The sequence below is a fragment of the Papaver somniferum genome, chromosome 8 (assembly GCF_003573695.1).
Source record: "Papaver somniferum cultivar HN1 chromosome 8, ASM357369v1, whole genome shotgun sequence".
NCBI classification, from domain to species: domain Eukaryota; kingdom Viridiplantae; phylum Streptophyta; class Magnoliopsida; order Ranunculales; family Papaveraceae; genus Papaver; species Papaver somniferum.
Genome location: NC_039365.1, coordinates 146,615,715 through 146,687,803, shown reverse-complemented (window position 1 = coordinate 146,687,803; position 72,089 = coordinate 146,615,715). Strand labels below are relative to the sequence as shown.

The 72,089-nt window shown below is 36.4% G+C and overlaps 3 protein-coding genes, 1 long non-coding RNA gene and 1 pseudogene across 8 annotated transcripts in view; 3 read left to right on the top strand and 2 right to left on the bottom strand.

The window, feature by feature from the left end:
* Positions 1–34,611: 34,611 nt before the first annotated feature.
* On the bottom strand, positions 34,612–37,196 carry LOC113303389. Its single transcript, XR_003337459.1, has 2 exons — positions 36,890–37,196; positions 34,612–35,457 (listed from the first exon to the last, which is right to left on the bottom strand). It is a non-coding gene; the product is annotated as an uncharacterized LOC113303389 (long non-coding RNA).
* An 8,801-nt stretch (positions 37,197–45,997) lies between these two features.
* On the top strand, positions 45,998–46,356 carry LOC113306159 (glycine-rich RNA-binding protein-like). The gene is made up of 2 exons (XM_026555131.1): positions 45,998–46,149; positions 46,245–46,356. The coding sequence occupies exons 1-2, from the start codon at positions 45,998–46,000 to the stop codon at positions 46,354–46,356; spliced, it is 264 nt and encodes an 87-aa protein (XP_026410916.1).
* Positions 46,357–47,539: 1,183 nt separating this feature from the next.
* LOC113306657 lies at positions 47,540–50,217 on the top strand (annotated as a pseudogene).
* Positions 50,218–51,413: 1,196 nt separating this feature from the next.
* Positions 51,414–58,365, bottom strand: LOC113303388 (DNA-binding protein RHL1-like). Of its 5 annotated transcripts, none has more exons than XM_026552420.1 (13): positions 57,961–58,365; positions 57,761–57,871; positions 57,194–57,280; positions 56,856–57,088; positions 56,466–56,602; positions 56,137–56,303; positions 54,464–54,503; positions 54,316–54,371; positions 54,129–54,177; positions 53,465–53,499; positions 52,620–52,661; positions 52,355–52,409; positions 51,414–51,830 (listed from the first exon to the last, which is right to left on the bottom strand). In XM_026552420.1, the coding sequence occupies exons 1-12, from the start codon at positions 58,270–58,272 to the stop codon at positions 52,377–52,379; spliced, it is 1,302 nt and encodes a 433-aa protein (XP_026408205.1). In that variant the 5' UTR covers positions 58,273–58,365; the 3' UTR covers positions 51,414–51,830; positions 52,355–52,376. The 5 variants fall into 5 exon arrangements, 3 of the variants coding, with proteins under 3 accessions (XP_026408205.1, XP_026408204.1, XP_026408206.1); XR_003337458.1 differs by having other exon boundaries at positions 51,468–51,830; positions 52,576–52,661; XR_003337457.1 differs by lacking the exon at positions 51,414–51,830 and adding an exon at positions 51,846–52,181 and having other exon boundaries at positions 52,576–52,661.
* A 13,150-nt stretch (positions 58,366–71,515) lies between these two features.
* Positions 71,516–72,089, top strand: part of LOC113306158 (L10-interacting MYB domain-containing protein-like) — a 657-nt gene continuing 83 nt past the window's right edge. Inside the window, exons 1-2 of the mRNA XM_026555130.1 lie at positions 71,516–71,848; positions 72,080–72,089. The exon at positions 72,080–72,089 is cut by the window's right edge and continues 83 nt beyond it. Of these exons, the coding sequence (XP_026410915.1) occupies positions 71,516–71,848; positions 72,080–72,089 (343 nt within the window). The remainder of the gene's footprint in view (positions 71,849–72,079) is intronic.

Here is a 72,089-nt window from a genome sequence, read left to right as displayed (position 1 = left end):
TTGGAGTATCCATATATCGCTGCCCACGCATATATTCACCAAGAGTCATTTCCGAAGACGTCTCTTGATAACGAGAATTTATAGACATATATTCTCGTAACGTTATCTCAGATGGCGTCTCCTGAAAAGGATTCATCACCGAGGAAACACAAACTACTGAGGAATTCTACACAATCACAAACAAGGCTGACTCGACCAAATCAAACCTATAAATTCTAGCAAACAAAAAGCATGATAGCTCCACTTAGATTATTTCTAGACCAGCTTCTATCTTTCGAAAGGTAATTCGTTGCAATTTGAGCAAACCCCTCTGGAAATAATCCGAGTCAAAGTAAGTTGAATAGAGACGAGGGAAGCTTAGTAGAGCTTTGATACCCAAGGCCTCACCGCATTAGAAGGCGGCGCAGTCACACATTCAACTCACAGAAACCATCATGAACGTTGAAGTGTGCTTAAAGAGCAACCAATATTTTTCGAACGAGTTTCCTATTAAGCTCGTTACCCTATAGGTCTCGTTCTAGTCAAAATTTTAGGCTTAGGATCGCGTTTGGTTTCGTTTTCCTAAGGCGGGCAAGAAGAGAACGGTGATGAAATCCGAACCCTTATCTTGTATTGGCCAGGCCTTGCCCTTTACTAGGAATTTAAAACAGTCGTATTCAAGTCCTCATCATATATTCACCTTAAGGCAAACAGTAAACCCGCTTGCAGGAGATTCGCGGGTGTTTAGAAGTTTACCTCCTGTACCAGACGGGCGAAGAACCGCTGTAATCGACTCGGGCCACTAACTCCGGTGTCAGTGTGCGAACCCGAGAGGCCAAGACGATATAGTAATCGTCGTCCTTCCCTGCAAACAGTTTGTATTTAATTTTTTTTTTAATTTATAACCCTTCCGTAGGGTTTTAAAAATAATGTTCAATGTCCGAAAAAAAAAAATAATATCCAAAAATAAAAGATTACAAAAATAAAAACTTTAATTACAGTTTCTAAAAAAAAAAAAATTAATAAAAAAAAAATATCTAAAAAATAATAATAAAAAAAAGTCCTTCGTCTTCTTTCCGTTCTTTTTGCTTTAAATTTTGCTCCTAGTCTTTATGAAATCGCCAAAAATCTTTGACAACTTCTTCTTCTTCTTTTTCTTTTCGATCCAAGCCTCAAAACCTGTATCACATAGACAAATACCCAAAGAACGTAAAAAGAACAAAGAAAAATAAATCTAAAAAAAAAAATTCTACCTAAACGCAATTCCGCGTCGGCGGCGCCAAAATGATTAAAGATTTTTCTGGGGTTGTAGTAATGAGGTTCATACTCTCGGACTTGTGAAGATTAAATTTAAAGGTTTAATAAAATTATATACAAAATTATTAACAATGGGTGCGAGAGGTAACCAAGACACCAGATTCCACTATTATGCAAAATTGAATGATAAATATTTCAAAACTCTATTCAATTCTTAAGTCCTCTTTTATCTTTAGTTCACTATCAATCATACAGATTCTCAAACATTATTTGTAAACCTTAAGCATAGATTATCAAGAGATTAAACCAAGCATAACCTATCAAACTGAATAAAAAATAATTAAGACAATCATTCAAATAATTTAAAACTCTGCAAAAGCAGCGATTAGGTGAATTATATAATTAAATGAAATAGTTACCCATTTATGTTGCGTGAATAGCTTCCTCCATTGCATTGGTTACGAGGGAATTAGCTCATCATAGTAAAAATGCTCTCAAAATAATTTATTATGGCTCAAAAATGGTTTACAAATGATGAGAAGAAGAGAAAATGGTGTAAACAGCTAATGTGCGACCCACAGGAAGCGTCACACAAGAACGATACATATGAATTGCTGTAATAAATTACGACCTACACCCCGCTGTCGCTGTCACTGTTGAAGAACGACTGCTCTGGCAGGTCCGTTCTTCGTGTTCTTCATCATCATCAGCAGCAGCAGCAGAGTTTTGTTAAACTCTGATTTCGTCTTCTCTAGCTCTCCATAGCTCCCAAAACTCTCAACAACCATTCTCTGACCTCCAAGGACTCTATTTAAACCCGAAGCATGCATCGAATCTCCTCCATAACTCCACAAATCCTCCGCAGTGAAAGAAAATATTTTCGGATATTTTCTTTCCTGTTTTAGCTTTTCACGCGTTTTCTCTGGTCCAGCACGCTCCAATTCGACTTATTCACTCCTCAACACTCTTCCAACGCCAGCAGAACTCCCCCATGCACACAAGAACTTCAATTTTGCTCGTGTTACAGTACAATGCTCTGTTTTGGGTGTGTGAATCATACCGAAAATTCCAGCCAAATTTGATCTATCATATCACCCATACTATGTTCCTTAACCTATATCACATCTTTATACCAAATTTCAGCCATTGAATCGACCCATAACCCCTACATTTTGACGATCGAAATTCTGCCAGAACTGTTTAGAAATTTCCCGCCAAAATCGTTTCAAATAGGGAAGAAACTGGTATCCCCCTATCCAGAGTAGGGCTGCGAATAGCAGCTGCCTTGGGGGTGTCCTGGGGGTGCCCCTTAGTAATTAGGTTACCCCTTATCCAAAAGCAAGAGTCCGAATAACACTTGTCATCCGGGGGCCAAAATCAACTTTTCGAGCCGAATTTTCCAAAAATGTTTATTTCCTAAAAATACATAAAAACACAATATTAGTACAAAAATAGAGTTTTCACAATACGAACATTGAGGACAAATTAGACACAAAAATGTGTCTATCAGCAGCGCTGCTGGAAACATGGCTAGAGGTGCGACCTGCAACCTAACTTTGACAGTTGACTTTGATCATTGACCGAGCGTTGACTTCATGGATCCTTGGACTTGCTGGTAGCTACTTCGGTGGGTAGGCTGGTGGCAGCTAAATTGCGGCCAAAACAATGTTCTGGCCCAATATGTGGTATTTTTACTCATGGTACAAACAACAATCATCAAGATAACTAACTTCTTAGTTCCACTTCTAACTTTCATAAATATGCAATGAATGTCAATTGGGGTGAGATAACAACTCAGTAGAATGCAATCCTAATCTCAAAGCATGCATAAAAATATCAATGAGTCAAATAACATACAACATGTTTACACGACATAATTTCGAGTGATCAATGATATATATTTTCAACCAACAAGATTACCACATAATTATTATTTTCAAAAAATCATTTTATTCATTTGTTGAATCATGAATTCAAAATACCAAAATGGTTTTTAATAAATTATTTAATTAAGATTTTAAAACAAGTTTTCACAATATAATAATATTTAACAAATCATCCAATATTTGTTCAATCGTGAGTTCGCCGTACTAATATTATTGTCGATAATTTATTAAATTAGATTTCAATACATGAGTACCTACACCAATAATATTTTCAACAATTCGTCCAATTAGATTTCATACTTGAGTACATACACCAGTAATATTTTCAACAATTTATCCAATTAGATTTAACATTAACCAGTACTATTTTCAACAATTCATAGAATTATATTTCACACACGAGTTCATGGTACAAATATCTTTGGGTCATAAACCCACTTATTGCTTATCCGACACGAATATCCTCCATCAATGATCAGGAACATAAGTTTCTACATGGGGATCATATTTAACTCTCGAGAATCATTACTTTTTTATTCTCGTGGATCATTACCCGCCATTAGCATGTAACCATGTTCCATCTAACGGTAAAACATGAAATAATTATCAATTCGTAAATCATTTTTACAAATAGTAAAGCAACTATGGATTAACAACATATAGACAAACAACATGATTTTCTTTCAACCATTTAATCAAACAAATTAACTGCATACATATTATAATATATGTTCCATGGTGATAAATTTATGTGATCGTCTTCAAATTTTACAAGGACCTCTAAGAATAAATCAAAAATAACATATCCAAAATTCAAATTAAACCAACAGTTCAAACAAAATATATTGAATATATACAATGGAATCCTAAAAACTGGGCAGATTACATGTTATTATCAAACAATTCAGGAAAAACTCATAATAACATGAAGTTGAGCAAATACAACTCACAATGAAAGATAACACATAAATTTACAACTTTTTTTAAGATCACAAATCATTATAACATCATTAAGGTTACCTAAATCAATCGAAAACATGATAAAGAGAGACTATACAAAATTTTCAGAATCATCATCCAAATTACAAAAAAACATTCAACGGTGAATTTACGTTGTAAAAGTCTCATATTTTAATTCGTGATACTCATGTTATCTATTAATAGAAGAAGCCTGGTCATCAATAAGAGTCATATATTTAAGTTACTGAATCCTAATAATACAAAATCATATGAAATAAACACCCAAAGAAAAACATCAATAAAGAAAGTATTTAGTATTCTACCTCAATTCCATTGTTCCTCTACTGATTTTGACTAATTAAGCTTATTATCAAGAACCCTAGCTAGCTCCATTTCATTAGCCTTCTCATTCTCTCTAGTTTATGTTTGTAAACCCCTTATTTATTTTCTCCCTGTTTCCTTTATAAACCATACAACATTATTATTTAATCTCATATTTATTTTATTTATCTTTACGTTTTTCGATTAATCATAATGTACTATTATTTATTTAATTCTTTAATTGTATCTTCAATTTCCTAATTTTATTCTCTTTTAATTTATTTATCAAAATTATAATTAGGTGACTATTAGTCTTGTTAGAGCACTGCTCGGTCGAACTCGCAAGCGTTGCTATCTCAAGTTTATTTGTGAAGTTTAGTTGATCAAAACTATGGTCTTGATTTCTAGCCTGCTTATAGGAGTTTCATACTAGCATAGATTGTGTAGTTGATCTTTAGACTTCACGACGCTTACAACTGAAGACGAAGATCTACTGAAGAACTCGAAGGAACTTCATCAACAAAAGTTATGTGGAGACTAAAACTTATCTATCACTCAGAAGTCTATTCTATTATATTCTATCTCCTATTGAGACAAAAGTCATATAGCGACATAGACTTTCATATCATACACATATGTTATTTAGAGCTGAATATAACTCGCTTATCTATTTCTAGAAATATGTGTTGGTAGATTTTTTCTTTAGCTAAATTTATCATTATTCTTGACGAGTTTAGTTGGAAACAATTTATCTGTTGGAAACTAAATAATGACTCAAAAGATGATCATGTGGAAATTGCAAAATGATTTTCCTGAAATAGAGCAGAAGTATATATATACCATCAGGCAAACAATACACACAAAATATAACATGATTTCAACCATAGAAAAACTTAACAGATCATGAAGCAAACAATATTTATCATTCATTTATACCTTCATTAAACATCAGTCATTTATATCAAAGACCACACTGTTAATCTTAGCACTAGTGTAGTGCGCTCTCACATGCAAAAATTCCACAAACAGGGAAAACAACAACAACATGAGATTCAAAATGAAAACTACAAATTAAAACAACAAAAAATATCTAAAGAATAAGATCAATCCTTAGAATTAGAGGGATCATAACGACATGGCCATCGTTCCCTAGCTTCTTGTGCAGGGACATGTCCTCCAGTTAGTGTGCACACATATTGTCTATGATATTATTTGGGTTTCCTAATAAACTTTATTTTGATGGGAATCTCTATCTATTCTTCATCTTCTGGGTCCTCAAAACAAGTCATCTCTAAATCTTGAACTACTTCATCTTCATATTCGTTTAACTTACTCTTCCCCTTATTAAGAAGAGCAACTTTCTTTTTCCCATAACAATGGATTTATTAGGTTTTTTAAGTTTGCTAAAAGAATTTATTAGCTTTGAACACGCAAGTAATCCTTACCACCTTTGCTCGTCTACAATTAACACACAAAAAAAAACAAAAAAACATGAGGTTCAAAATGAAAACTCCAAATTAAACAAACTAAAAAATAACTCAAGAGTGGAGAACCAGAATCAAAACCCAACCTGAGAAGCAACAACGGATTTCTTCCTTCGCTGCATACTAATAGTAGATTCAGATTTATTTGGTTTTTTACGATTCTTCTTTATTAGATCTGTACAACCAGTCGAATCTACATTCATGGACGTCGTTGTTTCAACATCTTCAATTTTCTTCTTTTTGAGCACTGGTGGTGTAGACTCTGTTGGTTTCTGACCCCTTTTCTTGCCGCCAGCCGTAATCTCTATTTGAGAAATATAAGGTTTATTTCGTCTGCGAAAATGGAGTTGGAGTTTTAGAGTGGTAGTAGAGATTAGGGTTTTTGTTGTGGTTGAGAAGAAAGTGAAGGAGGAGTTTGTTTTATGACGAAGAAGAATGAGAAATTATAGGAATTTTCAGAAAATCGTGGAATATATTTGCGTTAGAGGGAAAATAAGAAATTCAAATTTTTATTTTTATTTTGGAAATAAGTATTTTGACGCGAAATTTACGTGCATGAAGATTATTGGAGATGACGCAATTGAACGGTGGATAATGGAAATTTCCTAGAAAAAACCTGCCTAGATTGTGGAAATATATTCGTAATATGGTTAAGAAAAACTGTCATATTCGGGAAAATGGGAATAGTTGTAGTAAGTATGGTGGATGGTGACATGGTGGGGAAGATGAGGTGGTTGGAGGTAGTGAGATGGTCGTGCCCCAACTCTGTGTACATGAGTGAGTATATTTTTAGTCCTAGCATAGTTGCCGCAGTTTTTTAGCTGGTGTGGTCCAAGAAAAAAATGTCTCCTAGAGGTAATACTGTTTTTGGCATAAAGAGTATGATGACTCAGAAGTTGAAAGTACACACATGTTTAAAAAAATTCATATTTTTTTTCAACTTTCACCGATTCGACTAAGATAATTCTCCCCAACCTATTCTGTTAATAACATTTATTCATTGATCAACTTGTTTAAAATTGAATTGAAAATCAAAAATTCTGAAAAGTACCATGAATCGTTCGATGTAAATCTATCACATCTACCGATTCTGGTTATGTTCTTCATATATATGAATAACATGCATGTAAATCTTCCAATAAAATATATATATATATATATATATCCACCGATTAGGCAGATCAGCCAATAAGATACATCTATATTAGTTGATTGTGTTTATATTCTTTGTGTCCAAATACCATAACCAAATCGGCGTACAAGATGCATCTAAATCGGCCGATTATGTATTCTTGATTTTGTCAAGTGAAAATCAATGGGTATTTATGTGTTTTATCTGCCTATTATATTCATTTTTTTTGTTGGGTTTTCTCTTTCTTCAGAATCGGTGGTTATGCGTGTTTTCATCTACCAATTTTGTGGTATCATTTGCTCTGTAATTTTATCCTTTTCATAAATTGGTGGATATGCATGTGTTTTATCCACCGATTACGTGGGATTCATTTTTTCGGAGCTTTTTCTGGTAAGAATATGTGGGTATGCATGCATCTTATCCACGGATTGTTCTCCCTTGTTTTTGAAAATTTTCTTTTTTATTCATATTTGTGCCTTTGTTTGAGAGTTATATTTATCAATATAACCCCATGTCCATCATCATGCATATATAAAAATTTCTAATAAAGTTGCATCTTGTAGTTGACCACCACTAGAACAAAAGACCATTTATGTATATTATTAAGAGCTAGCAGCGCTCAAGTTCCAAACTGTACAAGCTTCTTCCAAAGTTTCAATAGCAGTGCATTAACTTATTACACATTTATCCAAAGCCAAAGTATATAAAACATCAACTAATTAGCTACATACATACTTGAATCGTGATGATCAAATTAGACTACATGCGGTAACATAGTACTAATAAAATTACATACTTTTTGATGATGATTATTTAAACACTAAAGAGCACCAATCGTTTTTCATGGGGAGTTTGTAAGGTAAATCTAATAATATTTAAATAATGTAGACTAATAAACTTTTTGAAGTAGGAAAAACAATAAGCAAATGAAGCATATATATTATAGAGTTTAAAGTTATCCGAATCTCTTGCGCGTCAAGGGCTTTGGAAACAATTAGCTGTCAGATCCCTACTTCCTCTACCAATATACCTGCAATTAGTCGTAGATAAGTTAGGTTAATAAAGTGACATTGAATATTTCAGTAGTGAACCACATGTAAGTTACCTTTCCAAGTAAACCAACAACTATCGGCATCGCATAATTTTTCACCCAATCGCCTTTTAATTTTTTTTCCCACTTCAGCAAAAGTGGTTTCTAAAATGCTCGAGCTTGTGATATCATCGGAATCAACGAAACCAATCGCAGAGGTATGATACTGCAAAAGAAAAGAAGAAACTAGCAGTCTTAAGGTCAGGTGGCAAATGCAACCATCCATATCGTAAAGACTTTCCATCTCATATAATAAATCACTTTTTGGCAGGGATAATAATGGGATAGGATAGTCTTAACAATAAAGTACATTAGTGCTACAATAACATAAATGGATATTCTTAATAAAGTAAATTTGAGGTAGAAACGTACTGCACATGCATCAGCCCGAATGATCTGCGTCAAATATGCTGCAAATATTTTAGATGCTATGGACTCTCCAACAGAAATAGCATACTTTTTCTTTCGCGGATTGAGGTATTTCGTTTCACGGATACTCTCCGTGACACGCTTTAGTTCATCTAAGTGTCATATAATTTTTTTTACATAAGAATATTCAGAAAATAAAAATTGTCAAATTCAATTCAAATACTAAATCAATGCTAAACCTAAATTACGTATCTTCATCAGTTAAGATAAAAGTCTCAATTCCAAACTCATTGGCTAACTTAAAGTTCAAGTCTTCAACACCCTTTAACTTTACTATTCCCATATCAAGAGAACTAGTAGCTTTTGCAAAGGCCTAATAACAACAACAAAAAAAAAAAAAACTTAAATCACCATTCCGATTACCAAACAACAAAACACAACTACAACATAAAATAGATAATTAATTTTATTATAAAACGCTGACACATTAGCATGTTACTAGATTATAAAATGTCGGTAAAATAACTATCGACCCTCCTTCAATTGCAAATCATCTCATCACCCTTGTGGTAGTGATTTTTAAATCCCCGGTGGTGTTTAATAATGAATGATTAACTTTAACCAATGATAGTTTTGGTGAAAGTGTAACAGTTAACAATACTCACAATCGGATAACTCCAAGTCCATATATCAATTATGTGCATTTTCTCTATAGTTTTATCCTTTTCTGAAATCGGTGGATATGTTCCATATACATGTGTTTTATCCACAAATTATGTGAGGTTCATTTTTTGGAATTTTTTCCCAGTAAGAACAGCCGTTTGCTATCTATTGTTTTTGAAACTTTTATTTTCAATATTCTTATATCTTTGTTTTCTAGTCATGCATTTATCAAGCTATCGAACAAAAAGATGTTGATATGAATCCACGAAAAATTATGAGAACCAAATTTTCCTATGGTATAGAGATAAAACTATAAAAAGTTGATGATGATGATGATAGTACTAATGAAGATTCCGAGGTATGTAGTCATAATGACGAGGAAATTGGTACACCAATCGATCCTTATGATGATCATGTTGTTTCTAGTTCAAATCCTGATAATATTATTAATTATTCACCTATTCAAAAGGATGAAGATTTGACTAGGGATACCATTGTTTTGGATGGTGTAGTATATCATTGTGATTATGAAGCCGAGGATGGCTTAAAGGAAAGAGTTTGTCTTGTGACTGATGTTTTAGAGTCTAGCGATTCAGAAATAATAGTCCTCGCTGAAGATTATAAAAATGTAGAACCACATGATTACAACCTAGAAGAAGTAAAAGACCATTTTCCTAAATATGATAATTCGAGAAGAAACCTAAGGTTAAAGAAGAATCAACTCTAGCAACACAAACTAGTACCACATGTAAGGTGTGGGGATTAGATTTACCAGTTGCTAGAACTCTCCTTTATATAGTTTTCAAACCAGGGTTTGCAATCTAAGTTACCTTGATAACAAAGCATTCAATATTCACCGTTAGATGAGAAACCTGATTTACCCAAGCTAATATCCTTCAACTGTTAGATCGAAACTTAGCTTATCATACAAATGAAATATATTTCATTTAGGTTTCAGTAACCGTACCTAAACGTGTACACTTAGTTGGTTCACAAATAGTTAACCGAGGTTAGCCATGTGAGTACTTTCATATTAACCGTATTCATCTTCATCAGAACTAGTTCAAATGACTTCAAAAGAACTAGTTGAAGAGTTTTTCAATTGCTTAGATCTTTATACATAGACACAATTGAAAAAAAATCGGTTTGATTCATTGGGATTGTGAATCCAGACGAAAAAACTTCTCTTGTAGTTGTGCGATCTGATCTTGCCATTTTCTATCGTACGAGTTCAATTTTAAGATTGGCTTGAGATTTATCTCTGATAGGGCAAGATAAAAAGAAATCACAAACATCTTCGTCTCATCGTTTGTGATTCTGCAACATCTTATTTCGCTACCATACGATTAAGATTGTCACGAGGTGATTGATAATTCTAGGGTGTTCTTCGGTAATATAAGTCCGGGTTATCAATTGCTTCTTATTCACCTTGATTTTATCAAAAGACGGAATAAAACTTGTAGGTTTATCTGTGGGAGACAGATTTATCTATTCTGTAGACTTTTCTGTGTGATACATATTTGTTTATTAAAGTCTTCGACTTTGGGTCGTAACAACTCTTGGTTATGGGTGAGATCAGCTAAGGGAATCAAGTGCGTAGTATCCTGCTGGTATCAGAGACGTAAGGAGCACAACTATACCTTGAATCAGTGTGAGATTGATTGGGGTTCAACTACAGTCCATACCAAAGTTAGTTTGTACTAGTCTAGTGTCTGTAGCGTCTTAATACAGTGTGGTGTTCAATCTGGACTTGGTACCGAGGTTTTTCTGCATTTGCGGTTTCCTCGTTAACAAAATTTCTGGTGTCTGTGTATTATTTCTATTCCGCATTATATTTTGTTACATAATTGAAATATCACAGGTTGTGCGTTGTATCGATCAATTGTGAAATCCAACCTTTGGTTGTTGATTGGAAATTGATTGATCCTTGGATATTTGTCTTTGGTACCATCCAAGTTTATATCTCTTGTATTTGATAAAGACTCGCAGATTTCTGTTTGCTTGAGTATATATCAAATCGAGAGATCGAGATATTAACTCCTTGATATACTTTTTATTAAGATTGAGTCTGACTGTCTAGTTGATTCTCTTAAAAGTAAATCGGAGTTAGTCCATACAGATTTCAAATCAAAATATTGGGTGAGGTTGCTAGACCCCCTCATTTTCATAAGCCGCTACAGACACTAGCCTAAAACAAACTAACTTCGGTCTGGACTGTAGTTGAACCCCGTTCAATCTCACACTGATTCAAGGTATAGTTGCGCTCCTTACGTCTCTGATCCCAGCAGGATGTTACACAATTGATTCCCTTAGCTGATCTCACCCATAACCAAGAGTTGCTACGACCCAAAGTCGAATACTTTAATAAACAAATTTGTACCACAAGAAAAGTCTACGATATAGATAAACCTACGAGTTTGTTCCGTATTTAGATAAAATCAAGGTGAACAGGAACCAATCGATAACCCAGACTTATATTCCCGAAGAACAACATTGAATTATCAATCACCTCACAATAATCTTAATTGTATGGTAGCGAAACAACATATTGCGGAATCACAAACGATGAGACGAAGATGTTTGTGACTTCTTTTTATCTTGCCTATCGGAGATATAATCTCAAGCCAATTGTGACGGACCGGAAAATTACCTTTGACGCTTTGCCACGCAGGCCGTAACTCCCACGATGCTCCATGATGAAGCTACGTTAAAGCTTGGAAAATGCACGTCCATTTACCCTTGCAAGAATGCTCGTGGAGCATGATGCAACTAATTTAGCTTTCGCACCGTTCCAAACTTTACCCTTGTCCGCTAAAGGGTCTAGGGCCATAAGTCCAAGGATGATGCATATTTCATGCATCTCTAGATCTGCCTCAACGTAGGGAATTCATCAATCAATTTCCTATCTAGCTGACCAACCGCCATACCGCCGAGTATTGTCCAGGCATGAGCCTTGGACTTTGGCATAGGCCGCACCAAGCCCTCGCCATTCCCTACTTTATCTCGTTTACCAACTCTACATAGCTTGATAGGAAGTATGAGCATCCAATTGTTGGCATGCAACTAAGCCTCATCAAGCATGGCCATAATCATCTCTTGCATCGAGCTACCGAGCTTAGAGGATACGAGGGGACAACGTACTCGATCGGCAATGATGCAACTCATTGCGGCTGCTGATAGACGCATTTATGTGTCTATTTTGTTCTCAATATTCTGTATTGTTAGACTCGATTAAGTACTTGTTGTGTTATTTTGTATTTTTGTAGATGTTTTTAGAGAAATAATCCTTTGCGGCGAAATGAGCTCGAAAAGTAGTGTTTTACACCCCAGGATAATGTACCGGAGGCACCCCAGAAATGCACCGGAAGCGTCCCAGAAATGTCCTGGAGGAACCCATAAAAATTACTATTTCCACCCCAATTTCTAAAGGGACACCCGTACAGGATTATGGGGAGGAAAATTTTCTTCTCATAATTCAAATTTTGGAAAAAGGCGGGAAATTTCTAAACAGTTCTGGCAGAATTTCGATCGTCAAAATGAAGGGGTTATGGGTCGATTCAATGGCTGAAACTTGGCAGGAAGATGTGATTAAGCCTAAGGAAGATATTTTGGGTATCGGGTCCGATCGAATTTGGCTAGAATTGGCTAGGGAAGCCACGAACTCAAAACAGAGACACACGTAGAGGGAGGAGAAAAACACGAGTTTTTGAGAGTTATGGACGTGTTTCGATCGAGTTTGATGGCTCCAGCAACACTTTGGGTGATTACAACATGATTTGGAGCGTTTTGGAAGAGATTTGGAGCGTGAAGAAGTTATTTTTGGAAATTATTCTCCGAAATAAGAAAAAAAATATTCCGAGTAAAGAAGGATTTTCACGAGTTATTGCGGGGGATTTGATGATGCATGTGAGTATATAAAGGTTCTTTGGGTCGAGTAGAGGGTCTGTCGAGAGTTTGGGGAAGATTTGGAGGCTACAGAGTGAAGAAAAATCGAGTTGCAGAGCCACCATTTCTGTTGCTGCAACTCAAGAACACGAAGAACATTAGACAACCAGAAACAGTCGTTCATACTACAATAACAACGACTGCCACTTGAGGGTCGTAGTATTCTGTATACTACAACACTTTTCATTTATCGTTCTTTGTAACGGTGTTTGCAACAATTATAAACGTTGCAAACACCCGATTTTCATTATTATCTCCATTTCATCATTTTACACCTCTTTTGAGCAATGAAAAATTCCTTTGAGCGTGTTTCCAATATGCGGAGTTAGAACCCATCACTGGGACGACGGAGGAGGCCGAGCTTCATACATGGGTAATTTTGTTAATTCTTTTTAAGACTTTTGCATTAAAAATTAATTGAAATATGATTTAATTAAACTGGTTGTTATTTGATTAGATGGGTCATGCTTAGCTTAGGTGATTTGATGTTCCATGCTTAACATTTACAATCAATGTTTTGAGAATCTACTTTGGCAAAATAAGAGTCCATATAATTTATGTTTTGAGCGATTATTGTTGAGAATAAATCATTGAGCCATATGTTATGAAAATTGGCCGAATCATTAGTCCCATTACCTCTCACCATTGTTAATATTTTTATTGTATATATTTATTTATATTTATTAAATCTAAAAATTCCATTTCCTTCACAAGTCCGAGAGTTTGAACCTCATTACTACAACCCCAAAGAAAATCATTAATCAGCTGCCTACGTACCCTTCCCTACTTTAAAGTGATCAAGCACATACCGTAGTTCATCCACGAAGGGACAACAACTTAAGCAAACTCGTATGCAAGGCTGTGGCCTAGCAAAAATGGTAATGGCATGGTCCGTATAGGTCATTCCGTCAAGATGCACAATGATTATGCATCATCGGGTCCGCGGCGTGGCATAGTGATGCCTAAGCATCAAATGCCCTCTTCGCAAGACTACGCAACTATAAATGAGACTTAGGCATCATTTATACTCTTCGGGCTAATCTATGAAGCTTACTTGGTACATAGTCCACATATGCACCTTCAACAGACTACCCTTCCCTAATATGTCTTAATGGAATTTATACAAGTATGGAAAAGGGAGTAGATTGACATGCCTGCTTTACTATTCATCGCAATGATTGTGCACTACCCGTTCTACCATCCCTCTATGTCCTGATGCACAATTATTGTGCGATATCGTCTCTAGAACAATAGCTTTCGTAATGCGCAATGATTACACTGCAAGCTCAAGGCCACCTACCCAACTGGCCTAATACATCATGATTATGCGAGATTTTGCTCTTGGCCAAATTCCACACATAATGCGCCATTTTGGCGCGGTATTGGCCTTAAGCCAATCTACCTCTTGCCAAGCAACGAAAGCTTTGAATGAAGCTTCATCTCAGGCCACGGCGCATATTTTAGCATGCACCATGCTAAAAACACAGGGTGTTACACTCTTCACCCCTTTAAAGAATTTCGTCTCTGAAATTCAAAACCAAAACTGTTATGGACAATCTCTTCGGTTTGGATTTCCCGAGCAAAAGTCCCATACCAGATGCTCAAAAATCACGGGTTTCTTCAAGTTATCGTGAACAACAATTTAGACTTTCTGAGCAATCGTCCCATACCGCCTGCCCAGGAATCCAAAAGTGCCCACAACAATACCAAGAATCGCAATTGGCCAGTGCCAAGGGGATATCTCGACCAGGTATCCTAGATGGAATCCCATATTACCACCCAGGAATCCCTAAGGTTCACAAGTTGAAAGGTGTCATCGAAATGACAAGATTCTTGCGCAGTACTGTATGGAACAGTTTCCAGTTGCCCATCTTCCCCGACGGTCGTCCAGGTTGCCATTCGTAAGTGGGGTTCCACTTTGTCCAGGCAAACTCACAGCACTCAAACAAGCTCAACTCGATTCGCTAAGTAACTGGCATAACAATTACAAACTCTTTCCGCACAAAAGTTGGCTTACTCTCCAACTTTAAGTTTCAATTAAGGAAAATACTCGTGGACAAGTCCACTCCGCACAGTCCCTAGAGTTTTTTCGGAACTTTCTTTAATACCAACTGTGACTGGCCGGAAAATTACGCCTTTGGTGCGTTGCCCCGCAGGTCGTAACTCCCCCGATGCGCCATGATGAAGCTACGATCCGGGCCTTAAAGCTAAGCAAATGCACGTCCATTTTCCCTTGCAAGAATGCTCGTGGAGCATGATGCAGCTAATTTAGCTTCCGTACCGTTCCAAACTTTTCCCTTGTCTGCTAAAGGGTCTAGGACATAAGGCCAAGGCTGATGCATAATGCATGCATCTCTAGCTCTGCCTCAACGTAGGGAATTCATCACTGAATTTCCTATCTACCTGACCAACCGTCATACTGCTGAGTCTTGTCCAGGCGTGAGCCTTGGACTTTGGCACAAGCCGCACTAAGCCCTTTCCACTCCCCACCTTATCTCGTTTACCAACTCTACGTATCTTTATAGGAAGTATGAACATCCACTTGCTGGCATGCAAGTAAGCCTCAGCAAGCATGGCCACAATCATCTCTTGCATCGAGCTACCGAGCTTAGATGATATGAGGGGCCAACGTGCTGAACCGGCAATGCTGCAACTCATTGCGGTTGTCTATGTACCCTTCCCTACTCTAAAGGTATAAAGCACAGACCGTAGTTCATCCACTAAGGGACAACAACTTAAGCAAACTCGTTTGCAAGGTTGTGGCCTAGCAAAAAATAGTAATGGCCTGCTACGTATATGTCATTCCGTCAAGATGCACAATGATTATGCATCATCGGGTCCGAGGCGTGGCATAGTGATTCCTAAGTATCAAATGCCCTATTCGCAAGGCTACGCAACTATAAATGAGCCTTAGGCATCATTTATACTCTTCCGGCTAAGCTACGAAGCTTACTTGGTACATAGTACGCATATGCACCTTCAACAGACTACCCCTCCCTATATATGTCTTAATGGAATTTCTAAAAGTATGAAAAAGGGAGGAGATTGACATGCCTGCTTTACTATTCATCGCAATGATCGCGCACTACTCGTTCTGCCAGCCCTCTATGTCCTGATGCACAATGATTGTGCACTACTCGTTCTACCATCCCTTTATGTCCCGATGCACAATGATTGTGCGATATTGGCTCTAGGCCAATAACTTTCGTAATGCGCCATGATTACGCTGCAAGCTCAAGGCCATCTACCCAACTGGCCTAATGCATCATGATGATGCGAGATTTTGCTCTTGGCCAAATGCCACACATAATGCGCCATTTTGGCGCGGTATTGGCCTTAAGCCAATCTACCTCTTTCCAAGCAACGGAAGCTTTGAGTGAAGCTTCATCTTAGGCCATGACGCATCTTTTAGCACGCGCCATGCTAAAAACACAAGGTGTTATACTCTTCACCCCTTTAAAGAATTTCGTCCCCGAAATTCAAAACCAAAACTATTGTGGACAATCTCTTCGGTTTGGATTTCCTGAGCAAAAGTCCCATACCAGATGCTCAAAAATCACGGGTTTTTTCAAGTTGTCATGAACGACAATTTAGACCTTCTGAGCAAACATCCCATACTGCCTACTCAGGAATCCAAAAAGAGTCCACAACATTACCAAGATTCTCAATTGGCCAGTGCCAAAAGGATATCTCAACAAGGTATCCTAAATGTGCATCACATACTACACACTCAGGAGTTCCTAAAGTTCACTAGGTTGAAAGATGTCATCGAAATGACAAGGTTTTTGCGCAGTACTGTGTGGAACAGCTTCCAGTTGCCCACCGTCCCTGACGGTCGTCTAGGTTGCCACTCGTATGTGGGATGCTAGCCTGGCCTGACAACGCACACCCTTGACCAGTTTCCAACGTGTGGGGATGATCAGTCCCATTGTTTACCCACCGTCTCATACAGTATTCCGGATATCCACTCGTTAGTGGGGTGCCACTTAGGCCAGGGAAACTCACAGCACTCAAACAAGCTCAACTCGATTCGCATAGTAACTGGCATAGCAGTTATAAACTCCTTTCCGCACAAAAGTTGGCCTACTCTCAAACTTTAAGTTTCCATTAAGGAAAATACTCGTAGACAAGTCCACTCCTCACATTCCCTATAGTTTTCTCGGAACTTTCTCTGATACCAACTGTGACGGACCGGAAAATTATGCTTTTGGCGCGTTCTCCCGCAGGCCGTAACTCCCCCGATACGCCATGATGAAGCTACGATCTGGGCCTTAAAGCTAGGCAAATGCACGTCCATTTTTCCTTGCAAGAATGCTCGTGGAGCATGATGCAGCTAATTTAGCTTCCGCACCGTTCCAGACTTACCCTTGTCCGCTAAAGGATCTAGGGCCATAGGGCCAAGGCCAATGCATATTGCACGCATCTGTAGCTCTGCCTCAACGTAGGGAATTTATCACTGAATTTCCTATCTAGCTTACCAACCGTCATACCGCCGAGTCTTGTTCAGGAGTGAGCCTCGGAATTTGGCACAGGCTGCACCAAACCCTTGCCATACCTTATCTTGTTTACCAACTCTACGTAGCTTGATAGGAAGTATGAGCATCCACTTGCTGGTATGCAACTAAGCCTCATCAAGCATGGCCACAATCATCTCTTGCATCGAGTTGAGATTAGATGATATGAGGGGCCAACGTGCTGGACCGGCAATGCTGCAAATCATTTCGTCTACCTACGTACCCTTCCCTACTCTAAAGGGATCAAGCACAGACCGTAGTTTATCCTCGAAGGGACATAAGTTTATCCAACTCGTTTGCAAGGCCGTAACCTAGAAAAAATGGTAATGGCATGGTCCGTATGCCATTCCGTCAAGATGCACAATGATTATGCATCACCGAGTCCGCGGCGTGGCATAGTGATGCCTAAGCATCAAATGCCCTCTTCGCAACGCTACACAACTATAAATGAGCCTTAGGCATCATTTATACTCTTCCGGCTAAGCTATGAAGCTTACTTGGTACATAGTCCGCATATGCTCCTTCAACAGACTACCCCTCCCTATATATGTCTTAATGGAATTTTCTACAAGTATGGAAAGGGGAGGAGATTGACATGACTGCTTCACTATTCATCGCAATGATTGCGTGCAATTATTGCGCGTAATGATTGTGCACTACTCGTTCTTCCAGCCCTATATGTCCTGATGTACAATGATTATGCACTACTCGTTCTGCCATCCCTCTATGTCCCGATGCACAATGATTGTGTGATATTGTCTCTAGGCAAATAACTTTCGTAATGCGCAACGATTGTGCTGCAAGCTCAAGCCACCTACCCAACTGGACTAATTCATCATGATGATTCGAGATTTGGCTCTTGGCCAAATGGCACACATAATGCGTCATTTTGGCGCGGTATTGGCCTTAAGCCAATCTACCTCTTTCCAAGCAACGGAAGCTTTGAATGAAGCTTCATCTCAGGCCATGACGCATCTTTTAGCATGCTCCATGCTAAAAACACAGGGTGTTACACCAATCTTACGATTGTACTCTTACGATAGAAACGACAAGATCATATCACTAAGCCAATGAAGTCTTTAAGTCGTTAATCTACAGGGTCTCGAGAAGAAACCTAAAGTTAAAGGAGAATCGACTCTAGCTACAACTACTATCACACAAGAGGTGTGCGGATTAGGTTTCCCAATTGTTAGAATTATCCCTTATATAGTTTTCAAATCAGGGTTTGCAATCAATGTTAGCTTAGTAACAAAGCATTCAATATTCACCGTTATGTGAAAACCTGATTAGATTCAAGCTAATATCTTTCAACCGTTAGATCGAAACTTAGCTTGTTATACACAAATGAAATGTATTTCATTTAGGGTTGAGTAACCATACCTAAATGTGTACACTTAGTTGGTTCAACAATAGTTAACCAATGGTTAGCCATATGAGCACTTTTCATATCAACCGTATTCATCTTTGTTAGAGCATTGCTCGGTCGAACTCGCATGTGTTGTTATCTCAAGCATGTTTGTCAATGTTAATGTTCAAAACTATAAGTCTTGATTTCTAGTCTACTATAACTAAATCTCGGACTAGGATAGAAAGTGTAGTTGAGCTCAAGAACTCCATGGAGGATCATCATACAAGACGAAGAACTACTCAAAGAAATGGTGAAACTTCATCGACAAAAAGGTATGTGGAGACTTGAACTTATCTATCAATCAAAAATCTATCTACTCTATCTCCTATTTTGAGAAAAAAGTTGTTTTGCTATATAGACTTTGATTATACACATTTGCTATTTCGAGCCGAATATATCTCGCATATCTGTTTCTCGAAATATGTGTTGGTAAGCTTTCGCTTTAACCAAGTTCATCTTTACCTAGTGAGGAAAGTCATGTTATATTTCAATCACTTTGAAAATTGCTTTGACGAAAAATGGTTTGTGAATAACAACTATATAACGTCCTCTAAGAATGTTTCAATGATTGAAATGAGAGTTTAGATTATATAACCAATGGTGGATATAAGCATTGTTGTGGAAACACATATATGTATAATTCCTTATTCCTTGAACCGAAGTTTGCGAACTTTGTTGATCAAGAGAACCGGAACAAGAGTTGTGAACTCAGTCCGCGAACTGGCAGAAGTTCTCGACCCGAAAAAATATGCTGGAGTTTAAGAACTCATTCCGGGAACTTAAGTCCGTGAGCCCAGTCCGCGAACTTGAGTTAGGTTATATCTAAATACGATTGTTTTTGAACTTATACTTATATAAAGTAAGGAATGCATTTTTCAAACCGTGGCTATAAAGTTCATGAACCAATTCAAGTGAATCAAATCGTTTTTGCTTCAATTATATCTTGTGTCCTTACATAAGATTTCCTTGCAATTGAACAACTCTCTAACTAGTTCATTTGAGTTATTTGAACTAGTTATGGTGAAGAAGAATATGGTTGATATGAAATTTCTCATATGGCTAACCATTTGGTTAACTATTGTTGAACCAACAAATGTACATGTTTGGGTAAGGTTACACAAACCTAGAAACGTGCATTTCATGTGTGTGTAACAAGCTAGGTTTTCGATCTAACGGTTGAAAGATATTAGCTTGAATCTAATCAGGTTTTCATCTAACGGTGAATATTGAATGCTTTGTTACCAAGCTAATATTGATTGCAAACCCTGATTTGAAAGACAATATAAGGGAGAACTCTAGCAACCGGGAAACCTAATCCCCACACTTTACGTGTGATACTAGTTGTATCTGCTAGAGTCGATTCTCCTTTAACCTTTAGTTTCTTCTTAAAAACCAGGTTAACGACTTAAAGATTTTTGGGATTGTGAAGCCAGACCGATACTACTTTCTCGTAGTTGTGTGATCTGATCTTGCTATTTCTATCTTACGAGTACAATCGCAAAGATTGGCTTGAGATTGATATCTCCGATAGGCAAGATATAAACGTAGTCACAAATATCTTCGTCTCATTGTTTGTGATTCCACAATATCTTCTTTCGCCGCGTTGATTAAGATTATTGTGAGGTGATTGATAATTCTAGGTTGTTCTTCGGGAATATAAGTCCGGGTTATCAATTGGTTCATGTTCACCTTGATTTATCAAAAGACGAAACAAAACTTATAAGTATTTTGGTGGGAGATAGATTTATCTATTATGTAGATTTTTCTGTGTGATACAAATTTGTTTATTTTAAGTCTTCGACTTTGGGTCGTAGCAACTCTTAGTTGTGGGTGAGATCAGCTAAGGGAATCAAGTGCATAGTATCCTGCTGGGATCAGAGACGTATGGAGCGCAACTGTACCTTGGATCAGTGGGAGATTGATTGGGGTTCAACTACAGTCTAGACCGAAGTTAGTTTGTAGTAGGCTAGTGTCTGTAGCGGCTTAATACAGTGTTTGTTCAATCTGGACTAGGTCCCGGGGTTTTTCTACATTTGCGGTTTCCTCGTTAACAAAATTCTGGTGTTTGTGTTATTTCTATTTCCGCATTATATTGTTTATCTTTATAATTGAAATATCACAGGTTGTGTGTTTGAATCAATCAATTAGAAATCCGACCTTTGGTTGTTGATTGCAATTTATACCGTTCAAGTATTTTCTCTTGTATTCAATTCAACTAAACTCACAGATTTTTATTTACTTGAGTAAGAATTGAATCGAGAAAGAGAGATATAACTCTTTGATATACTTTACATAGATTGAGTCTTGTTGATTCTCTTAAAAGTATATTGGAGTTTGTCCATACAGATTGCTAAGCGAAATATTGGGTGCGGTTGTTGTATCCCCGCTTTTTCAATTGGTATCATAGCGGGCAAACACGTTCAATGCCTTACAAGTCTGTGTTTGTAGCGATCTGACTCTATGGACGATAAGAGCATCTCTGATAACACAACATCAATTCAGAATCACTCATGTGAGTTTCAAAGTCCCGAAACTTCTGAGAAAAACTCTGACTCTTGTCCGTTGACTGAATCTGCATTCAACTGGGAAAAATCCCTTGATGAACAGTTAGATGATCTTTCGGATGACAGTGATTCAGAAGAAGGACAAATTATTGATGATGAAGTCTCTCAATATATCAAGTTGTTTGACCGTGCTTTGAAAGGAAAGAAGTCAACAACTTGCTTGAGTAAATACATGGCTCCTCTTTGTCAAGAAAACAGAAAGTTGAGAAAACTCTTTAAAGGATATGATGGTGGGTATAAACTCTTACAATATATCGTTAAAGATCGTGAAGAAGATGTACGCACAAAAAGGTCTGAATGTGATACTCTTCTTCGAAATCTCTTCGTGTTGAAAGAAAGACTTGCAGAAGCTGAAGCAAGATATGACTCTCAACAAAAATGTTTTAACGACAAAGAACTCAGTCTTCTCGCCAAAGAAAAATCCTCGGAGACTGAACTTGCAGCTGCTCTTGATAAAGTAAAATCACTGGAAGAGAGTCTGAGTAGATTCAATTATAGCTCTACAAAATTATCTTCTATGCTTGAAGCATATAAAAAACATCATGATACACGTGGTCTGGGCTCCAATATATAAAAGAAAAAACAATATATCATTGTTATAAAAAAACATGCACTTTGACTCTAAGATCAAAGAGTCATTCAATGGTCAGGATCTAACGGGGACCCGATCCGACGGTTGGAAAATTCCGGATGCTGTTTTTGCTTGGACGGCTGGGAACGATAGGTTGTGTTTTTTTTTTCAAGTCCTCAAATTCACGAAATCGGATTCTTGGTAATTCTTTTTTCTCAAAGGAAAATTTCTTGTTTGGTCCTAAGCCCATAAGGTTATTTATAGCAGGGTCCAACTAGATTTTACTCTTATTCTAAAGTCCAAAGTTATTTGAAAACATGGAAATGACTAATATACCCCACTGTTTAAGTACGTGTCAAATAACATACTACCATAGATTTGAGTACATAACTGATACACTGTTTACAAATTTGAGTACATATCTGCTACAATGTTTACAAATTTGAGTACATATCTGCCACACTGCTTACAAATATGAGTACACATCTGCTACACTACTTAGGAATCTGAGTACTCCTCAATTCACTTTACTTTATTGCATCACCAACACCTCTGCAGTCAACCATTCACCACTGCCTTCAGCTCCATCTTCTCAGTAATCTTCTATCTTGCTGCATCACAATATTCTTAGCTTAAACCACAACTGCAACAGCTACATCAACACCATTGTCATTTCAATTCTGCTGCAACACAGACTATCAAATGCAAGTAAAACATCGTTATCATATAGGCATCTAAAAGATGATTAATTTATCTCGCAATAACTCATGTCATTTCTGTGTCCGTCCCATGCAATCTCTAATTAAGATTCATTTAAGTGCTTTGATATGCACCAAATTTATGCCTACAATTATGAACACAATAGAATATGATTTCTAAACCTACAATATTACAAATTTTTCTAAATGCGAGCAAAGTTTTTTGTACATGGAATGTCGTCTGATGGCGGATATTACCCTTTGTATTTGTATTCATCATTCACATCTGAGAATGATGGTCTGCTAAGTCGAAAATAATCGCATCTAAATCAGAACCCAAACCACATTTTCCTTAGTGTGAATCACCTCAAACATGACCTAGCATCATGCAACTTGGGGAACTCGTTCAAGTTGGTATATGATGTGTAATTCTTAAACATATGCCGGGAAATATCTAGTCAAACAGAAAAATTATTGTTAAGCTCCAATAGAAAGGCAGTACATTCCGAGAAATCCTATTGCATCGGGATCGATATCCTAAATTAGCTAGAAGCAAGAAAATCAAACTGCAAAATAAAATACCCATAAGAACAAATCAAGGTAAAATATCGTTATTCAAAGTGGATTCCAAGAGGAAATCAAGTAAATGAGAACAAAGTAATGTTAAGACCTGAAAATTGTCCCGCATTCCTTAACTGACCTGATATTGCGAGAACTTTGCACATTCAGACTAAAATTTCTCATATAATGCCTCTAGTAACTCAAAACTAATTTGCTCATCCAAGGAAATCAAAATTAGGGTTTTGAACGAAACTTCAAATTTTCAAATTTGGTGCTTTGAAAATTAACAAATCTAGGGTTACCTGGTATCCCTGTAAAGACTCATTTTGTAAGTCTATCGAACTCATTTTTTTAAAGAAGTAAATAAAAACGAAGAATCAAAGTTAATACGCACCTGATCAGGTAGAGAAAAACTTAACTGAATGTCGAGAAGAAGTGATGAATCCGTAAAATCTAACCGAATCAAAGCACCTATTTCAGTATTCCATATATGTACTCCTGGATCAAACCAAAAAAATAAGAAAAAATCTATAAATTCATATTAAACACAAAAATAAACAGTACGTCATATATGTACTGATGGTTAATACACAAAAGAAAACTGAAAAACAAACCAAAAACCATAAAAATATCAGATCTACTAATGAAATAAACATAAAACATGATTTTTTATTTAGATATGAACTTGTTTCATCAAAATCCACCAGTATATCATATACGTACCGATGATTGATACACAAAAGCAACTCAAAAGCATATAAAAAACAACCAAAATGAAACTAAAATCAGCTGCATGTGAAAACCAAGTAATGAATCCATAAAAAACAGAATCGAAACACTTTTTTTTCCAGTATTCCATATATATACTTCTAGATCGAAGAAGAAAAATATCCAAAACTACAAAAATAACAAAATTAAAGCATAATTTTTCAGTACATCATATATGCACTGCTGATTCATAATCTAAAATTTATCTGCATGTGAAAAACAAGTAACGAATCTATGAAAAAATAGAATCGAAACACTTTTATTTGAGTATTCCATATATGTACTTCTGGATCAAACAAGAAAAATCTCCAAAACTATAAAAAACAACAAAATTAGAGCAGTATATTTCAGTATACCAAATATGTACTGTTGATTCATAGTCTAAAAATCAGCAGCACGTGAAAACAAGAGACGCATCATGAGATCGAACTACCAAAACCGCAAAAAGAAAGTGAAAACATCATGAAATCGATCGAATTTTCATGATTCAGTTGAGGAACAAAACAAAAACAAAGAAGAACTGGAGAAAAATTAAATAACATACCTGTAAAATCACTAAACATCTTCACAAACCCTAGGTTTAAACTTCATAAGCGGCAGCAGCAGAGAAGAGGAGAGGGAGAGAGAGAGAGAGACAACGCATCTGAGAAGAAAAAAAAATTTGAGGAAAGCTGTTTTTATTTCTGTTATATATAGTGAAGGCTATTTTGGGAATTCTTAAAATGCACGTAATAGGTTACACACGTGTGCAGGACCTGGGCTTAAAAAATTGGGTCCATTTTTCTCTTTTCTTTTAGTTATGGACCTCCGGTTACTGGGCTTTAATGGGTGGACCTGCCACTAACTAAGAACACTATAATAGAATCTATAGTTAATTCCTACTTTCTCAAAACCACGAGCGTGACTGAAACCCGATAGAGAAACCTAGACCTGTTATTTTTTCCTTCTCTTTTCTTTTCAACCTTGCCACCAATTTCTTTCCCGTCACCTGTTTCCTTCATCTACTTTCCTTCTCGAGCAGCAATAGTGATTCAGTTTCATCTTTCACATGGAGGAGTGTTTGTTAGTACGCCCTAACAAAATTACAATTACATCTTCTTCTCCATAAGTCTCTCAAGCCGTACCCAAAAATCATCTCTACATCTTCGACGGGAGAAGAACAGAGAAGAAAGAAACCAAAGAGAAGAAAGAAGAAGAAAGAGTTGCTGTCATAAATTGAAGTTAGGGTTTCATCTGGTTGAGAATTTGATTGGAGTCGGATAATGTTATTGGGTCGATGATTGCCGAGAATTAAAAGGGGTTGTTGTTGATTTATCGATGAGAGGTTATTCTGATGAAGAATCACAAAAGCAGGTAATTTAGAGTTTCTTTAATTAACTCTGTTTGTGTGAAATTGATTTATAATTTGATCAAATTATGATGGGTTTGCTCTTAATTGAAGTATAATTAGATGTATTAGGTTTAATTTAAGTTTCTTTAGGAATTAGGTGAAGGGGGTTGTGTAATTAGGGTTCATGAGTTGAGTAATTTCAGATAAAGAAGACGTTTTGGATGGTGGTGTTTGACGTTTTGGATTTGAAGAGATTTCAATATTTGGGAAAATTTCAGAAATTAGGGGAAAGAACTTGAAGAAGTTGTTGGTGTTATTGATGCAGGGATGAAGGAAAGAAGTGATGGAATGGAATGGATTTGTGGCTGTAGTTTAGGTTTTGTTGAGATAAAGGGGATGTGGAGTTTGATTTTGAATTGAAGGTGATGGCTTGGGCAGTTACGGGGTGAATTGGTTAATTGGGGTTGCTGTTGATGATTTAGAATTAGGGTTGTGTGACCAGAGGGTGTTGATGAAAGTGAAATCCGTGATGAGCTTAAGAAGATGATGAAGATTGATTTCTGGTCTTGGCTTCAGGTTGTGAAGGGGATACTTTGATTCAGCTAAACTGGTGTGCTGGTGGTGTTGATCAGGAGGTGTTGTATCTAGAGATGGCAGGTGTGGTGAACTGATGTTGGCAGTGGAGTTGAAATGTGGATTTGGTTGATATGGGATGCAGTTGAGTTGCAATTGAAGATTATGAATGAGTTGTTGGGGTTCATGGTACAGCTTTGCAAAGTAAGAATATCAGTTTGTAAATTCATTACTTTCTTACTTTCTTGCTTTATTCATTCATCCGATTCTCATATTCTACAATATCATACAGCTCATGACCCAGTAATGGTAACCTATCATAAGAACTATCATATTTGTTAACACAGGTGGTGTGGCATGAATGAATGGTGTGAATTGTGTAAACTAAGACAGTAGAAAGTATGTTTTCTTAAATTCGAACCTCTAATTTCTGATATTTAGAGTAGTAATACTTGATATTTACCAGTGAGAGAGACTGTTATTACGTCTGGTGATGTGCGATTACAGCTCACCGGTGATTACGTGGATGGATATTTCATGATCAATAATGTTTTTTCTATGAGTTTGACATTGTGTTGAGTATCTTAGATTAAGAGGAATGTAGTATAAAATTTCGTAATGACATAGTTTATGAAAGATTTTAGTTTTTGGTTTCCTTTGTCTTTGTTGACATTGTGTTGAGTATCTTAGATTAAGAGGAATGTAGTATAAAATTTCGTAATGACATAGTTTATGAAAGATTTTGGTTTCTGGTTTCCTTTGTCTTTGTTGTCCATTTGTCACTTGCACATTTGCATTAAGTTTTGATGCAATGCTTTAACTGATAAATTTGTATGGTGATATGCTTCAGGGTTGCTAAACAGGTAAGTTGGGAGATCATGGTTTCACCCCCACCCCTCCCAATTGAATGTATCGTAACTTATACAGCATTGATATACCTTTTCAATAAAAACACTGCTTATATTCTTCTCTCTATTCTCATTCTCTCTCTCTTTTGTACGATATTAGTTATGATCCTTATTTTGTTTTGATTATTGGTTTGTTTGATTTAGTTTTGCAGGTACAATTTAGATAATTAACCAAACTAAAACGCACAGTAAAAACGCATTCCATTCTCTTTCATTCTTTTCTGTTATGATTTTAGCTAAACAATGACAATGAACAGCATACCACAACAACTTCAGTAGTGTCTCCAGTCAAACTTTCTTTCAGATTCATGCTCTTGATCTTGCCCCATGTCTGTTGGACCTATTGTTTAAGTTCCCAAAAGCTGAGATGATGTTGTTCTTTAATTATATAAGTTGCATCTAGCCGGTGCCATGCTAAATTTGATAAAGTACTAAATTAAAATCCGATAACTTTACATGCTCATGGATTACTAATCTCTTCAATGATTTGCTCTTTTAATTAGGTGAGAAGGGAATCGTCGAATAATACTTAATCAAGGTTTGCCAAAGCTCCAGACTTTGAGCCGCGGAACTGATGCTATTGAGAAACATCAGATTTTTGGAATTCAGCTTTTAATTAATTTTGGTATTCTAAAATATATTATCTCAATTTATGTTTGTCATTGTTGCTCAACTGTTTTGCTCGACAAATTAATATATATTGTTTATATCATGTCCATGTATATGCTCTTCATGTCACTTTTTTTTTTAATCGGTCATTAGTACTGCTTTATTTTCATAGTACGATGATATTATCTCATGTGCATATCCAACCTGATAGGAGCAGGGAATGGCTTGGTTATATTTAGTCAATAAGGTTATCGAGTTTCAAGTGTAGCTTCGTCGACACAATTTATCGGTGGAGTCGACAAGGTTTTCTTCTTCTCTATTTGGGGGTCTTCAGTGGTTGATGTTTAGGGTGATGCGTTCTAGAAGTTGTATATTGAACCTAAAGAATTAAATTTTGTTTACCTCAAAGGTTGCTGTATCTTGCCTCTTATGTTTTCCTTAAGAAAACCTCATGTCTTGCATTGACTACCATTTTTTCTTCGTTAAATATACACCTACTATCCCCGACTAATTCCTAACTCCAATTCTGTCAGTTCTCGCTAACTGAGTAGTTTCCTTAGTTAGATTTATCATCATCACTTTATACAGATGTAATAGGTGCCGATAATAATAATAATGATAATGAAGATTGAAATCTTAACTTTATGCCCAGTTTTTGTTTCCAGGGAATGCAACTTACTGATGGGATCAAGGATTCAGAGGTATGTCATGTTCTAGGTCATGTTTTAGGTTTTAAGTAATGTTTTTGTTATTCATGAACAATGGATTATGGGATGCAGGAAGAGCCTGTGAATTTTCTATGTGAGAAGCCTCTGATCCTATTTTTTTTGTGTGTGGTTGTGAATAGCAGGGATCGTATACCTGCTCCAAGAATTTCCCTTGCACAAATGAATATGCATGGCATGTTCTTACTTAATGTCTCGGTTAGTAAACATGGTAGAATTAAGGATGCAGTTGGAAGATTTAGCATAGATTTAGCATGATACGTTCAGATTATAATACAGTAACCTAAATTATTGGAAGCATCACCACTGTATAATTGTGCGTCTAACCTTTTTAATTTGTCATTTGTAGCCGTACGGTTATATCGGCATATTACAAAGTTTACAAAAATAGTTAGTGTATCACATGATACTTACTACTATGGTTTGCACTCCCACAGATGGAGCCAGAAGTAATCGTTATGGTGAATACGCCAGCGACATGAGACAATTATGCTAAAGTGGTCAGGCGCCCGGAATCACAAAGCAGACCCACACAAGGTTAATTCTCTTTCTCACTATTCTTTTATCTGTTTTATGCGTTAAAGCTATCGCCGACTAGGATTGTCGAGTTATGAGAATTGAAGCTACATGAAGCGCATATCTTGATGATTAGCCTTACAACCCCTTTGGAGGTTAAACAAAGGTATGAACTAAACCCTCTTCTGCATTTGTTTGGTATTCCGGTACACTGAAATTATTATACCGGTTTAGTTTCAAGATCATATCCTTTAAGAAGAAATAATCAACCATGGAAAACCTTACATAAAATATCTTGATATCTAGGTTACCAAGTGTATTACAGTCACCGAGTTTCCGAATGAAATGTTTCTGCTCGCTTGGTGTTCGTATGTATGTTATGTTGGTATGTTTCCGATCCGAGTTTTAGAGAAAATGTTCTATTTTATAAGGAATGTTTATGTGATTGATTTACTCATTTAAAAGATTTATGATTGTTTTGCAGGTCTGCTTGCTTAGCCATGCCTCTTTTGGTAAGCAGCTGTAGTGAGATAGCTAATATGGTTTCTCTTTTGGGATTGTTTATATAAGGTCAGTTAACGTTCATTAAATTATCTGAATCTGAAAACATATTACGTCACAAAACATGCTCACAGCCAAATATATATATACTGAGTTTAATCCATATAAATGAATGAGTTAGGCCAAGCATGATAACATGATGATCCTAAGATGGTGTGAATAAGCCTGACATTGAGGTCACATTGTCATATAGATGGAGGACTAAATATGGTTGTATTTGCTGTCTTAGCTCAAATGGCAGAGCACATGGTTTCACCATGTAGTTGTGGGTTCGACTCCCTCAGATCGCACATGGTTCGCCGTCTAGCTATATCTTATGAAACCTGAAAGAATCCTAAAACAGGGCAGATCCACGGCAGGGATTGACCGATCTGCGGTAGACACATCTGGACGTCCATCATATATAGACCAAATAACTAGATTTCCCAAATGGCCAGTTTCCCAGTATAACTAGATTTCCTAAAATCTTCAGTTTCATGTTATAACTAGATTTGCTAATCATTCTTATAGACCAATAACTAGATTTTCTCTATATTTCCTGTTATAACTAGATTTCCTCTATATTTCCTGAGGTACTTTTCATAACTACTTATAACAATCTCATCAGAATAAAATATTGAGATCAGTATGAGGTACGCGTTCACCTATAACAATCTTTTTCTTTGAATTATTTGATATTGATTAAAAATAAAATATGTTTTGTTTATTGTAATTCTTTTGGAATCATATGTTCAGGACTTCACTACCACTAGATGTCCAACCTGCAGAGGCAAAACTCAACCGTCCTAGCACTGCGTTGGTCTTGAGTCATGCTTTTGAATCCATATCCTAATCACATTTGTGGCAGGTAATTACCATGTTTTTATGTTTTATCCGGACCAAGCATATTTCAAGATCCAAGGCTTAATCAACAGATGGAGCAATGATTATCCTTTGGTAGAACCACGTTAAATTGTTCGATTAAGATTCGGTTTCATGCATTGCGAATGTATTTTAAATTTGAGAAAATATCAAGCCTCTTAGAAATCTTAAGATATTAAATCGTAAGTATCGATTAAGCTTTTGAGTTGTGGGTATTTGACTCATTAAAAATTTGTTGATACTGGAATTGATGAGGTTTTTGTCCTCAGTTTAGTATGTATTCCCCAACAAAATCCCACCTAAAGGAATCGAATAGACAATTTTCAATTTTTTATGTAATGTTAAATTTCAGGTTTATCTGTAATATGTGAAACATTTTTCTTACAGACTGTCATCTCTTGCAAGTCTCTTATAGGATCATCAATGTAATCATACTGAAAGTGGCTTTTAAGAACTAGGATGTTCCCCGATGTAAACAAAGACGACAGATTCAACCAAATACGCAAAAGAAATATACAACATATATTATAAATGACCTTAACCATCAAAGTCTTCCGTGCAGTCGCTATAAATAACTGGATAACTGTGCAGTATGCCAATCTTTCTAATTAATGATTTGACAACAGAAACCACCCATTGACATAACTATTCTTTCACATATTTGAAGGTGATGACGATAAAATTTATGCCATTCCATGTTAACGATGTTTTTGCTTAGTCTCATGTAAAAAGTTAATGGGTGATTCAGTTTCGAAAAAATTGGCATGTGGGTTGGTTTCTAACTATGCAGTTTCATAAACTCATGCAGTGGACTATTATACAACAGTTGTTTGACTAATCCAATTTGGTATGTGGACGTATACAGATTACCATACAACACTAGCTTCGGTCTACTTATGTTGTAGAATAACACTTCGATTGAGGATATCAAATTCCAAAAGTAACAATTAGTGCTGACTTACATGAGGCCTTTGGGTTAACTAATTAGTGCTGACTTAGAGGAAAACTTGGTATGAACAGATGTTGTCCAAAAGTAACAATCATTGCATGATTAAATTACATGTGATGTGTTGTCAAATTCCTAATTTATAACTACAACTTTGGACTCACGAATCCCACTGGCACAGGGATCAAGATGAGGAGTAGAAGCAACGACGAAACGACGCCGGGTGTCAGACCACTAACTTCCTTTGAAGGTAATTTCCTGTTTCCTGCTACTTCTCGTACACTTCGTACATATTGTACTTAATACCACCTAAATTATATGTCACGTGGTTGGCTACAGTAGAAGAATAACTCTGATGGTGCTGAGAGTTCCTAATTTCTACTACAATTTTTGACTCACGACTCTTATAAGTTTCCTGCTGCCTTCTACTTCTCATACACGTACATATTGTACTTTGTCACAAAGCTTGGTTATACCACCTAAATTCTATGTCACGTGGTTGGCTACATTAGTCCCTAAAAGTCAATATTTATCATTACCTCAAAATAAGATGGCGAATTAAGTTGAGTTCCGTCTTATTAGCTTCCGCATTAACAGATCCTGAAAAACTGGAATAGAGCAAATAATTTCATTTCTTAAACGGCACGAACACTTGATTGGTATCGGTTAAGATGAGCAAGTAATTCTATTCCTTAAACACCTCAATGTATTGAGGTAATGATACCCGAAAAAGAGTTTGTAGAGTTATTTCGCATTTTAATTTATAAACTATGTTTAGTTATTTTTTTTCCTGCTCAATGGCAATGATACACAATCTTATACAAATATAAAGAAAAGAGCCATTTTTGGTGAAGCCTTCCTTTTGGTGAAGCTTTTTCACATGACAACAATGCCCCTCCGGGTTTTTTTAATTTTTCTTCTAAAGTTTCGTGCAAAAGCAAGGAAGAAACGATGGATTTTTCAAACGCCGACAAAATGCTTGCGAGTTCGATTCTTGTCGTCCCATTTTAAGTTTCATTTTTCTCGTGACCTTTTTCTTCTTTCTTTCGTCTCCAAAGAAAAAACTTCTTGATTCAGAAATTGGTTTTCGTCTCAAAGAAAAAACTTCTTGATTCAGAAATTGGTTTTCGTCTCGAATTGGATCCCTATTCAAATTAGTTCTCAAATCTGATTAACACAGTTACATAGATTATCCTATTCAATTCTTAAGATTTCAATCGAAAAATCTCGGTTTAAATTTCCCCGCCCTATCTTTACATCAACTGTCTTCGTCCCAAATATGATTTTGTAAAATCACGGCGAGGTAGGAGGTAGATTCATCAACATCAAAAATTTAATCAGAGTGCAATTCTGATCTTCTACAAGCTTGAGAGGAGAAAGATTTATCAAAATGAAACAAGCTACATTTAGTCACTCCTTTGTTATTTCTTAGGGATTCCGAGCCATAGCATTCCAATTTACAAGTAGATTAATTAATTCAAGTCGTTATATTCGTCAACGGAAATGAGATGTTCTTATGCATTTGAAAATTGATTTTATTTAATTGCATTACACAACAGTCCAGTACACCTGTACAAGATGAGCGTGCAAGTTTGCATGTCTCATCTCTCTGCGCTAAAGTATGACTCTGTGGTTTGGGTATAGACATGTTCTTATTGTCTTATTGATATCCATATCTAACGCAATATTGATTACCGTTTGACTTGCCAGGGATTCCGATCACCACGCAAGAGAAGAGAGCACAACAGTGTAGAGGGAGGTCAAGGAGAACGGCGATCTGAAAACCAGGTGATTTATTGCTCCTAACTCGTAGGATTTTCTCTGATCAGATGACTAAGGTTCACTTAAAAAAAAAAAATAATTTCGTTGGTTACAGGCATTTTATGCTATCCACACCTCTAGATTTTTTGGACAATCAACAAGAATTGAACAGATTTAAATCAATTCCCACCTCTCTGTCCCACACTTTCTCTTTCTATAAAAATAAAACCATTCATGTCCACGAAATTATCGATGTTTCTGCATCTTCTCTTATAGTATTTTCAGCTTCCATTATTTAATCTATCAGGGGCACCAGCAGTTACATCACCATCCACAGTTGATATTCCATTATACCATACTCAGGCTGCTCTGTAACAGGTGTGTTGGACGAATAGATTAATTAGTCTGGAGAAGTAGTATGTGGTGAAACCTGCAATAGTCGAGCAAGGGTCTCTTTGCCAAATGTATGAAGAGCAACGGGTTTAGTACTATGGTTTTTTAATTTAATATTTGAACTAAACTGTGGGTGTTAATCCTGAAATATTCTGTTTACAGCTGTATCAGAAACAACAGATTCACCAGCAAGCACGATGAAATGTGATGTTTGAAACAACAGATTCACCATTGGCGTTCCCGCAGCCTTTTGTCAGTCGATCGGGTGCCACTGACATTCCCCTAACCTTTTGTCAGTCGATCGGGCGCCATTGGCATTCCCGCAACCTTTACTAAATTTTTCAGCCGATCGGGTGTCATTGGCGTTCCCGCAGCCTTTTGTCAGTCGATCGGGTGCCATTGGCGTTCCCGCAACCTTTTGTCAGTCGATCGGGCGCCATTGGCGTTCCCGCAACCTTTAGTAAATTTTTCAGCCGATCGGGTGCCATTGGCATTCCCGCAGCCTTTTGTCAGTCGATCGGGTGTCATTGGCATTCCCGCAACCTTTTGTCAGTCGATCGGGCGCCATTGGCGTTCCCACAACCTTTTGTCAGTCGATCGGGCGCTATTGACGTTCCCGCAACCTTTTGTCAGTCGATCGGGCGCCATTGGCGTTCCCGCAATCTTTTGCAAATTGGTCAGTCTATCAGACGCCATTGGCGTTTCCGCAACCTTTTACAGTTTTTGTATTTGTTCAAACGACCTCTATGAACCCTCGCTAGCATGGTGCCAGAAGCACGTTACTAGATTTTTTATTTTTTCTTGTTCTTTTTGTTACACAGCAGATCATGGATTTCACAACAAGACAATATTGTAGCATACGAAAATGTTGGGCGCTTTATACATAGTTTGTTACCCAAGATGGCGGCCTATTCATATAGCTAGGTATCAATATATACATTTCATAGGATGAGAAAGCAACCTATACATGTGACTAGGCGACTACATATTTCATGAAGCATAAATATGAACATTCAATTACAATTTAACTAAGCCATTTCATACCTTTTAATTGACTAAATACACTATTCTCAATAGAATATTGAATTTATAATCAATTATTGACTATTCTTATAGTGACGGGTATCTACAATGAAGCCTAGAAATGTGTATCCTCAAGAATGAACAAGATCATAAACGGGCATCATGCAAGTCATACATTTAGAGCATATTCGAGATAAAAGGCGAAGAAAGCAAAAACGAGAACAATATAGAGTTCAGAGGTGGAAGTATTAACTAAAATTATCAATTCTTAATCAATGTAAGATCATGTGTTGGAACACTTTGGCAAGACTGCACATTAATAAACCAAGTGACGACCCACTAACATGTGCAAGTAAATGATTCAAGCATGAGAAAATGTTGCAGATTCGCTATAAGGGCCAGGAACTTGCATATATATATATATATGCAAGGCTAGGTATATCTAAGTGGTACTCTTTAAATGAATCAAACTTGAGGGATTAGAAAATGCTTACATCCCAGGGAGATGCCCGTTTCTCTGGACATAGGTAACCGCCCATCGGCTGAGACTTCAAGGGGCTGGTTTATCTTGAATGTTGTTAATGAGCAATCGGTGCCTAGTTGTGACAATAGTCAGCGTGCTTCCTAATGACATCATAGTTAGGCTAGACTGCTAGCGCGCCACTACCTTGTGCTCATCCGCTTACCATACTGATAACCTGAATACATCAACAGTCGAGCAGTAGACTCCGGTTTTGCAAGATGATTGATGATAAAGGCGCTTGGACCACACGGTTTAGCCATTTGCGAGGCAAGGATGTTGTCTTGTTCATCTAGTTGTTGTTGGTGTCAGCAGTATAGTTAGTGGCGGTGAAAACGTACGTCGAGTGTCTGTTGGAGAGGCCGATGGTATGACCTTTCCAACAAACTAGCGCTTTCCCAATGTTCCCGTTGTTGCTTCACTTTAAGCATCTCCCAGGATAGATATCTGATTACCCGGTCAAAAATTCCCAACTGCGACTCTTCCTTACTTTCCTTACCAAACAACATGCCTCTCTTCCTCATTGATTGAGGTTTGATTCAGGAGGCTTCAGATTCAATTCTGAAAACAGTGAACCAAGATTAGATGAATTATTGAAGTTTCGAAAGCTGGGCATCTTATTGTTTCATTGCAATTAAGAACTTAAGCAATTTCTTAATCCTAGTTACTGTAATCCTTCAAGTACAGACATAAGTGTCGATTAGATGGAAATCTAAAGCAAATAAATTCAAAACAATTTGGAGGGTATTGGAGTTTATGCATTATGCTCGAGCATAGGGACCGATTTTAAACTAAACATTTTCTCCAAATTTTTTTTGATTGCAAACTTAAACTAACGGCAATTGTCACAAAAAAATTATACAGCAAAACAACTCGATAGAAACGGATGTGAAATTAAATTTTGTGAGTTTTTCGAATCATAAAATAAGAGAATCTCGTCAAGTAAATCGAGATTGAGTGAGGAGGACTTATCTATTTCGTCCAGTTTATCGGTGGATCTACCAATTCCATCTCCAGTTCCTTAGATCAAAGGGCGAGCTATTCTTTCTGGTTAAACAGTGGCGTTGGTGAGAAATAGGTAAGCGGGACTGCTATGGAGTGGAAGAGAAGAAGTGTACATGCGCTGATGAGCTTTAGAAAAGTGGAGAGGGGATTCTCCTACGAAAGCGCTGATGTACCATGGGGTAGTCGGAGAACAAGGATAAAGGGGCTCTGGTGTGGGCGCTGATGGAGTCAAACAACGGTGATGCGGTGGTATGTTTGATGAGCTCAAACAGTGGGTTGTCACCAGTTTTCGTTGGTGCTCTGGTCTGGTAGTTGAAACGCGGAATGGGTGTGAGACGCGGCCATGGCAGACGCGGAGATAGGAGTCCAATTTTGTGCACACTCCTTTAAGGAGTGTGCACGTAACAAACCAATCACATTGCTCCTTCTTAACCAATAGTTATCCTATTTTATAAATTGATTTTTATTATCGGGCCTTCTATAGGATGAGAAACATGCATCTGTCCGTCACAATATTTGTGCAGAGAAAATAAAATTGATTTTGATCAATCAAATCGTTGACAAAATTCTTTCAACTACAACCATATAAAAATATTATCAGTTAGAAGTTCATCTGATCATCCACTGAATCGACCAGATGATTCGGACCGTAAACAAATTGCATCTGCAGAAAAACGGGTAAAGAAGATGAACTGTTCGGAAACGGACTTTACTTGATCCGACCCACGACCCACATTCGACCCATATTAAAAACCCAAAAACAAATGCACAGAAAATTTGGAATTTCACAAATTGAAATCGAAAGTTCGTGAAATTGAAAAGGAAAATTAATCTGAGTAACCAATTCAATAGATTTACAGAAAAAAACTCATTAACATATTTCAATTTTTGTTACAGAGAATGAATGGAGAAGAAGATGATTATCAAATACAAAAGAAACAATACTTATTTGATCAAAATCTACAGAAGATTATTAGGCTAAAAGTACCCTCCAAGTTGATTGCTTTCACCAGAGATGTTGTGATACTGAAATCGCCATGGAAAAAATGTTTTCTTCTTCTACACCTCAGACTTGGGGAAGTCTAATGATTTCCATAGTTTTTAACTAATAATCAAACACTGATGGAAAAAAAAATCAGGTAAGAACCCATCACTCAGAAGCAATGATTCTGTATTTCAAATAAATAGTTTTGTGTTGACATACTCACACCGATCGAGATACCTAGAACTAGAACAAGCAGCTTTGATTTTTATTATTAACAGAGACCTTGCTTTTATCGGATGTAGAGGACCAGGGATTTTGTACTCAAGAAAATATCAAAAGTTGGTGTTAATATTTACAACCTAACACGTGGGTATACAAGAAACTCATAAGAAACATGTGGCATGTGCTACTGTTAGAAGAGTAATGAATTTGATGGTCTGCTCTGTAGCAAAGGAAAAAATCATTCATGGCCACGTCCATATTTCAACACGGCCAATTCACACATGCCTACGTGTTCTCAATGGATTAGATAGAATGAGAGTTTCCTAAAACTGCCCAAATTGTTCTTTATTTTAGTTGTTGTGAAAATAATAGGCAGGAGGTAATAATATTGATGCATTTAGTAATGATATCCGTCCCTAACAAAACAGCCGTAAAGTATGCCGTATTACTTAAAACTAGATATGATTGGGTGTTGGTCGACCTACACTGCTGCAACAGTTATATAGTTATGTTTTAATTTAATTAAAATCTATAAAAGGCAATCATATATTATACTAACCTAAATTATAATGCTTACGAATAAGGAAATAGGTATTTAGTTTTGGGAACGAGAGGTGTGATATTTTACGGTCCTTTCATTATTCACATCAGTTTATAATTGATCAATCAATTAGAGATCATGTTCCATATGTACAGGACTCCCCTGATGGGTCTCTAGTTAAAATTCAGAAGTGATATGGGATTCTTCTAATTCCTCTTAATTTTTTTTTTCTTTACGTTTAGGTGCAAGTTTATGTTTGGTTATTGTCGGTTTTATCTCTTAGAAATCGTGGTACCAAAGTGTTGAGTGGTACAAGTTAAGTACAGGTTTCGATTGATCGGAAGTAGAAATTGGACAACAGCAAAGAAGGCATCATGAGATCAGCCTGATGCCTAGATCAATGATTTTGGTTATTAATTGTTTCTAACTGATTATTCTTAGATATTCTAAGAGCAATTCATGATTATGATATAGAAAAATGTAAGGAAAATGACTAAAATACACGTAATACAAGTGATATGAGATTTGTTACTTGATTAGCTAATTCATCGTATATGATTTATATGATTTAGATTGCTAATTGAATATCAACCAGGTTTGCCAATATCAGTTCGCAAATCACGGATTGAATAAATACCAAATATAGGATTAATGCACGACTACATTATAATTTAGGAGAATATTGGATGCAGTTACCTTTTTAGACTTTAATTACACTAAAAAATAATTTAGTTAAATGAGATAACCATCCGTTAACAAGAAATAATGTGATTGGTTTGTTACGTACACACTATTTAAAGGAGTGTGCATAAAATTGGACTCCGGAGATAGAGAGAGCTGAGGTAAGACGCTAAAGGGTATGTTGAGAAAGGAGGACCCGCTGAAAAGAAATTAGATGGGAATTGGGCGGCTGGGCTAGAGACGAGCCTTCGGGTTTGGTTGCCAAATGTTGAGGGGTGATTTTGATTTTGGTTCTACAAGTCCTAGCTATAACATATCCAATTCCCAAGAGAGAGAAAGAGAGAGAGAAAAATGATCCCTTTTATTGTCCTATATGCCTATTTATATAGACTTTTCAAAAGCCTTTCATTTTATGATTTCATGTCACATGTCATAAACCTCCTTAATTACTACTTATGCCATTCCTTCTCTAATACAACCTCCTCTTTGCTATTAATTTCTTCCATGTCCTTTCCATCTTACGGATACTTTCTTAATGGACTTGGGCTTTAGTCCCCATGTTTCATGTTGGATTTGCTTCCCTTTTGGGGGCACACTAGCCCGGCTAAGGAGTAATATTTTTCATGTATCAACAGTTATTGTCTATTTTTTCTTATTATTTTTTAAGAAGAGTCCATGCTGTATAATTTCATTTAGCGCCAAGTTTATGAATTTTGAAATATAAAGAAACAAAAAAATGAAAAATGTACTAAGATTTTACATTCTGCTGAAGAATTTGACATCTTGTTTTTTGATCATTAACATCGTATATGTCAGGTTCTTTAATATTCATAGCGATTAATATCGGTCTTATTTTCCGAATTAGATCGTCTTCCCAAAACATACTTGATAATAATGCAGAAGCACCACCAAAAAATGCCATTAAGGCTATTATATAACACGTCTTGGCAGCGTATGTAAGCTATCAAACCGATCAGATAAAAAAATCTAAAATCACAATTTTTTTTATTGAAAGCACTAAATACTAATTACACAAACCCAAATTCACTCGGTAAATATGATATCTCATATCAATTCCGAACAAATCTATCTCTAAAGATGAAAAAAATTGTACAGGAAAAAATATTTTGGGATAATTATTTGAGAAAAATGGTAATTCAATGGAGAAAAGACGGAAGATATAAAGGAAAAAAAAGTAACAAGTGGTTTAGGAAGGTGAATAATATTTTGGGATTGTATATGGCCTTTACATCCATTTTAAGACCACAATCCAATATTTATTTATTTTAAATGGATTTACGACTACTTATGATATAAGGGAGTTTGGTTTTCCTCTTTGTCAATATTCTAATTTGCACTTTAAAATAAGTATATAATAGTAAGACATTTGGAGATCTGATTCCAACTTCGTAACATGTTGCAGATTAAGGTTGAGCTTGTTACCATGCTCATTCTTAAGTTTTTCTGAAGTCAACCTCACACTTAGTGTGTGCACCAACCGAATTTGGTAAATACAAAATTTCACTGTCAAACATGGCAGATTCCGCATATATATGCCAAATTATTCTTATTTTATTGTACATGAAAACATTGTTATATTTTGTTTGTTTCTTTGTTTGTTTTTTTTTGCGCCGATTGCGATGTTTTAAATGATAAGCAAATGGCTTAAACCTTTTGAGGCTAAGACTACATGTTTATAGGCTTGACGGAACACCTCCTCAATGATAGGCATTCTAGAGTTTTCCTAGATTTTCAATTGGTGCTTGATTCCTTTACATAATGTTAGACTTATGGGATTAGGAATACATATGAAATATGGTATCTACAATGCATCTCTATTAAACATTGGTTTTAACTTTATTCCAGATGTTTCGGTCCTTGCTTGCTGCATGTACAGCCTGCAAAACATGATGGTGGAAAACTAAATATTGATGATGATGTTGATTCTGCTAAAGCACATGCACCAACCATTGCGAGAGACAATAATGACGTTGAAAAGACGAGGGTACCCAAATACACCACAATCTTTTAATTTCAACCTATAAGTTCGATATTTTAAGTGATTGTCTATGGACAAAGTCGAGACAATACAACTTCAAGATATTCACTTGATAATAGTTATGGCCCGAAACAGATTTACTACAGGATAAATATCAAGTGATTAGGATTAACGTACAAGTATAATTTACTTTATTATAATAAAACAATTATAATGCGAAAGTAAAGTAAACGACACAACAAGATTTTGTTAATGAGGAAACAGCAAATGCGGAAAAACCTCGGGACCTAGTCCGGTTTTGAATACTCTCAGAATTAAGCCGCTATACAAATAATAAAAGCCAACTCCGTGTAGTTGAGACCAAGTAAACTATCCCTAGATACTTAGTTCCCTCAGTATTCATGCGTCTTCGAATTTTTGGTCACGCACGTGAATCTCAAGATAGAAATTACTATCTCAAGTTGTTTTACTCTTTTTAATCGTATTCCAAACAGTAAAGGAATTAAATTTGTTTGGTAACCACTCAATTAAATCTTTGGTAAAAGATATGTTTGGATTATCAACAAAGGCTCTGATGTTTAATCTAATAAACTCCTTTGTCTCGTCAGATCAATCCAAAACTTAATTACCGAAATAATTAATTTCCGGATTCGCAATCAAACAATATATAACTCAAAGAGTAACTATAAAGTGATGATGATCTTACACAACTAGATAATCACAAGTCTATAAAACATAAACAAGATCTAGTTGGATCTCAGCCGGTCAAGATGTGTGCAAAAACTAATAAGAAAATCTTCTTTGTCTTCAAATCTTCATTTTCCTTCTCAATAACCCGCACAACACAAACTTGAATCCTCTTGTGATCAATCACGTAGAGAACGGAGTATGTTAACAATGGATTATCACAAGATGTCTTTAGATCCAACAATGGATATAAATATCCCGTCGATACATTGATCAAGTTTGAGTGACCCTCATGTCAAAAGAGAAGGCTCTCAAGAATAATCAAACTAGGTGCAATCAAAGTTTCAACAACCGTTAGTCAATTAAATCAATGATTGAAAACTAAAATAACAATGCAATTATCTAGTTTCACACCAATGGTACTCTTAGAACTTCTTGATTCCACGGAAGTCTTTGAACGAGCGGTCGTAAGACATTCCGCCTAATTAGGTTACTTTCCTCTCCGAATAGACGACTCCACCAGAAACAACATGAATGAAGTTTTCCTGGCTCTTAGGATAGTTTGCAAGAAAGGCAACTCAAGTATTTATGGACCATGGTTATTTGGACAACAAGGAAACTTCAAAACCGAAAATATCCTCAAGATATGCATTAAAGTACCTAATTTCGATTTTCCTATTTCCTAATTAATGTCAAACAATATTTCAGAAATCTCTCTTAGAAAATTTCTATTAATAGTTTAGCACATTAACTAATAAACATTTCCTAGAGGTTATGCTTTAATTGCTGGTAATTAAAACATATAAATTGAAAATCATAATTACATGCTTTTCAATATTTCGGTTTGGGATCACCTTGAGCATCAAGGAAGATCTTTGAACATTAATAATAAGAGTTATGTACATGTTCAAATAATGTCGACATCTAGAAGTTTCCTATCTTAGCGAACCTTAATTCCATATTCACACCACATAAAGGAATATGCGAATATTAGAAACTCGATTTTGCTCTTGGGACTGGTTATACCATGACTCCCGAACTAAGTTAGGATCGGTTCTACCATGACCCCCAATATAGGTTATGACCGATTATACCATGCTTCCCAAAATAAGCTAGGATAGGTTCTACCATGTCACTAGATATATGTTATGACCGGTTATACCATGCTTCCCAAAACTAGTTAGGATCGATCGGTTTTACCATGTCTCACAATATACGCAATGACCGGTTCTACCATGTTTCTCAACACTAGTTAGAATCAATGATCGGTTATACCTTGTCACACAATATAGGCTATGACCAATTCTACCATGTTCCTCAACATAAGTTAAGATTGGTTCTACCTTGTCATCTTGCATTGATCATTCAAATAATATTCAATGAAGAACCAAACCAACACACTCATGATTTCCGTTTCGATTATAAAACAGCTTCATGCATCTACTTCCGTAAACCAATGTAATAATACGTAGTTTTCTAGGATCAAAACTCACATATATCCCACACATAATCAAGTAACTATATCCATAGATTATGTTTATGTCGTATTTACGAAGTTCAAAAGATAAGCGTTCTAATACAATGTTAAAATCATAATATGTAAAGCTAGGTTTACATATGCAGAGATGCGACAACTAGAACCCTATTAGTGGTAGTGCAACCACTGGGAATCACTTCTAAGAGCTCTAACAACCGAGTTATGGGAGATGCTAATAAGTCAAAGACAGTAAAAGAATAGTTGGCCAAGAGTATAATTTGAAACTTACTTGGAAAACCTGTTTCGTTTCATAACTTCAGATGTTGAACTACCATGGTACATTTCGGGAATAATCACTGAAATCAAGGTGGAAAATAATACAATAAACCATCCAAAACAACTATAGAGAAGGACATTAAGTGACGAATAGACTAGAAAATCTTGTTGCGAATGCAAATACCATCTAGTCGGCAAACCTCTCAACATCAAACTGGGACCACACAACCTCATTTGCACTAGTCAAACTATAATAGACGGCTCATCGGGTAAAATATACTCTCGTGCAGTCACTAGTTAGTTTTTAATAAAATTTCATTATTGAGAAGAAACAAAAAAATGAATAATTTGTAGTCAATGCAGAGCGGAAATGATTTATATCACGCGGGTTATACCGAGTAAGAGAGAGGGGGTGAGACCCACATTAAACACACCACCTGTTAAACCGTCGGGTCATGGGGGCCCATCCCCTTCTCTTTTGCGTTATACACCGCGGGATCCAACCCGCGGTGAGTGTATCACTCCGTTCAATAATTTATTCTATTTCAATGCAAATTTTTTTTCGGTAGATTACTTACTTCCTGGCTGTCTCTGCGTCAGTATAAGTATATGGATCCTGTTAATCTATGCACCCATGCATAAATTAAGACCTACAAATTAAGTATACATTTATATTGGGTTCTGGGATTTATTAATTATTCGTATTGGGTTTTGAGATTTGTAATGGGATAACAGCCGAGTAAAATATTTCTTTTAATGAATAATCGGATTCCGTAGCTGCCCTTGTACTATCGGGACATTTTGGGCCCTCTAATAGAGTAATACTAGTTTGGGAAAATTAGGGGGAGACCCAAAAAAAATAATATTCTCATTGTCAAGCCCACAATTAATTTTGGGTACCGTGACACCCATAATTATTTCCGTGACACCCATAATTATATGAAATTCTTAAAAATGTATGCATGACGGATTATGCATCTGCATGACAGGTTATGCATCAAGGGTATAATTGGCAATGCAACTTGGATATAACATATCTAAAAATCCGCGCCTTGGAATGTTACAAATTTTATATCGTTGGAAATCTTTTTAAGAGAGCTGCGCAACGAGTACAAACAAGAATATCAAATTTTTGTTTTTCACGAAAAAATCGGAGGTGATCATCATTTTAGGCAAAATTTTCAAAAACTTGATACATAACCATTATGCAGCCACCAAAAAAGATGCATAACACATTCTGCAGACGCATAACAAATTATGCAACCATTTTCTCCACTGCATAACAAATTATGCATTTGGTTAACAAAGTTATGCATCTATAACAAGTTATGTAACCATTGTAGTAGTGCGTAAATAAAAAATTGATGCATTATGCATCTATTTTGTCGATGCATAAAAGATTATGCAACAATTTTCCCGATGCATATTGTATTATGCAGCCATATTATCGGATGCATAACAGGTTATGCATCCATTTTCGTGACTGCATAACATGTAATGCAAATGTTATTGTAGGTGCATGACAAGTTATGCAGTCTTTGTTTTTGTTGGTTTTAATAGTGACAAAAAAGTTGTTGCATAATGTGTTATGCAACCGTTTTCTGGAATGCATAACAAGTTATGCAACAAATTTTGTAGATGCATAATAGGTTATGCATCCATTTTCACGACTGCATAACATGTTACGCAGACATTTTCTCGACTGTATGACAGGTTATGCAGTCATAACGGCATCATCATCATCTTTCCTGTTTCAATATCTCCCATGCATACAAACCAAAACAGCATAAACACCCAATTTCAGTTCATTGTTGTTGAACTTCCGACAACAATCCGTACAAAACCAGCCAAAAATTATCTTTCCCTAACTCCTTTATGTTCAGTCACATGACCAACCACAGATTATAGACTACATTTCCTTTCTGAAACTGCAATAACTCATAGGGATGAATTAGCCAACTAAGTTGGTAAGCATCAACTTCTTATTGAGGTTCTGAGTTTTCAAAATTTAAATGTCGTACACGTAGAGATCATTCAAGTTCCCTTGCTCGATTGGATGCTTTTCCCCACATGACTAGAGTACTTTTACCAATTTCTTAATTCTTTGTAAATATAATAAGGTAGTTCGACAAGGCCCAGGGATCCATTCTACTCTTATGTCTTCTCAATTCACTGAAAGTATCAACAGCTTCATCGATCACAACAGCATCTGAGCATCACTTCATATGATTAATCTCGTCCCATGTAATCTTGAATGCATCAACACCATGGCAAACTCAACTCAGCTAACATACAGTCCATCCAGCCAACACATTCATATACAGCTCCATGTTGGTCGTACAGCCCTACACAAAGACACTCCAGGAAACACCTTCTCGAGCTCGTCATCTGTAATTCCACACTTTTCTGCCTTGCACCGATAATAAAATCTCACTCATCTCCAATGATTTGTAGCTCAAACTCGAGCACAACACCATCAACTAGATTCAACTTCTTTCTAATTCCATTGATTTCCCGAGAACCAAAGCTCACAGAAGAGCCAGTTACTCACAGCCAATTACCAAATGTCTTGAGCTTTCTCGTCACCACTTCCTTTCTCCATCTTCGACTACAACAACACCACGTCCTGTTTTATACACCAGATGGCATCTTACCTGCACATAAATCTGTTTCAATTTTCCCCATGCATAAAACCCCCTTCCTATAATTCAATTTTTATACCTTAAGTAAACCCTAACCTTCCATATAATGACCTAATTAAACTCATCAGAACACACTCCTTAATCGTCAACAGCATCAACGATTCAACTTCCAAATCCCACATCGATTTTTAATAGTAAATAATATTTTTAATGGGAAGAAGGAGGTCCAGAAACAGCATCAACAGATCTAGAAGCAGAGATCAATGAAGCAGATAATAATCTTTTTCCACTTCTTCTCAATACAGCGGCAACCATGGAAAATTCCTGTTCTTTCCTCGCTCTCTATGAAAAAAAAAGTCTCAGGAAAACATGATTTTAGAAAATAATGGGTTTCAGAGGAATTTTTTCACCAAATATGGGTGCGCGCCTGAACTTCTCCGCCCGTGGGTTTCACAGTGGAGACAAACTGAAAAATGGGTCTCCCTGTAGTTTTCACTACTAGTTTTACTGTTGGACTTTTCTTATCCCCTCTTTTCAGTACTTTCTTCTTCGTTAGTTCTAGGGTTTCTTTCTTTGTTCAGTAGAAATGGCTGATGTAGTGATGTTGTATTCAGATGTTTCGTTGGTGGACTTGCATGGGCTACCAATGATGATTACCAAAGCTTTCAGTGCTTTTGGAGATGTCGTTGAATCTAAAATCATCAATGACCGTGAGACTGGAAGATCCAGGGGTTTTGGGTTCGTCACTTTTGCTGACGAACAATCCATGAGAGATACCATTGAAGGAATGAACGAATAGAACCTTGATGATCGTAACATCACTGTAAATGAAGCGGTGGCTTCCGCAGCGGTGGCGGAGGTAGATATGGAAGTGGTGGTGGCAGCGGAGGTGGCTACGGTCAACGTTCTGAAGGTGGTGGTGGATACGGAAGTCGTCGTGAATGAGGCGGCGGTGGTTATGGAGGTGACAGATGAAGCGGTGGTGGCGGCTACAGTGGTGGTGATGGTGGCTGTTCAGAAGGCAGCCGGAGGAGTTAGGGTTTTGATTAAAATAAGAGGTTTATTTGTTTTAACTTGAGTAGAGAAGGCAACAATTTAAGAAATTCTAATGTTTAAATTTAAGAAGGAAAATTAGGAGAGATCTGATAAATCAAGGAAACTAGGGTTTAAATTAATAATGGAGTTTTCCTTTCCTTTCCTTTTTTTTGGTGGGATACAAAGAATTGATTATTTCTTTCTTGTCCATCAAATCATGATTCTCCTCCTTTAGATATTGGAAGAACACTGCAGAAAAACAGAGAAATAAAGATAATTAGGCGGGATAAAACTGCGGTATTATAAGAGATTTGTTCTAAACTTTTTTTTTCATCCTAATATTTTGATTCCTAATGTGATAGAATTGATCTTGTGTTGAGTTATGTTTAAAACGAAGATAAAGGAAAGGAGGAGGAACCCATGAAGGTAAAACGTAATGAAAAACAGTTAATTACAAGGGCAATAATGAAATAAAGTTATTCATCTTAATAAATAAGGGTCATGTTAACTTGTATATCCGTATACATTTTAAGGTTCATTCAAACAACAACTTATTGCATTGGAAACAAGATTTGTTTGTTTTATTACATTGAAAACAGTAATTCTTTGCATTGGGAATAAAAAATGTTATTTTTAGTGCAAGAAAAATCAATTTTTAGTAGAATAAGACAAAAAAACACAATTTCCAAAGAAATAAAATACTCCCTCTGTACCACATATATAGGCAGAGGGGGACAATTCTCTTAGATTAAGAAAATTGCTTTGGATTCATAATTTTTCATACCTTTTCTTATTTTACCCTTTGTCCTATTCCTGCTACGATTTTCCACACACAATAAATGAGGGTATTTAGGAGAAAATATATCTTGGAAATAGGACTTCGCCTATCTAGTGATACAAATGAAAATCAAAATTCCGTCTATATAATAGGTACGGAGGGAATACTTCTTTATTAAACCTTAACATGTATACGGGTATACACGTTAACAAAAGCCAATAAATAACCTCAGATTAGAAAAGGTCAGCATTAAATGCTGCACGTACGTATAGGTTAACATTTGCCCAAGTATATTTTCGAACCCTCCCTCTGAACTTACAGGTGATGTTCCCGCGCGAATCTCGGCCATTACTCGACCAAACTTCGTCAACTTCCCTAGAGGTAAGTGCCCCATTACAGTTATGACTGCTATTTGCCAAATGAATAGTAATACTCTCGCTCAAACAGCAAAGATTTCACTCCAAAACACACTAATTCCGTTGTTGGATTCATGCAAGAGCATAAGAGAACCGAAACAAATTCATGCTCAAATCATTAAAGAAGAAACCCTAACTCCACATGGATTATCAATTGCGAATTCAAAGTTAGTTTCTTTTTGTGCAATATCACCAAATGGAAATTTAAATTATGCCAAACTTATATTTAACCGGCTTCAGTATCCTACAATTTTTACTTGGAATTCACTTATTAGAGGTTTATCTTCAAGTAAAACCCCGCTTGAATCCATTTCAGTGTACCTTAATATGTTACAAAAAGGTTTCCAACCTAATAATTATACCTTTCCTTTTGTGATTAAAGCTTGTACAGAGTCTTCGATGATCCGGTTCGGTGTTTTAGTTCATAGCCATGTAATTAAATTTGGTTTACAATATGATTCTTATATTCAAAGTTCATTGATTCACATGTATTCCAATGGGAAAGATTTGAATACTGCACAGCTGTTGTTTGATAAATGTTCTGACAGAGATGTTGTTTCTTGGAATTCTATGATTGATGGGTGTGTGAAATGTGGGTCAATGGAACACGCTAACGCGATATTTAGGCGGATGGTTTGTAGAGATGTGATATCATGGAATACAATGATTAATGGTTATGCAATGTTGGGAAATATTGAATAAGCAATGAATTTATTTAATGAAATACCCAAGAAAAATGTGGTTTCTTGGAATTCAATGCTTGCAGGGTATGTCAAATGTGGAGATATTGAAGGTGCTCGCAGAATTTTCCTTGAAATGCCTAAAAAAGATATAATTTCATGGAACACAATGCTGGCTTGTTTTGCACAGAATGGGTTATCAAATGAAGCTCTGGTGTTATTTGATGAAATGAAGAGTGTTGGTGTAAAGCCGACTGAGGCTACTGTTGTCAGCATGTTATCGGCATGTGCTCATTTAGGTGCCCTGGATCAAGGGGAACGATTACACAGGTATAAAGTCTGAATTATTGAAAATTTAAGTCCTATTTTTGCCGCATCCAAGCTTTAAACACGATTCAGATAGATTTGATTGAAGTTTCAAAAATACGTTTTTACTGATATCTGAAACCATTTTTCTTCAAGTATATCAATAACTCTACAAACAAATTTACTTTGTTTTTCGTCTATTTTCGTGGTTGTATGATTGGATATAAAGCTAGTTTGGGATTTCTGGTAATCATTGTGTCAAGAACCAGTGAGTTGCCTCTTGAATCTTGATCACAGCAAGGAACAATTTATATGTATGTACAAGTTAATAGTGTATCTTGTGATTCACATCTAAATGCTTAATGCCAACAGGTACGTCAATAGCCAAAAGATCTCGATTAATACAGTTCTTGGGACTGCAATGGTAGATATGTATGCCAGGTGTGGGAACATTTCAACGGCATAAGAAGTGTTTTGTTCTATAGAATACAAAGATGTACTTGCTTGGAACACCATAATATCGGGTATGGCAATGCATGGATATGCAGAAGAAGCTGATCGGCTTTTCAGAGAGATGCAAGAAGGAGGAGTGAACCCAGACGATATGACATTTGGAGCCATTCTTAGTGCATACAGTCATGCAGGGATGGTCGAGGAAGGTAAAAGATTATTAGCTTGCATGAGTAAAAATTACGGAATCGAGCCAAAAGTTGAGCATTATGGATGTGTTATCGATCTTCTTTCCCGAGCCGCACTTCTTGAGGAGGCTGTGGAGTTGATTGAGACTATGCCGATGGAACCTAATCCGAACGCATGGGGGGCGCTTCTTGGAGGGTGCAGAATTCACGGGAACATCAATGTGGGGGAGCATGTTGGAAAACACCTTCTTAACCTCCAACCCCATCATAGTGGCCGGTAAAATTTGCTGCTAATATAACCGTTTCCTTTGTTAAGCTTGTATAGCGACGTAGTAATGCTGTTCATCCTTTTTGGATTGCTTTGATGGGAAGGTCTTGGTTTCTGGTTTGGCTGGCACAAATTATACTAACTTTTCGCTGTCTTTTTCTTCTTTTTCAATAGGCATGTACTGTTATCGAACATTTATGCAGCTGCAAAAAGATGGGATGATGCTACAAAAGTGAGAAAACTGATGAAAAGCAAAAATGTTGCAGAAGTGCCAGGCGTGAGCACTATAGAGTTGAAAGGGATCGTACATCGATTCGTAGCAAGTGACCAAATCCACTCTGATTCTATCCGCATTTATGAAAAGTTGACTGAGATCTCTGCGCGTGTGAAGAACGTTGGTGGCTACTTACCTGATACAAACCAAGTGTTGTTTGACATAGAAGAAGAAGAAAAGGAACATGCATTAATAATTCATAGTGAGAGGTTAGCCATTGCTTTTGGGACTTTAGAATTACCTCAAGAAAATATCATTCGAATTGTGAAGAATCTTCGAGTTTGCAGAGACTGTCACGATGTTACAAAATTGATTTCTAAGGTTTATAAGCGAGAGATAATAGTGAGGGATCGAAACCGTTTCCACCATTTCAAAGAAGGTAAATGTTCTTGTAAAGATTATTGGTAATATATGCTTAAAAGAATAAAAATGAAACATGCACATGACGACAGACTAGCTTCAAGTTAGCATTGTTAGTTCAGCTGAATGGATGATAAACAAAAGGCTAGAATCGTTACCTAGCCATATATATCCAACTCTATAGATCTGCTGGCGTCCGATTCGTACCCACAAATGGTAATATTGAAAGTGTGTGTTTTGACGAGAAAACAGCAACAATTCACCTACCTATACTGGACTTGGATGTTAATTCAGAGGTGGTGTTAAGAAACTTAGTTGCATATGAGTCCTCGAATGCATCCGGGCCATTAGTTTTTGCACGTTATACTGAATTGATGAATGGGATTATAGACACGGGAGAGGATGGGATGTTGCTTAGACAAAGTGGAATAGTTTTCAACCATTTTAAGAGTGACCAAGAAGTAGCCAAGTTGTGGAACGGGATGTGTAAATCAATTAGATTGACTAAAGTACCTGATCGAAGATGTAAACAAGTATTACAGTCGCAGGTGGAAGGTAAAAGCTAAGAAAATTATCAAGACTTATATACTTTGGCTCATGGACATTTCTTGCTCTTGTTGATGACCGCTTTTCAGGCTTTCTGTTCGGTCTATAATTGCTTTGCTACGTATTCCTGTTGTTGATCAGCTAGTTGGTCCAACTGAATGGCCATACATTACCGATCAATAAAGGAGAAAGTAGATAAAGGAGATTCCTCGGAAAATGAGTGTTTCGCCTAGAACTCGAGACCTTGGCCATCAAAAACTCAGATTTTATCTTATTGTTGAACAATCACAAAAGATCAGCCACCCTGTATATAAAAAGGTAACGGATGCTCTTTAACTTCAGTTGTCGCACAAAAGATCAGCTTTTAGCTTGTGGTTACCACTGTTAGACGACGTGGGGAACCTTGTAACTGCACTCGCCATAGGTGGGGATCCCTCTCAGCCGTTTTACTGATTGAGTGGATAAAGGCTAAGTGCATTACTTGACTTGTCGAGAGTTTGGAAGATGAAAAATGTGCCAACAGCTGGTGCAGCTCTCATGGATATGCTGCCACTAGCCGTAACTGGGACAATATGGAATTTTGCAAAAAAAATTCATAGGCAATGCTTTGAGCCTTTGAAGGAAAGGTAAACAACAGTTCATAAGGTTTCAAGCCTTCAACCACATTTCTGATCAAGGGCAGCCCCAATAAACAATAATCATGGTTCCGAAGCTGAAAACATTTTAAAGAATTTTCAACTTAAACGTTTGCGACAAATAGAAAGCTGCGGTGTTGTATGATATTAGCGGTTAAATGTGGAGATAAGAAGTGTTATGAGCGTTTTTATTACCATTATATATCCCTAGCAATAAGTAATCGGCATTATTTGACCAAAGCAGAGATTGCCAAATAACACTGACCGACTTAAATCTTGCTCACGACACTAAGGCAGAAAATTAAGGTTTGTGAAAAACCCGCAACAAGGAAAATGGAGAGCAAGAACATCCCACAAGAACATGGAGTTGTAGTTCGAGCTCTACTCCTTCAGAATGGTGGCCATGAAAGTCGGAATCAAGATAACCATGGTCTTCAAAACCAAACCTTGTCAAAAAGAGGATACGAATATCCAGCAACATCACTGAAACAGAAAATATAAAGAATAAAGTTGAAACTTATTTTGGAATTATGTAGTATCAATGTTGGGCTATCATCAGACAGATGTTCATACAAAAGCAAGATGAAGAATAAGATTGTTTTCGAGGATCAACATTACACGTAAGCTAAACAAAATTATCCCTTTTCTTGGCTCGACTGTTTTTGTACAGATAGAGACCTGGCATTACTATTCATTTTTTATATTTTACTTCTGAGGACTATTATATATCTTGCATATGAGGGCCAATGTGGAGACTCTTATAGGGTTGGATTTTGTTGAGGATTTCCTACTCATCTTGTAGATTTTCCATCAGTCAATTAGAAACTTCTAATCCTGTCAAGCAGTTGATTCAATGTTAGTAGTGTAACTGAACGTTGTTGTTCAAACTTTAGTGCGTAGGAAGTTTTAGAATCTGCTTTTCATTAAGATCTAGGTGGCGGGAGAACATCCTGACTGAAAACCAGCCGAGAAATGCACACAAACTACTGGAAAATTTTGGCACATACCATTAAGTGATGCTTTTGCGATTCAGCTGAAATCATCCTCACTTTCTTCGATGTCCTGAAAATAATGTTGAAATTAAAACATATCGAACAGCAAAATCAACTGTTTTGACACCCAAATTCCAGTGCAAGGTTTACAATAGGGACGGGGTTTTCAGGATATTGCCATTTTCTATATCAGTGATCACTACCTAACAACTCAGTTTTTAAGCAGTCCAACGCACCTAAAAACATAACCAGGATTCAGAGAATTGACAGAAAATCAAACCTCTGATTCACTTGAGGTATCCTCTATGGATTCATATTCAACCTGCAAAAAAGGTTTATAAATGATGTCAGTATAAGTCCGAGGATTCTCAAATAAGCAAAAAAAAAAGATTCATGTCTCTTCATGGTTAGGTTAGCAAACCCAGAATTCAACATGCTGTCTGTACAATCCTAAAGCAGGGTAGTTCTACAACAACGGCATTAAGTTACTCAATCCCGCCTCTTTACTATGGAGCAAATTATTTTCATCATACTAAAAAAGATAAATTCTCAATTCTAATACATATTCATGAAAGCTAAGGTATACAAACAGGGTGAATGTGATCTAGTTCTCCATAGATGTCTCACATAATACATTGTCAGTAGTTCATACATGGAAAGTAAACATTCTGCACCCTAGTTTTTATTTTTTGAAGGGTAGTAGACAATTGTACAAGAGAACTTAATAGTAGCTATTGAGAATTACAACTAAACTGAACATGGTAAATAACTACTCTGATGCATATTAAAAAGATGAATAACTTTTTTTTAAAAGCTACAGAGAGGCTGTTTTTATTGATGAAGGAAATTAAAAACAAAAAAGGAGGGGGTTACCTCCAAAAGATAAAGGAGAGAAAGAAAAATTACTAACTAAATCTTTAGGTGGACAAGACATTTCTGTCTTCCCTCATTACAGCGTAAATCATACTAGGTGGTTCGACCCACCACTGTTCCTCAGTAGCCGAAAAGATGAATAACTATACTCTAATGCATGTTGACAACCAGAACACGTGGCAAAAAGAAAATTAATCACCAAATCTGCAACTATATGATGTAACTTCAAAAGTTAAGTTCACCAAAAAGTACCTGTTGCTGCTTTTGCTTGGTTGAGGATCCTCTCTCTGCAGTTCACCAAGTACAAGGACATAAATTACTAAACTTACAACTAAGTGTACTAACAACTCAGTGTAGTAATAGCACTTGTTTTAGGGGCTTACTCTGACGGGTCAGTTATTTCTGGATCAATTACACTTCTTAGAATCATCCAAAACTAAGGAAAAGGTTGCATGGTACTTTTTTTACCTTAACATCTACTCTTGCTAGATGAGATTTATTTTATCCACTTAAGCTAAATGGTGAGCATAATTCATCGACTTTTCATTCAGCATACACCACACCAAGACGTGTCTTGGTCATATAAAGAGCATGTACTCGAGATATTGATTATACATATGTATTTTCTGTTGCCTCATGTTTTCTTACAAGTGCAACCACTAAATATACAGAATGGGAAGAAGTAAGAAAGGTTAAGATATAAGAGTATTTTTGTGACCCACGAAGTTTGTTTTTTTCATTATTTTCAATTAAAACGAGGCGCCAAATATTGGAGTTTATTACGAACTTAATCTTAAAGTTAGTCTGACATCCAGTTATTCTTATTGTACTAACTATATGACTTGATTTACAGCCACTATTAGCTCTCAAATCTAAGCCAAACATCTTTATATACAAATGTGAAACAAACACTAACCAGCCTTGCTTTCGTTGGCCACTGTCCCTTTCTTTCTAGGTCCTCCATCCTGTAAATGTGAACACACAGAAAACAAATATACATTACCGCGAAATCAGTAAGAAACAGTTCATGACCATAGTTCATTATCACAATGACCTCTTCACAATTCAGTAAATCGAAATACAACAAGGTAATAGCTAGTTACCCCAACTTGATCAGCCTTTCGTTTCAAGTTGATTTTCGCTGACTTCTTCACAGCAACTGGGAAGTATCAATAAATTGTGTTTCCTTTAGTATGTATATGTTGTCCAAACATGACTCGATAAAAGAAGACAATAGGGCAAAGCAGTAACCTTTCGCAGTTGCAGATTTTTCTACACTTCCAGTTAACTTCTGAAATTACAAAAAAGGTATAAGAAAATTACAATTACAAGGACTTGGAAAGATCATTAATCATCTCTATATAATATTCATTACACCTTTTATTAAAGATAGAATGCGTTAACGCATCAATCAATGAGTGTAAACAGGTGTAGCTCTAAGAATTTATACTGCATAGACTAAACTCAAAGCCAGATAACTATAATGGTTAATGTCATATCCCAAATGATGGTCGACAATATGGGCCCTACTTAGCTTTAGTTGAGGCATGCTTAAGATTATTCGGCCCAACTGCACTACAATTATGTTGATATTTTACAATGTCATCATCCATCACTACACCCTTTGAGCATCTTGTTTCTTCAGTAAGCAACACTTTGCTCACAGACATATTCAATCTATTTGCCATTAGTTTTCTTTTCAATTTGGTAGGTACTCAGTTAAAAAATACTCACATAAGGACTGTACAATCAGCTCAATACAACTCAAGTTCGTAACAACTACACCTGATTGCAGCTGGTTCGGACAAAGCTTATGTTAAAACTAAACCAAGGCTAAGCCTACTGTCTTATGCTTGTAGCTTGTGACTCCTGAGTGACCATTTTATCGTGAGACAACTCGAGGTGAGGTCATCTTGTTTCTCTCAACTAGACTCGTTGCTTTATGCTCAAAAATGATTTATAAAGTTTCTATATATGATCTATTTTATCTGTCTCCATGTTGTTCTGAATTAACCACAATATGTTGAAGGCATCATCAAATCTCACATTTCCAGAGTATCGATCATGTTAATAAACAATGCATTGAAAGCTTAAGTTACAATTCTCAGCTCAAGTGAAGCAAGCTAAAGCTCGACTAAGATCTTGTCTTGATCTAGTAACAGAAACAAGATGGAGATAAGCCATGTTCAAGCTTCAGAAAACTATTCAAATCAAGCTTGAACATAATCTTGTAAGCCTCTATCACAAGCCAACTGAGCACTCTGACGGTCAATTGGCTCGGTTGGACAACATGTCTGCTCCGTTGTCTCATCAACCCCAGCAATTTAAAACTGAACCTGAGCCGCAAAGACAGTTAATTCCTTGTGTATTGTTCATTTGTCTCCTAACTCAAGTCGCATAACCTATACCTTATCTTCGTCTTGCAATCCTAATTTAAGATAAGAAAATTGTGTGGTAGCCATCCATACTCCAGATTTCAACTACTTAATTCGCAATGCCAACAGATAAACGACAACTGTATCCATTACAGTTTCGATTATTTCAGACTTGACAGGGAAGCTATTGGATTGCCTAATATACGAGTACACTCATAATTCTTGACGAAAGGATGCATATTGCACACTGCACTTTCAACCAGTTAAGACTACAATGCTTCCTGAAAAGAAACTCCTATGCACTCTACGTCAGTTTAGCATGTGTGCGTAGCTAACCAGCCTTGGCAACCAGTAGGTTTTAGGGGAAACACATGAAATACTAATAGTCTATAATGAATTAATGATACATGGATCTCAAAACCTATCTATTCTCTTTCTTTCATTTTCTTTAGCAGCGGATTGTTAGATAAAAACTATACATCAAACGTGGTCTTCACTATATTTTTACAGGATTGACGCTATAGGTTCACTTGAAGCATAACAGTTTACCTTAGTGTCGACCTTTTGAAAGAGTGATGCTATAGTAGCTTGCACAAGCGGAGCTTGCTTACTCTCAGATTCTAATTCAGACCGGCACACTGAAAGAGAAGACTGATTATCCTTTGCTGGAATATCATTGCTGGAATCAGGAAGCACCAACCTAGATTTTGCCGTCTGTAATATCAGTTAAGGAATCGAATATTTTATTGGACTGAGAGACAATCAATGTGTTTGACTACGAAGAAGAAATTCCTGTGAAGAAAAAAATCATGTATATGCACTTTGAAGACACTAAGAGTGTGTGTCCACGTCATAATATACTTTATTACTTTGGATATTTTTAAGATTAGGAATGCCCTTAAGAGTCTTAGCATCTTCAGCTTCCTCAATAACTTTCTTTCCCTTGATTTCAGATAAGTCAACATCAGTTGGCCCACTTCCATCAGAATCATCTCCGGGGGAATCTTCTGCAAAACTATGCAGACACACACACACAAAAAAAAAACTGTTAAAAAATGTATGATTTGTACGGTATAACGAACTTTCAGTTAGTAAATCCAGATGTATTGGTAATTATGCACAAGTAACAGTGTCCTCGATTATGATACTACTTATATAAAATTAGAAGAGTGGTGCTTAGTTTGTTCCCTTTTGGGAACCAAAAAGGCTTCTTTTTTCAACAGGGCAAAAACATACTATGAAACTGAATGATTAAGAATAGCTATTACTTGAATCTTCTCCCAGATGTTCTTGCAGACTGTCTAACAGGTGTAACCTCCATCCCATCTTTCAAAGTTATTCCAGGTGAAGGACAAGAGTCGCCAGAGATATCAATATCATCTTCCAGGCTATCTGTTGGAGATTGTGGTTTCCTTTTCTCCTCTCTAAGTTTAATTCCACCAAATTTTTCTTCAGGTCCTGCACCAGCACCACCTTTAAAATCATGGTCGACATGTTTTTCCTGTATAGAAAGATAACGAGAAACAGCAGAATACATAAGAGGAATCTTCTGAAATGTTGACAATTAAAAAATGCAAAACTAAGCCTAACTGTAGGAGAAGCAGACCTCTTTGAGCTCCTTTGGGAATTCAAGTCGGACCTCTTCTGGATTCTCATCTTTTGTCCCAATCCACCAAGCTTCAGAGAATACAATCTATAGAAAGGTCACAGGTAGTGAGAATATACAAGTTGGTAAGTGGTAACTGGTAACACAAGCGAAGATATAGATACAACTAACAAATGCTATCAGCAAAATGAAACAAATATCCAAGGTCATACACTCAAATTGACATAGTTACATATTATTGCCATGTACAGTATACTCTGTCTAACAATTCAGTTTTTCACAACTTCTGCTGCTTACTATCATTAGAGTTCTTTTGATTAACACTTTAGGACATCAATACACCTCCTACGTTGCATTACTTCATACCAGCTTCGAGTGCAAACTAAATCCACACTCACTTTTGTTTCCCTTAAGTCAATCTTCACTAACATAAACTATCCACTTACAAAAACAGAATAACAACAACTCATAAACAGCATCGGAAGCAAACATATGAATTTGTTAAATCTCCAAGCATATTAGTTCATATTTAATCGAGCTTCTACCAAAATCGGAAAACTAGCTTACCATGTTATCAAAATAGTCTTCACACATCACATTCTTCCCTCCTTTTGAGAACTGAAGTGTCAAGTACCTGTTCTTTGGATAAACAATAGTACCAAATAACTTCACTTGACCCTACCAACAACAACAACAAATGATAAAATGAAGTCAATTACTAACACAATAAAACCAATTAAATGAAAGAACCCTAATTAATTAAATACCTGAGGGAAATCTAGGTTAAGTATTGGATTCTTTGTACCCAAATCTTTCAATTCACCGATCTTTCCACCAGTAAGAGGAGAAATAAGACCAGGAAATGAAAAGAGAAATCTATTTTTTCTCTGTGATTTCTTGATTATATCTTTTCCATGATGTTTGATTACAGTTTTTGATGGATTTAGAGTTGAATAAAGTTTTGCAGGAGTTTGAGATAATAAGTTTCTTGAAAACCCTAAATTCTTTAATCTTTTTCTTTCTTCTGCTTCTGGATTTGGCGGTTCGTTTCCACTTTTCTTCTTCGTTGCTTTAACCATTGTGTTTCGTCCTGATTTTTTTCTAGCTCCAATTCGAGACTACTAGAATTTTTTGTCTTTTTTGTTTTTGTTTTTGTTTTTGAGACTACTAGAATCTTTGTACCCAAATTTTTCCTTTTTCTAGTTTTTGGCGCTTTTTATTATAAGTTTTAAGACGCACCCTCACTTTGAAGACATATTTACAGAAAAGTCCCTATGCAAGCATGAAGTCTTTGGAGTTGGAGAAGTGTACCAACTTGGCCTAACAGATTCACATGATAAACCCTAAGAAGAAGCACCCTTGTGCCTGATGTTTTCCCTTCTTAAAGTAGTGGTTGAATCCAACCCCGGGATATAAATCATTTTCGGTTTTTAAATTTTCCTTCAGTCATAAAAAGAGTATCACTAAATTTTATTTTCCCCGACTGTTTAATTTTTCTGCTAGCTTCGGATGGGTAATAGGTCAATGAGTTACTCTATTTGATATTTCAATTTTTCCATTTTTTTGTTGGTTAAATCAAGCGAATTTCTTTTCTTTTGGACAGTCTCTTGCAAAAATAAATGGTTCAGTTATAACACTGGAAGATGATGAAATATTACAGTGGTGGATCACTTTTTAGATTACAGTCGCTGCATGTCTGAAGTACAAACTTGGTAACCCCTTTAGCAATCATGTTCTAATAGCTTTCAGCTGGGATGAATCTATATCATGATCACTCGCATGTTTTTTTCTGAAAAAGAAGGTTATATTAAAGAGATTTTTTTTTCTTTTACAAAACCAGAGACAGAGTAAAAAAACAGTCTATTACTAATTGATGGTCAAGACAAATAACATAATCATGGAATCATGATGAATCCAAAAAACAGTAATTGACTTTTTTTTGAAACAAAAACCGGGTAATCCTATGATGAAACAATGTTTGTGTGCACGTCTGAGATATTAACATAGTGTGGATGTAATAAAATAGATCTGGTTTTAAAAAAGAATGCAGAAACCTCCAAATGGTTTTCTTGTGTGTGTAATGTGAAGAAGAAAAAAAGGAACTGAATGCATGTATTCTTTGGATTACTGCTAATCGAACAACTATAAAGTAAGGTTATTGTAACAAAATGATGTATAGCAACAACCATGAGCTTCATTAATCAAAATACGAGTCCTGCAAAAGCTCATTAACAAAGATGGCAGTTAAATAACAACTCATTGTCAAATTTGCAGTCAGAACACCTGCTACAACATGAGCAACAAAAGATAAGCTGCTAAAACAGCAAGCATAACAGAGCAAAAAACCCATAACTAGAATTTAACTTCAGATACAACAAGGGAGTTTGTTACTCTTTGAAGAATTAAGCCCATCATTAACGTGGAGAACTTTCTAGTATGCGATTTGAAAGATAAAAGCAACCTGCTATCTTAGTGAATTCCATCTCTCCCAACAGAGCTCGCTCTTCAGCAACCAATAATTCAGTCTAAACGGAAAACCAATTACATACAATCTCACAACTTCAACCAAAATATAAATGCTAAAACATAAAGGAATCACAAACTTGAAGTACTTCCTGAAAATTGAAATTAAAAGATTTACCCAGAAGTCTCCTTCATTATGCCGCATAAGTCAGAACATGCAGCGAAGACAGGTGCAAGGATTTCATCCAGATAAGTAATTTGTTCCACTTGACCATGATACTTATATGAGATTCTGCTTTCATAGCTCTTTTTTGATTTCTTGTCACAATAATATATAATATTTGAAATTTCTGAATGATTAGATTTGTTCCAGGAAGAGCTACAATGGCAAGATAATTTTTTTTTTCATCCCAGTCACAAGGCATTAAAAGCTTCTCTTCAGTCCACTGAGGGGGATCACCACCTTCATCCATAACCCATAGGGAACTCTTGTACTCCCGTATCCATTTAAATACAACGACATGTCCATCAATTTCCATTAATTCAACACTTTGTGGGTATTTCTCCCCGGGTTTAATGGCATAATCAGGGATCTCGATAACTCTGAACTTTTCCTTCTCCAAGTCAAATCCCATTACAACTTCACCCTTTTGCGTGTACTGGAACCGACAATATATTGAACCATTCACATAAATAGAATTACCATCACAATTGTATGGTCATCCATCACCAGTAGAAACTTCCTTAATTCCCAAGTTATATGGTGAAGGTTCATCAATCCTTCTCCATGTATTTTCACCAATAGTCATGACTTCGCATACCTGATCTCCAGCATGTATTTCATCTCTATAAGGGTCATCTGTATAAGGGTTACTATCAGGATTTATCCTAATACTCGATATGCACACAACTTTATGTTTATTGGTTACTGGACTAAATCCAAACACAATGCAGGCTACCTGACGTCTTCCTTTTCCTTGATTTTCTTGAGAAGCTGTAGGAGTCGAAATCCAAGGTGACCTTTCTTCGGTGCTAGGATTATATATGATAAAGGCCTCATACCCTGAAGTAATACATACCAAACCATTAACGGTCTGCTTCGGAAACCCGTACAGACTACGATCTAGTACTAATTTCTTAACTTCAGGCTCTCTATAAGGTGAAGCAGTTGAAAATTCAACAATATCTCCAACATGGTTAGGTTCAGGTTCAGATTCAGGTATCATTGAGCTGATAAACAAGAGTAACTTTTGCCCACCTAAAAGAGATTTTGAACGAGCAACATATAGATGATGTAAGTGTGAATCTCGTTCGATAAGAGATTTCCAATGGTCACAAACATCTTTAAAACTCATAAGTAATTGAACCGGAAATCTGCTAAGTATATCACATAATACACGACTTACTTCAGCTTCACTAGTAATACTATTAGCAGGACGGGGTACTTAAAAAATTTAGGATCGGGAAGACGAGGATTACCTTTGCCATTCTGGTTCTTGCTCTTCTCATTCTTCTTCATTTTAGTTCTCGTTCTCTTCCTTGTGATATGTAAATGGATTTCTATAGTACTCCGTAGAAACTAGATCTGCGGTGAATTGTTATGACTAAATATCGTTGCCCAAATCTAGGGTTTGGGGCTTTTAAATGGGGGATTTAGGGTTATCCTATGAAAATTTATTTTTAGGGACACATTCATTATCTTGGTTGATTATAAGGACATTTATCTCCTTTGTTGTCTGGGATTGGTCCCAAGAGTTTCAGAGTGTCCACGCAACAAAATCACACGTGATTGATTTTTATTTTTGGCAAATGTTATCGTATGCACCCATGAATAGGATAAATACATTAAATACTCTTGGAATTTCAGAATATTTTATTGGAAATCTAATAGTCTAAGAATTATTAAATGTCACGTTAATCTAAAATATTAAATGAGCTTAATTTTCATTCTTACCCTTAGGCTTAATCATGAGCGAACCTCACAGAAATTAACTATTCAGTAGTTGCAAAACTCTGTAAAAAGCATACAAAAACGGTAGAGTTGGACTCGCCTGACCAGGTGAGTCAACAAATCCCGTTTTGTGTCTAACCTGCCCTCCCTGATCGGGATAGTTCATTAACCCTAGTTAGGTTAGGGGTTAGGTTAGGTTAGGTTAACTACTCTGGTTAGCTTGTTGGGTTACCCTAAACATTGTTTTATTCATTGTGTAATACAAGATACACCCTAAACATTCATAATTCCATTTCTTACTTCACCAAACCCATCTCAATTCATTGTCTATAAATAAATCCATAAATTCAATACATGTACTCAACAACTTGAGATCAGCTCATCTTCTTGTTTGAATCGATTCTTCAATTCATCTTGAAATTACAGCAACCCAACAACTCAGTTCATTCAACATCATCTCCACCCTAAACTATCCGCTCATCTCAGCCAACACCTAACAATCTTCCTTCAAACAGAGAACAAACCATGAGTATTTGATTCATCAACAACACATCCCCAAAATATCCAATTAAACTCCAATTCATCCAACTATACTTCAATCAGGAGAAAACCTATCATTAATTCAATCCCCTTTATATCAATTTCGTCTTCTAATTCTTCCTTGAACTTCTTACAAAACCCTAACTTTGCGCAATTGATATATCAATTACCTCAAATGGTTCCCTTCGCGCAATCGATATCAACCTCCTCTTCTTACTTTTGCTGGATTCAACTACTTATATAAAACATCAACAACCCATCAATTCAGTTTCATGAACACCCCATAATCTTCATCTCAAATAAAATCCATTCCCTGTATTCACAATCCACTCCATTCAGTTAACTCATCACATCTTCTTCATCTACAATTCTGAACTCAGGAACCCTAATATTCACATGCAATCACCTTAAATTGAAATCCTTAATTCTTCAATTCTTCCTCAAAACAATTCCATCACATCTAATTAACTTGATCTTGTTCCTCAATCAACAAAACCCAGCCCCCAATTCTTCTCATACATCATTAAATCAACTTTATATCAGTTCTATAAGAAATCATAATTCTTCGATCTGCAACTGAATCAATCATCTTTAAAACTTCAATAAAACCTTTACCCATATTTCTTCATCTAACAATAACTCCATTTCATCTTATAAATCTTCAAAACATTACTCAGACTTGTAAACCCTAATTCAACTTTTCTCTGTTTAATCACCGCAAAAGAAATCCTAACAATCTTTAATCTATTCCTCCCTAAATTATATCGACAACACCTCCTTCACCGTCTGAATAATTTCATCAGTCAATATCTATCTAACCCGTTCTCAATTCAATCACTCGACTCGTACAGAGGAAGAACATAGAAGAAGAACGGAGAAGAGGAAAGAAGAAGAAGAAGAAGAAAGAGAAAGGAGAATAGAAAAACGACTTTCTTTTGTGAATGGTTTTGAGATAAGACCACTGGGTTAATAAACTAACCCGACCAGGGAGGGCAGGTTAGACACAAAACGGGATTTGTTGACTCACCTGGTCAGGCGAGTCCAACTCTACCATAATTGTGAGCTTTTTAAAGAGTTTTACTTTCACTGAACCTTTCCACAAAATAGTGGATTTCTGTGAGGTTCGCTCCTTAATCATCATCCTTATATTTTGTGGAGTTAACTAGATTAACAAATCGGTCGGGTGCAATAGCCATCACTATGATCTCAATTATCGAGCATATGTAGAAAGATTGCTTCAATAACATATTTTTATTAATTCAAGGGTATAGCCAGTGAATATTATCCTAGCGTTTTTAGGGGTCACCCCAAAGGATTTAGGGGCCATCAATTTATACCCAGCCAAAGACTCTAGTTAAGGGGTACCCTATATGATATTGAAGTTATATAAATGCCCTTATGGTAAAACTGTATGAAAACCAAATCAAAAACAATTCTACTCATTTCAACTCTTCTTCTTCCAGTTTCCTATTATCTTTCGATTGTGGAAGAAAAAAAAAATTCCGCTCCAAAGTCAAATGGCCCCAATTAGGTAAGAATCTATCATTTTTGGGGTTTATTTCGCTTTAATTCGGCGAATCGAGAAAAAAGAATTCTAGGGTTTTCGGTTATTTATCCAGATTCGGGCGATATTCATGCTCCTTTACTTCCGAATGTAGTCGTGTTCTTCATTTCTCAAGAACATCGACAGTATTCGGGAGAAATATTTGATGGTTATCGGCCGAATATTGTTGGTCATATCTTCCTGGATACAAACTGGTAATAATCGGTAGTTTAATGAATTTTTTGTCTCCCGAATATATTTAAGTAGACACACAGTATTCGGAAGTACACTCACTACCGAATATATATATATATATATATATTGAAAAATCTCAAAATTTCTGATATAGGAAAAATCCCATTTTGGGGCCAGTATTTATTCGGAAGACAATATAATGTTATATACTTCCGATTATTTCAATTTCAAAATTTGAAAAGTATAAGTTTTTCCCAAATTCTGATTTTTGGGCCATCGTACATTCGGGACTTTACAAAACAATTATCCTCCGAATATAACAAGTTCAAAACAAACCACGCCTTGGCTCTAGGTGGTTCCAAGGGCCAATATAGAATGTTAGACAGCCCATATTCGGAAGTTTGGGTAACTAATTATACTTCCGATTATTTCAATTTCAAAATTTGAAAAGTATAAGTTTTTCCCAAATTCTGAATTTTGGGCCATCGTACATTCGGAACTTTACAAAACAATTATCCCTTCGAATATAGCAAGTTCAAAACAAACCACGCCTTGGCTCTAGGTGGTTCCAAGGGCCAATATAGAATGTTAGACAGCCCATATTCGGAAGTTTGGGTAACTAATTATACTTCCGATTATTTCAATTTCAAAATTTGAAAAGTATAAGTTTTTCCCAAATTCTGATTTTTGGGCCATCGTACATTCGGAACTTTACAAAACAATTATCCTCCGAATAATATAGTCGTGTTTAGAAATACCAACTTAATCGGTAGATAAGAATTTAAGTTTTCCACCGAATGTCTTATTCGGAGGTAACACGTGTATCGTTAACAACCGATTGTAGTGCACCAATGATACGAAACCTCAACGGCCATATTTTCAGAAACCTCAACGGCCATATTTTCAAAAATTAGATCCGTTGGATCTCTAATCTATATAAGGAGGGTAACCCCTCTCAGTTATTATTGAGTAACAAATCTGAATGAAAAACCTTTTCAATGGCAAGTCCATCATCAATCGACAACATACTTCGAAGATGCAAGCGAACAACTACATCAATTGCAGCAAGGGAAGAAGAAATACAAAAAAGGAACAAACAACCCAAAAAAATTAAACCATCGTTAGTGGCAACGGAGGAGGAGGAAGAGGAAATCAAGGCTAAGAAGCGAGGTCAAGAACAATTCCATCATAGAGAAAGATTAAAACAAGTTGAGGAAGAGACCGAATGGATAAAAAATTATTACATTGTGAAAGATCTACCCAAAGAACAGCAGGACGATCGTATATTTTGGATTAACGTTTCATTGGGTCCTTTTGTTGGTAAGTACAAGAAGCCACGCCACAATTATGAACCATCCCATGTTTCTTCAAGGGTGCACCATGTTATAAAATTGTGCACCGAGTACAACCGTATTCTTGCTAGGCACAGAGACGACAGGTTTGCGGCACAAGATGCTTATTCCAAGTGGAGAGGAGAGTCGTTTCTACATTTCGAAGCCGCGTTGATTGTTGCATCTCGGACTGGGAAAAAAGAATAACATGTGATGTTTGAGTGCTGTAAATTCAAATTTTTAATATTAATCGGCGGTTTGATAAAATATGGAATTCCCGAATATGATTAATCGTATTTAAGTGTTATAATACTGTTGTTCCGATTACATAGTTTCAAAAAAAATTATAATCGTGCCTCGAAAAAAAACGATCAAACATTGTCATCATCCGAGGGGATCAATTCGAGTAACTCAGCGGGAAAGTTGTTGTCCATAACACGATCCCAATCAACCATGTTGGACTCATATTGTTTCACCCAATCCTTGCAATGGTTCATCGGGAAGTAATCGTGCCACTTACTCAACGGAGGTAACGGACAATCTTTCTTTACTCTTAAACCGATAAAATGCATTTCATTCACAAATGCCATTACGATTCTTCTATCTTTAACCGACTCGTCGCAAGCCGTTCTTGTGGGTGCAAACGTCATGCTAAGTCCATACATAGGAGGAACGAAGAAATGTACCACGCAATTCAAAACGTCCGCTAGGAGATATCCAAATTTAGGCATTGTCATCCAATACTTGGATCCGATTGTCTTCAATCCCTTTCGACACTTCACACGCGCAACTAAGTCTTTGAACTCTTGTTCTTTGTCGTATCTATCTCCTCGCCTCATCATCTCCATATAAAAACCCTTGTCCTTCACTAGTTGTACCGCCATCTTATTTCTTAAATATTGGCATTGGGTGACATCTTCGATATCCGCCTCTCTAAAGTAACCCATTTGTTCCGTAGCAACGTGAAACCCACAATTTCCATCCCCATCAACCTCGTCGGTCGACAAAACAAATGGAATGATAAGTGGAGGGAGTTGTTCCAAATACTCTTTGTATATTGTATATGTGGATCGATTTGGTCTTCCATTAAGATCTCTAGGGCAACGAAGAGTACCTTTGTCCTCTTTTATAGTAAGAATTTCCATTGGTTGGGTTTGTTGCGAGGCGTTCATTTGCTCAACAACTTCTTCGACAACATTGGGTTGACTTACTTGAGAAGGCTCTGTAGAGATCTTTGGCCTTACTTGTCGGGTGGTGGTTGGTCCACTTTGATCATTTCTTGGACGACCTCTTTTCTTAGGTTCCGGCTCATCTTCAAATTCGGCTTCCGAACACTCGTGCCTAGACAATATTCTTTTATTAGACAAATACTCCTTCAACTCTTTTCTTTGGATGGTCCTCGACACTTCGGTGTTCGGCCTACCGGTGTTCTTTTGCTTAATAGGTTCATCAACCTCCCTTAAACAAGGGTGAAGGGCTTCCTCCAAATTATGCATCAATATTTGCTTTTTGGTGCCGTTTGATGTAGCGTAACGCTCGGCTATTCGTGCATACAATTCCGACTCGAAGAAAGACGGACCATCAACTACCGGGGTGTTCGGAGTGAAATTTAATTGCTTCCAAAATGGGTGAATATCATCGATGTCAATCACTTCAACATACCTACCCAACTTATGACGACATGGGAGTCCAATACCTATCATATCCTTGCAAACACAAACCGTATTCTCGTCATCATAAGTTTTATATAACTTCAATTGTTTCATCATGCGATTTATTGCCCATCTTGAAACTTTATGAACAACTCCCCTTAGAAGCAATTTTTCCTTAATATGTTCCATCGGGAATTGGTGTACACTAAATTGCATACATTTCCTAATCTTTACGAGATCACGATTGGTGAATTCATGGATTGCTTCTTGGATCGACACAACTCCATTTTGACTACCAATTAGTATTTTCTTTAGTCGACCATGAGACCCCTCCGCAATGCTTGTCGCCTCGTTCTTGAAGTTACGATATTCATATGTCCATGCAAACACAAACCTCTCCTTAATCGTTAACCATTGTGTTTTACAATACTCAACCGGTTTTGGGTAGTCCGTGCTGTATTCATCCTCAAATTTCTTCAAGTTACATTCGTAAATTTCCTCGGTCATCGACCAAACGATTTTGTCCCATGCTTTCATGAACATTTTCCAAATTATTCCATCCTCCTTCCACTTTTCTTCAAATAGCCTATCCTCTTCCTTACGTTCTTCCAAGGTTAATTTACTAATGCGCTCATCCTCTTCCTTTGACCTCTTGGTACCCTTCCTTGGTCTTTTAGCTTGGAAATGATGATGGCAATTGGTTTTGAGATTGCATTGAATGTGCCACGTACATTGCAAGTTTTGGGCTTCCGGAAACACTACCGCTATTGCATGCATTAAGGCTTGATCGTTATCCGTTACAATAACCCTTGGAAAATTATCACCGTTATAAATGGACCTCAACGTCTCCAACATCCAAATGAAACTCACATTGTTCTCATGATCCATTAAACCCCATGCAATCGTAAACGTGTTTTTGTCCGAAGTATGGCAAGCAATGTTCAACAACGGCATGTTATACTTGTTTGTCTTATAAGTAGCATCTATCAACAAAATTTGATGAAAGCATTGAGCCAATTGGATCATTTCGGGATGTGCCAAGAAAATACGAACCACTATACCATCCTTTTCTTCCCTTCTCAAGGTGTAGCCGTGTAACTCCGCTAACCACTCCGATTGTTGCATGACCGTTCTACCATCCCAATCAGTCCTTTTGATCGTAGCTAGGGCCGACTTAATTGTAGACAAAGAAGACAAGTTGTCGGGATCGTCCGCCTTTATTTTACTTAAGATCGCACTCGCTTTTTGGATCCGCATAGACCTCACCGTCTGCATTTGATGTGGTTTTAACTTGGCAACCATTACATGTCCAATTAAATCCAACGGATCATCATGGTTGTGACAACCGTTATCAACTTTATACATTTTATACTCTTTACCTTTAATACCATCGGGCTTATAGAAGACAATCTTAAATGGGCATCCTATCTTCTTGGTATTGCTTCGGTATTTCCTATTCGTCTTCCGTATGTACTTACTATTCTTTCCCTCGTGACTCTTTCGCGTCCCACCTCGCTCACAAATCATTTCAAATCGAGTGTCACTAACATGATTATTTTGAACTACCACGCACATGTTATCTTTTGCCTTGTTCATAAGCCATTCCTTTGCCTCCTTCTTACTTCCAAATGTCTAAACGTGCATAAAACAAAACAAACCTAATAAGCATAACCATTTAACATATAAATTTTGAAAAAAAGAAAAAAGTAGTAATGAGTATACCAAATCGTTTGCATAGTATAGGGAAGTGTCGGGCCTCAAATAGAAGTCATCAACAAACTCTTCAACGGCCTGCATATGAAAGCAACAAATTATTATACAATAATCGGAGGTTATTAAATAAGTCAAACTTCCGAATATTCTATATTCGGAATCCTATCGGTTACCCAAAACACCCGATCTATGCAAATGAATGTACACAGTTTACTGAGTGAAAAAAATGATATATTCGGAGGTAATTAAATAAGTCAAACTTCCGAATACTTTATATTCGGAATCCTATCGGTTACCCAAAACACCCGATTTATGCAAATGAATGTACACAGTTTACTGAGTGCAAAAAATGATATAATCGGAAGCTAAAATATATAGTAAAACAGCCGAATATAAATAACCGGGAGATAACTTTAATCGATAAACATCTGATTTTCAAGTTTTCGGAAATTTTATTTTGAGGCCACTGTTATATTCGGCAGTCAAATAATGTTAAACTATTACCGATTGTAAAGGATAAGAATACTGAGTTTTGAAATTTTCTGAGGAATTCGTTTTTGGGGCCATTCGGAGGTAAATAGCTCTACATAACTACCGAATGTAGATATTTTTGGAAAACCAGTTTGGGGTTTTTCTCATATTCGGCAGTAAACTAGTATCTTGTAACTACCGAATATACATATTTGGTACTCAATGTGTTATATTCGTAAGTTTAATCTAGAAATTATCTACCGAATCTGGGTAGTTCATGGCATTCAATGCATGCAATAATCGGTTTTTCTTGTTTACAAAAGCACACAAACGCATGCAAATCGAGTATTTGAGTTTCTTAACACAATACCTGTGTTTTACATGCATCGTTAGCTTCAATATCATGCGATTCTCCATTTTCTTCCATGAAAGGGTCGTCTATGTTTTCCTCATTCAACATATACCCCAAATCGTCTTCTCTAAACGGTCGTGAACCCTCAACATTTTGTTCTTCGTCATGATTCTCACCTTCTTCTTCGTATCCATCCATTTTTGTAGTGATAAAATGGGTTTTCTCTTTTTTTCCTTCACCTTCTTCTCTATAACTCTAACAACTCAAAAATTAAAAAGAAATGGAAAAAATGAAACACAAATCATTCTAATACTGCACCGACTACAATCGGAAGTATGAGAACGATTTTGGCTTCCGATTGCATTCGGAGGGTAACAATGTTATCATATCCTCCGAATATATAAGGGTAATTTCGCCATTACGAATTACGCGAGATAAGGACTGGCTACATTTTCCCTTTGGGTGACCTTTTTTGTTTTATTGTTGGCCCCTAAATCTTTTTGAGTGGCCCCTAAAAATGCCAGGAATATTATAAGTGACATATTTGGTAAGAAGGAAAATTTATTTTATTCTTACTTAGTTCTGTTCGTTATAACATGGTCGAGCACTGCCTTTTTATAGGGATGAAAGCATGACTAGTAAAATAGTTAGATGACACGTTATATGTGTGTGTTACTAACATAAATATTACACGTATTGGAAAAAGCTTAAGCCTATTCGGCTTATCTAAATCTAATTAGTCGGTGAGTCAGACAAACCCAATTGACCGACTTGTTGTAACAATATTCCATTTTCGTCGGAGAGGAAGCTGTTTGTATTAGATAAAAAAAAAATACAAAACTAGTGACAAAACCCCTAGGTAAACAAACTAGTGATAAGAAAAAACCGGTCATATTATTTCTACCAAATAAAAACCGTTTCAAATAAAATTGGGACAAAAACCCCAAGCCAAATAATAATGTGTAAATTTAGTTTTTGTTACTTTAAAAAAGACAAACATGCCCTTGGCCTTTTCTTCTTCTTCTTCTCTGATTTCTTTTTTCTTCTTTCTTCCGTCTCCTTCTCCCACCACCATCATCACCAGCAGCAACAATGGATCTCCACGAAGACCAACAATAATTTTATTCTTCCCCGACACACCACTACACGTCCGTATCTCACCACTACCACCACCCTCCTCCGCCTCCTTCAATTCCTTCACCACCAACACCATTTCCACCACCGTAAACATCACCACCCCCAACTCCTCGCCAAGAATAGAATAACACAATTCCATCATCGAACCCACGAACACCAGTATATCACCACTACTAAACCCACGATAGGGTTTTTCATACCTTTTATTCTGTATATATATACTGATGTGAATCTTCATCGTTTCTACATCAAATCTGTACAAGGTATACTTCTTTTCTAATCTATTTTAACACATAATAATTTCTATGATTCAATTTGTTATCAAGCAAATCTGATTTGGGTTTTTTACAATTTCTATGAATATATTTGTTATCAAGCAAATCTGATTTGGGTTTTTTTACAATTTCTATGATTCAATTTGTTATCAAGCAAATCTGATTGAGATTTTCTTTTACAGAGGGTTTGCTACGAATCAATTGCAAGTTGCTGGTACCATCTTCATCCTCTTTCTTTTCCTTATCATCTTTATTTATGCATGAACATTTATCATTCTTCGTATTATTGTGTATGTTGTCTTTTGATTTTTTTCAATTGCATGTTACTGATATCATCTTCATAGTTTGATAATTTAGGTTTTGATAGTGATTGTTAAATTTGTAATGAACATCTGTTGATAGTGGTTGTTAATTCTATAACGAACATCTAATAGATCCAAGTTAGAATAATATACCCAATTTGGGAAAGAAACTTTTATATTTGATTGAATCAGTAAGTGAGCAAGACTAGCTTGTGTTTTTGTTTTCATTAATTCATTATGCTCATGACAAGCTTTGTTTGAGTAATTATTAGCTCTCTGCCCAAGTTTTCAAGGTTATAGAATCCAGTAATGAGACCATATTGTGTTGCGTGGCCATTATTAACTTTCATGAAGAGTTTGTTTAGCAATAGCTTACATAGTCGGTTAATTATAGAGTATGGGGAGTGATCAATCATCCAACCCCCAAACTGGAAGGACAACTTGGACTCCTCCCATGGATCGACTGTTCATGGGTCTAATGGCAGACCAAGTACATGAAGGACAACTACTTGATGGTCAGTTCAGCAAACATGCTTGGACGCACATTGTCGATAATTTCATGCAGAGTTTTGGTTCTTCTTTTGCCAAGGATGTGTTGAAAAACCGTATGAAAACTTTGAAGAAAAACTATGTTGCTGTAAGTACTCTTAGAGGTCAAAGTGGATTTGGATGGGACCAGTCGCGAGAAGTTGTGGTTGCTGATGATGTTGTATGGGATGAATATATCAAGGTGTGTTATGTTATTCTGTAACAATTGAATGAATTTGGATTTTTCGTTTTGAAAGACATGGTGGAAGGTTGGTTGTTCTTGTTGGTGAATGAGTATGTTGCACCAGTCTAAGGAACAAAGTCATGTTCATGTTTAAGATTTAGTTATGATGATTTGGGAGCTAAATATGTAACATGTTGATTTTTGATGTAGCATGGATCTGTGTTGTTGTGTTGTTGCTGTCTTGGCTAGGGCTACAAGG

Bases quoted from the DNA above. Each gene is read 5' to 3' on its own strand.
- LOC113306159 (XM_026555131.1), top strand. From the start codon at position 45,998: ATGGCTGATGTAGTGATGTTGTATTCAGATGTTTCGTTGGTGGACTTG. The intron at 46,150-46,244 runs GTTCGTCACTTT...CTGTAAATGAAG, and splicing joins GGAAGATCCAGGGGTTTTGG to CGGTGGCTTCCGCAGCGGTG.
- LOC113303388 (XM_026552420.1), bottom strand. From the start codon at position 58,272: ATGGTTAAAGCAACGAAGAAGAAAAGTGGAAACGAACCGCCAAATCCA. The intron at 57,089-57,193 runs GTCTGCTTCTCC...CTTTCTATACAG, and splicing joins TCCCAAAGGAGCTCAAAGAG to GAAAAACATGTCGACCATGA. The intron at 54,504-56,136 runs GTAAACTGTTAT...TTGTAATTTCAG, and splicing joins TTCAAAAGGTCGACACTAAG to AAGTTAACTGGAAGTGTAGA.